The following is a 63,813-nucleotide window of genomic DNA, read 5'->3' on the forward strand; positions in this document are numbered from 1 at the left end:
TTTAAAAACTTAACAGAATTTCCGACCCGAGTGAGCTTACGGAGCCTGTGACGGTCCGTCACGACTGTGACGGTCCGTCCTGCAGGTCCGTCACAAAGCTCAGAGACTTGATTTTAGTAAGAGTTCTGTGACGGCCCGTCATGCCTGCGACGGTCCGTCTTGCCATTTCGTCGCGAAGTTCAGAGAGTCGATTTCAGTACCCAATTTTTCAGAATTCTAAGTGTTTTGGAACGGGACCCCCTCGACGGTCCGTCGTGCCCATGACGGTCCGTCGTGGGATCCGTCGTCTCAGCCAGTTTTTCCAGAAATAAAATCTGCTGCTCAAAACGACTAAACAGGTCGTTACAATCACTTATGTGACCATATACTATGATTCATTTTACTAGTAATCGTATTCTATTTTTCAGGTTTTATATGAATATAAATATGAAAAATTTCGACGAATCAGTGTCGGATGACATACCTTGCTATAATGTGTGTCCGCCCTTGCACCGAGACTAAAGAAACCTTCAGAATTATATTCAAAAAGAAAAAGAACATCCTTAAAAGGATCGAGTGCATAAATAAATATTCCAACTATCCAAATATCTCTTTTCATCAAACCTCGAACAAGATCTCATTAACGACTACAATAGTATCCTTAAACAAGAAAAAGACTTTGAAAACTTAAATCCAAGGTTGATGGATTATTGACGGGGATGCTAACACAAAGTTTTTGCATTCACAACTTCATCAGGAGATGAAGAAATAGAATCCAAAGTCTTCAAAGAGAAGACAATACATGGATAAAAGACCCAACACAATTTTGAACCATATAATATCCTTCTATTTTATCTCTTCAAATCTAGGCACTCGAAATCCAATCTTACCAGGTACCACTAGGCTCAGTAGCCTTCTCTAAAGTTGATAAATACCATTCCCTTCAAAGAGGATATCAAGAAAATAATTCACTCTTTTAAACCCCCTAAGAACACCTGGGCGGCATGGTCTTGACCTCCTCTTTTATCATTTTTTGGAATATAGTGGGCTTCTTCGTTGTCTCCTTCTGCAAAAATGTATTTATTGACAATGCATTCTTGAGAATAGCAATAAAACATATATTTTCTGAATCCCTAAATGCAAGAACCCCACTAGCTTAAAGAATTTTTGTCTTATCAGTCTTTGCAATCTTAGCTATAAAATTGTTACCAAAATAATTTCTTATAGGCTGCAACTTTTAATGGATAAGCTCATAGGACTGTGCGAAACAAGTTTTCTCTGAATAGGCAAGCCATACACAATGTAATCATTGTCCAAGAAGTCGTCAACCTCTATAGGAGAATGAAAGGAAAATTTGAAAATATGATAGCCAAGATCGACCTAGAAAAAAAATTGTAAAAGTTGAATGGTCCTTTGTAAGCACACTTTCCATTACTTTAACTTCCCTACCAATATCGTTAACTTCATCATGTCGTGCATAACCACAAACAAAACAACCATATTATGCAATGGCTCCTGCACAAACTTTTTTAATACATCGAGAGGTCTATGTTGAAGTGATCCCCTATCCCCCTACATATTCATACCATGTATGGAAGTACTCAAGCACTCTCCCACTAAATTAATTCAACGATAACTCAAAGAAAATGGTCCTCCATATAGATTTATTCTCATGGTCCACACCTATCCCACATATTCTTTGCTGACGACTTAATCTTAATGACCCAAGCAACTAAGAAAATCAATCATGTCGTTGATTAGATCCTGGAATGTTTCTGCTCATAGTCTGGTCAAAGTATTAATACCTCAAAATAAAAAATTCTCTTCTCCAGTGTCAACAATAGCTCTGTCCGAACCATGATTTCTAACATCTTAAAAATTAAAGCTACACAATCTTTTTTGTAAATACTTAAGCTTTCTCATTTTCACAAAAAACTTTCCACAAACGACTTTCAAATCATCTTGGACAATATGCAACACGACTAGCCGGCTGAAAAATTAAATTCCTTGATATGGCGGGACACTCCACCCTAATTAAGGCCACCCTCAGTAGTATGGCTAACCATGTCATACAATTTATTATGATGTCGGTCTCCATTAGAAATACATAGACCAAACTCAACGAAACTTCCTCGGGTACCACAATGGCTAAAGAGAAACTCTACTTGCTCAACTGGGATATTTACTAGAGATAAGGGTACAAGAGGACTAGGACTACAACAATGTGCTATTAAAAATGAAGTTTTGATCACTATGGTAGCGTGACACTTGTACAACCAAAATAATGCGTTGTCGGCGTCTTTCCGCAACAAAATATATACTAGGAATTTGAACCTCCATAAGACCAACTATCACTTAAATCCTCCACTTCTATTTGGAAAAACATTATGTATGGCTAGGGAAAATGCATAAATAATTGCAGATGGGACCTTTGCAAAGGAGGTGAAATCTCCTTATGATTTGATAGATGGATTCCCAATTATAACGCGCTTTCTATATTAGTAGTAGGACCCGTCAATCTTAAAGACCTGAATCTTAAGATATATGACATAATCAAGGATAAAATGTGGTCCCTCAAGAACCTCGTTAAAGCTGTTCATATTCCTCAAAACTCTTTCCCTCGGGATAGAAATGTTTGGGACCTTACCGAAATTGGAGCCTTCTCCAAAAAGTTAGTTTCTAATGCCTTGAGGAGCCACAATAGCGACTTTAATGCAAACATAAACTATCGTTGGCTATGGAAACCTAGTTGCCCCAACAAAATTAAATTCTTTCTTTGGCTAGTTACTCATAATAGACTACTTACAAACCAATATCTCAACTCCACATGCATTCTCCTTAGCTCTAACTGCTACTTTTATGAAGAAATTGAAATGTGTAGACATATCTTTCTGGGATGCGTTGTAGTCCGAAAACATTGGATAAATCTGAGCATCTCCGACACATTCCTTTATGTGAAATATATGGCTTAACAGAAACAATAACCCGTACCATAATCTGACTAAGGAGATTCCCCTAACTCTCCGAAAACTAGATACGAAATTAATTTGTTTAGCTCAAGGGTATAACTCACCCAAATATCCAAACACTAGACCTCACACGACCCATTGCCCCCCCACCCCACCCCACATGAAAATTAAAATTAAATATTGATGGCTCCTTTAATGTAAATTTTCAAAGAAGGGGGCACATGAGGTATAATAAGAGATATGCAAGAAAGTTGGGTGGCAAAGTGCATCTCCAAAATAAGCACTAACTCGACAGACGCAAATTTTATAATATTACTACACGAATTGCTACTAGCCAAGAGACGAAAAATATCCAATATGGAAATCTCTACGGACTTTGTCGACGTAATGAATATTTTAAATTCTAACTCAAATGCTTATACAAATTTTGTTTGTACAATTGGGGAGGCCCCAGATCAAGCATGAGCTTTGGGAGCTACCGACTTGCTAGCCAAGAAGGGAAAGATGTTGAAAGAAAAACTTTTTGAATAATAGTTTGTTTTAAAATCAGACAAGAATGAAACTTCTTTTGTTGGTGTCACTAAATACAGTAATGTTTATATTACTAATGGATGTATAAATCCAAGACATAACTTAGTCTGTATTGCTACAAGTAATGTGGTTGATCCTGTTGTTCTGATGCATATTATATAATCAATATTAACTCGTCTTGACTACCAAAAATAAATAAATTAAAAGATATCTTCAATATATTTTCCCTCCCTTTTTGTCTTTCATATTTCATTTTACTTTTGCCTGGAAATTATCACTGGAATTTTAGGGCGATAGCGGCGCAGGGTGCAGACTGCCGACTGGTTTCACAGTGCTTTTTAAGAGCTGACACGGTGGTGGACTACTCAACAAGGGCGAAACCCTATAACTTTGGTGTGTTTCACGCTGAAAAAATCCTCTGTCCATCACTGTGGAAGAAACCATCCGAGACAACATCATAGCCACTTGATTCAACACAAACCAAGAAATAGAAAAGAAAAAGAGTCGGCAGAGACCAATTGAGAATACTTTCTGGGTATTCATTCATTCCCAAGGCTATTTGGCTCCGAAAATGTCTATTGGTGCTCGTGAACTTACCATTCTGGGTGACTTCAAGCCCTTTGGCTTGATTGCGGAAGCTCTTGATGGCAAACCCTCCGATACTTGTGTGGATGATTATCGTTACTTCCTCTTCAGTCCAGAAGTGACCAAACAAAGAGATGAAGCGGATGAACTCGATTTGCCATCTCCAAGTGACCGGAGCGATCACGAGCTATTTATAAGAGGGAACAAGTATATTTATCCGTTAAAAGTTTCTATTTTTCAATCTTTTCTCTTTAATTGTTGTTTGAGTTTACAAAATTGCCATCAACATAGTCGAAATTCTCAGTTTCTTCTTGTGTGAATATCAAGACGTAAAATTTGGCTTACTTGTATTCTGTAGGATTATATGGAGCATAGGTTCACGAGTCTATAAGAGGTTCACATCACCCTCCACAGTGATAAAGGTAACGCTGCAATCATAAAAACTCACTCTACCATTACCTAGGTTAGAAAATGGTTTTCAAACATTGAATCAACATTCAGAAAAAAAGGTTTTTCTAGTTGTATCACCTTATTGAGTTTACCAAATTTTTTTCATATGCTTTCGTCCTTTGATGTCTTTTTTTCCTTCCATAAATCATGGTAACACTCTTTCTTTCCCACCTTACCTTAATTGTGTCTTAGCCGAGCATAAGGAACACTTCTCGCTCGGTGAATCAGCAAAACTAGCTCAAGTCATGGCTGGCTTAACTGAAACTTAATTTTGAGCCATGTGAATGAAAATGTATCCATCTCATCTGCAACTGTGGATATTCTTACTTTAGATACACTGTCAAATGTGCAATAAACATGCGAATGACTGACTTGCTTAGAATGTTGAGATGAACTCTTCTGTATGGCTGACATGTGGTTTCACATAAATTTACATGTCCTTGTAGTATTCTCCAATTTTATTTTCATTCATTTCTTGTTATGGTAGGTCCTCTCCGCCCTCCATTTTGGTGCTGTGCGTAGCTTATGGCACATCTCACATATATGGAACTTCATTTATGATTTTTATTAGTTACTTATTTTTTGATTTAGTTTCATTCATTACTCTTTTTAATCATTTGTCATGTGCATTCTTTCCAATTTTCTCAACGGATGTATAATCAACTTTCAATGGTATTTTAGGCATGTTGGTGTCGGATGGGCGATACTTCAGACACTGTTCTGTGCATTCTACAGAGTGATAGTTTGTCAATTTATGACACATCAGGTGACTGAACCAGTTTTACTGTTGCATGTTTTATTTTAGTGGAGCTTCTCTCCACATATTGAGTAGTCTCATTGTATATAAAGATTTTCCTTTAGAATTAAGAATTTGATTTACTAGTTAATTGAATATAAGGGAAGAATCTGAGATGCTAAATGAGGCTTTCTTGGCAGTTTAAAGAACAGCCGAGTACAAAGGAGGCCAAAATGGGCTATATTTCTTCTTTTAGAATTTTCCATTACCAAACCCATGGCAACCATTTTAGTATTTAATTTTCCCTCTTTTTGTCCAAGTGAATCCCTGTTGTTTTACCATTGCAATCGGTTGTTAGAGGAACGTTAAAATGGTTGAGTGGTTTGCCGTGTAGGTGAAGTAACATCTGTTCCTCTTCCTCGTAGCATCACCTCCATATGGCCTCTTCCATATGGTTTACTCCTCCAACAGGCACCTGAAGGGAGTTCGCAATCACATATCCATTTTTCGTCTTTGAGCCCACTTTTAAGTGCTCGTAATACAATCCGTTCAAAAAGGGATGTTAGTACTCAGCAGAATTATACTGCTGTACATGGTTTAGATTTTACTATCAGGGGAGATGGGTCTTCAATGTCCTCACATCTGATATTAAAGGATCCACTGGAAGAACCTCAGGTATACATGATGCGTTATTTGGCCCCCCTCTATATCTATTGTTTTTATTTGTATTGTTTTATTTTCTGTATTAGTCTGTTTCTAATCTTGGGTTTTGGTAATATTAAAATGTGATCCAATTGTGTTTTCCATTTGTCAGCTGAAGAGGTAGAATTTTCCTCCCAGTTTTTTAATTCCAACTTTGATAATAGTGCACTTCTTTTATTGTGATTATCACAGCCAACCTATATTGAGGAGAGGGGGAAATTGAACTTTAACAAAGAAGTTGATGAAAGGACCATTTGGACTGGAGATTGTGTACCCCTGATGGCGTCATACAACAAAGGTTTTTCCTATTTATTTTCAATCAACTGTTAGATTGTCCCTTCTTTGCTGCTTGACAAAAGAGATAATGGAGTGCATTCATTGTCTCTGAATTACTATACAGCTAAGCTCCAGCATTCTTTATGGGTTGTTGAAACCATCAACTCTAACATTGAAATGGGAAATTCTAGATTTCCTGATGTTCCCCTTGGAGTGCTAACGAAGCAATTTTCATTCCGGAGGATATGGCAAGGAAAGGGTTCACAAACAGCTGCTAGTAAGGTGTTGATTATTATTAACTCTTTTGTTGCTTGATGAAAAGAATGTCATGCTTCTTTCTATACAATCATATTTGGGAAATGAATTTAGTGAACAATGCATCTTCATTTTATAGTTCCAATTCGTGCTAAATAATATGTTCTCAGAATACTGGACTTGAAGGTCCATAGTGAATCGTAGTGATCTAATCTGGAGTTCTAATTGAAATGCTTAAAACCTCAGCAGTAGGTGATGAAGAAGAAGTGGCCATAATCTATTATAATCTTATGACACCGATTCTGATTTTATATGATTATTATTAGAAAGACACTAGGAGGAGGCTGGAGTTGGGGCTACAAACAGAGAAAGATGGAGGATGATACCTGCTTGTTTATGGTGGACTAAATGGAGAGAGAGAGAAATGATAGATGTTTTGAAAATAGGGACAACAACCTGCAGGAAGTCAAGCTTAAATGTATTTTGTTGTTCTGTTTTTGGTGTACAAATGTCCACTCCAATGAGACTGAGTCAATCACAGATGGTTTAGGGTCCACCTAGTTCCTGGTTTAGCATTGGAAGGACTTTAATCTTTTTCTTCTTTTTGTAAATATGGTTTTTCAGTACTACCTAATTACTGACTGAAATACAATGTTACTAGTGTCAAAAAAGAAAGACACTAGGTAGTGGTAACTTCTACTACTACAATTTTTGACTTATGTGTCAAACTTCTATTGATAAGGGTAAAATTTTACGTTTAACAGATGGAAACTTTGTAAACGGTTCTTGGGTATCGTAGTTTGGCATATCATTCTTAACTTATAAAAAGATCATTGCCGTCTAATTAGAAATTACTATGGGTTTGATGAAAGCCTAGTTCGTGAAGCAATGTCATGGGGCCTGGTCCTGGCCAGGGAAACTTCAAAACAAGTGTAATCTTAGTATTCAAAATCCTTAGGGGAGTCGTTGAAAATAGTCCATAGCCTGTACTGTTTGTCACTAAGCCGATGTAATGGACTATTCCCTCAGCGACATCAAACCAGTCTTAGCTTAGGTCTGGTGAAACCAGGAAGGATCAAAGAGTTTTTGAATGCTGGAATAAGGATGGAAAGGCAGGGAGAAAGGAGGAGAGATGGAAGATTGTCTCATCTTATATATGGTGGACAGTATGGCTAGGGAGGAACCAGAGATGTTTTGAAGGAACACAGAGCAGCATACAAAGATTTAAGTTCAGAAGCAATCAACACAACTAGACTGGTTGTAACTTGGTAGTATTAGGCTCCTATATAATATAACACTTTTGGTTTTGGAGGGGAACTACACTTTTGAGGTAGTATTCCTAAGCATAAATGTAGACTAACTGTTACTTTTCTCTTTTTTTTTTCACTGTTCTGCTTGACAGGGCATTACTCTCCAAGATGAGCTCATTTTAGGTTTTTCTTCCTAGTGTCCGTACTTGGTTGTACATGCCATTAAAATATAGGTGAACTACAGTATTCAGGCGTCTAACTTCCAAGTTTATAATCATATCTCCATAAGAATTAGGAGATGCCAAATATATAAAAAATAAAAATAAAAAATAAAAAATCTTATGTCCATGAATGATTTCATATATCTTTGTCCTTATATATGTGCTTGTTGTTTAGAGCATCATGTAATTCTCTCAGGTGTTTCTAGCAACTGATGATGATGCATCACCCATTATTTGCTTACTACTCCAAGAGCAAAAAAAGTTGTTGTCTCTGCGGCTTCAGACTGTAGAAATAAATACCGAAGTTATCTATGACATTAAGCCTGACATGAGTTGGAGCATTCCAGCAATTTCTGCAGCACCAGTTGTTGTCACTCGACCAGGGTTAGGTTTTACTACATATTTTGGTTTTCTGTAGCTATGTTATTACTTTTGTGTTTTGACTGCCAATTCTAATCCTCAGAGTTAAAGTGGCCGGACTTCCATTTGTGGACATTGTCGTGCTGACATCAGAAAACACTCTTCTTCTATATGTAAGTTCTATGGCTATCTTACATAACTTGACCTGCTAGTAGAAGATAAATTCTACGCCATGACTTGCATTCCTCTTGTCTTTCCTGTCAAAGTGGAGAACTTCCTTTTTATGCATCCTAGAATATTTGTATCAGGAGTATGTCTACCCTCTGTATTCATTTTGCTTGTGGCTGAAGATATTGGTGACTCTACTTTGCAAAAGTTATTTCTTTGTGTGCTAAATGCTAATGTTCTGTTATCTTCTCCACATAAGTTCTTTGGCGAAAAGGTTAAACTTTTACAGTATCTGGTATATTTGCAGCAAACATTGTTTTGCTCTCTAAACTCCCTTTTTCTTTTTAAATTTTTGTATGAATTGTTGTTAGGAACTGTGTAGCTTTTTTGATTTCTTTCTGGTTTACAGTTGGTATAACTTAATAATGTTCATCACCTGTGATGAAGAATTAAGATGAGATGGGACCTAGGGAAAACTAGAAGTTAGTGAAGAAGAATATGTGAATAATTTGTGTTGCCAAATATACTACAAGAGGTCATACAAGTAACAACAACAACATACCCACCCAGTGAAATCCCACAAGTGGGGTCTGGGAGGGTAGAATGTATGCCGACCTTACCACTATCTCGTGGAGGTAGAAAAACTATTTTCAAAAGACCCATGATTCAAGTGCAGCAAATTTAGATACAAAGAAGAAAATATAGGAAGTAACAAGGAAACAATGCAAAGTCTACCGGAAGGGAGCAACAACGACAATAACAAAATAGTGCGATAATCAGAACACAATAAACAACATACTAGGATAGATTATTGAAACAATAATAAACAATGATGAATGTAAAAACCAAGAACTACAGTAATACAACTAGTACATTGGTAAACATCAACCACCTTAAGCAAGACAACACTACACTACCAACTAACCTTCTACCCTAATATGTGTCCTTTAAACCCTTCTATCTAAGGTCATGTCCTTGATAACCTAAAGTTGGGTCATATCTTGTCTTATCACCTCTTCCTAATATTTTTTTGGACTCCTTTGCCTCTCCTCATAGCCTCTATAACCAACCTCCCGCACCTTCTCACCGGTGCATCCACGCATCTCGTCTTCACATGTCTAAACCATCCGAGTCTCATTTTTTCATCTTGTCCACCACGGATGGGCTCCACCTTATTTAAAATATCCTCATTTCTAGTTTTATTGCTTTTAGTATGATCACACAACCTCAACATCCTCATCTTCAAAACATGTATCTTCTGAATATGGCATAAGTCATTACTCCTATTTTCCGAATGTGTGAATTTATTTCTGGATGACACTTCGCCCAATACAACCTATTTGATCTGACCACCACCTTAACTTCCTTTTTAAGTCTTGGTGGCATATCCTTATCACAAGACATTGGATTCGAGATTCCATTTCATCCACCCCACTTTAATACGATGTGTAACATCATCCTCAATCTTTAATCTCCCCATTTTATTGGATTATCAACCTCTCGTTTAGAAAATGCATGAAGATGTAGTTGTGGATATGTGATCAGACTAGGAGCGACAAAATTAGAGATGAGGATTTCTGGAATAAGGTGGGAGTTGCCTCCATGTTGGACAAAATGAGGAAGCGAGACTGAGATGGTTTGGGCATGTGAAGAGGAGGTGCACTGACACCCTAGTGAGGAGGTGCGGGAGGTTGGTTGTAGGGGGTAAGCGGAGGTGTAGACATAGGCTAAAAAAGTATTGGGGAGAGGTGATTAGACTGGACATGACACAACTTTATATATCAAGGACACGACTGTAAATAGGAAGGAGTGTATGTCGCGTATTATGGTAGAAGGTTAGTAGGGGTAGAGTGTTGTCTTGCTCTGCAAAGGTTGTTGCGTGGTACTAGTCGTACCCTTGTAGTTCTTTCCATATATTGTTTATTGCGTTTTGATTATCACACTATTTTTTTCCCGAGAAATGTAACTTTATTATAAGCAGAAGAATACACAAGGACTATTCTAGTAATACTTACATCCAAAAGTTGCAAAAGAAAGAAGTCCTATGAAGGTCAAGAGTACTCTAAAATACTAGGGATATCCTCTGCATCTTGAGGATATTCATGTTTACATCAAAAAAAGAAAAGAACCAGAAAATTCAGCTTCAGATTCTGCATAATCCACCTCTTGTTTTTAAAACATGTCTGGTTCCTCCCCATCCATATAGACCACCTAATGTAGGCAGGGACAATCTTCCATCTCTCCGTATGATTATCACACTATTTTTGCTGCTGTATCTGTCTCATTTTTGTAGACTTTACATTGCTTTTCTTATTAACTGCTATGCTTTCTTCATTGTTTTTCTTCTTTTTGTACTTGACTTTGATGCATTTGAGCAGAGGGTCTTTCGGAAACAGCCTCTCTACCTCCACGAGGTAGGGGTAAGGTCTGCGTACACTCTACCCTCCTCAGACCCCACTTAGTTGAATTTCACTGGGTATGTTGTTGTATATTTGGAAGTTTATGTGGAATGATGTCATCATCTTTGTGCATCACTTCCACTTACTAGGTGATGCTTGATTTGCTCATGAAATATGACCTTTTAAAATTGCAGTGCGGGAAGCAATGCCTTTGTGAGTTCAAGTTGTCTCACCTTGGCAAAGATCAGGTTTTGCATGATCCTAAAATTGTTGGGTTAGCAGATGCTGTTGAGGAGCGTATCAATGTAATTGTGAACAGTGGACGGGTATGATGGCTGACTTTATTTGGCTTTTTGTATTTTAGGTTTAAGTAGTTCTGTAAGTTTCTCATTGTGACTGCTGTGTCCCATTTTCTGACTGTTACCATTCATGGGACAAACATCAGATGATGAGATTGTGAGTCTCTATCTGGTCTACCATGTTGCTTTAATTCCATGAGCGTTGGATGACTAGGATGAGTCACTAAATTTCTGTATCATATAAAATAATGAAATTATCTGTGCAAAAGATAAGTACTGAGAACTTCATGCTATTGAAACGTAAGGGCGGAGTTCTATATTTTCCTTTCTGATGGCTAACTATGTGCTAGCTTTTGATGTGTCTATTCAATGAAGAATGTGCTTTTACGTTTCCGCAATCATCTAGGTGAAGATTGATGTGTGTATTTTATCTGCTTCAAACTGTCATATTGAAGTAACATTTATTAGGGACTACAGTTTGTTTGAATGGAATAGGATAAAAATAAGAGATGTAGCTTTCCACAGCAAACTTAGGGAAATGTCACTTTCAGGGAAATTTCACTTGTAGGACATAGCATAACTATAAGAAATTACTTTCTCACCAACCACTTTGGCAATCGTCCCATTTGTTCAAACAGCAATCAAGGTGAAGTAGGGTTAGAAATGAAGAACCATTTATGACTAAAAGGTCCACTAGACCAAAAAAGTAATGAAGAAGATGCCTATTGACAAAGCGGTGTGTTGGAGTTGGAACAATTCCCACTCAGAGGTGACAAGTGGACGTTCCCAAAATGTGTTATATGCGTAAATTCAATATAATTGACACTTGTTGACATTCCAACCTATCTTCTCTTTTCAGGGCTGTGATGGTACTAAGTTGTCACGATTGGAAATGTTTCTTCTTTTGTCTGTTGTTTTTGAATTATCTCAATCTCATTGTTATAGGTTCTGCATATGCTGCAAAATCTCATATAGACTTTAGGTATATTGTTTCTTAGATAGTAAGCGTATATAATAATATATTAAGTGTACCACATTAGTAGGGATATGGATCCGCCGTTAATGCTACAGTGCTTTTAAAGCCTTCACAGTAAAAGTGTTAAAGTAAGGCAATAAGACAGAGATGTTTGTGGAGATCAAACTCTGTTATCACTAACTCAAAATCTCACATCAGAAGATACTGTTCAGGAAAAGGTGCGAAATATAGTAGTAATTGTGCTAGGTTGTAATTGATGATTCGAATGGCAAGGAGAAAGAGGGTGGGTGGGGTTGCAGGGTGTAGGTGAGGCAAGCCGAGTTTCATCAGAACATTTCACACGAAGCCGAGCTAAGGAGTTCATAGACTTTTCGTGGAGTTACTACTTGGAGGCTTGGAAAACTACTCAGAGTATGGAGAAAAGGGCTATGTATGCAAAGAGGCTATTCATAAAATACAAGCCCCATGCCTAAGAAGGCCCTTATCTCATTAGGGTATTTATGTAGTAGTTAGTCTAGACCTATTAAATAGGTGAGAATAGCTGATATAGACTTAGATTATGATGTTTGATAATTTGAGTTCACTCTTGAGAGAGTTCCGTGTGAGGCCGATGGCTTTGTTGCTTGAAATTACTAATAGATTGCTTGCAAGAGGAAACCTTCCTTTTGAGGGTTCATCTGAATGTATAGGTGTTTGTTGGATGTAATTATTTATTTTTGATGAAGTAGATTCACTTAAAGGCATCAAGAAGATGCAAGCTTTAAGTTATATTCAATTAATCAGAGGTTGTAGCTTTTTTATAATTATTGTTGCCCAGTAATTCCCATCTTGTGTCTTGCTTTCTATACTTGATCTTTATTTCTTGTTCTTAGAATTAGGGTTCAACTTTCACTTTCGATATTACATCAGTCGGGATGGAGACAGTCTGCTTTAAGTTATCCTCAAATCTATTATTTTATATAACCATATGTAGTCTGATATAGGTCTCTGGAGTTTCTGACCAGGATGGAATTATGATTCCCTTCTTTCTTTTGGTACTTCAGATTTACCGATGTACTTGGCGACGCAATCCATCATCGTCCTTGGCAAATGATTGTATCACTGCAATGGCTGAGGGGCTGAACTCTACGTTGTATAATCACTTTCTTGTTCTCCTTTGGCGCAATGGAGATCAAACATATCTGAGTGGGGCGGATATGACTGCTGATTCTGAGTGGGAATCCTTTCAAAGCGTAATTAAACAAATATGCAAAGAGTCTGGTCATACTTCTGAAAAACTTTCAGATTCTGTTTCATGCTCTTCATGGGAGTTTCTTATTAATAGCAGATATCACAAGCAATATAGCAAAAGTTATCCTATAACTGGACTTTCAGAAACTTCAATTGATCAGCAGGGATTGTATTCACCTGGACTATCCATGGGTACATCAGATAGTAGTGGAAGCTCGTTGTGTGCTGAATTAGTGACTGAGACCCTAGATACACTGCATACTGTATACGAAAGTTTGAAACTAGACAATCTTCGTAAACGGTAACTTTCCTATTCGTACATCTATTGTTCCATCAGCTCATTGGTCATGTTAAACCATCTTCTAAGTTCATTTTTCATCTGGGTTTTTAATACTAATTCTTTGCAACTCTTCACTAATATTGTTGCTGAATAACACATGCTCTCTCTGTGCAAAGTATCAGAAGAATCTGTGGTTCCTGCTTGTATTTGTTATGATTGGAAAGAAACCAAAACAGTTTTGATGGTATTGCAACTGGCCAGTTCTCAAGGCCAGATGCCCGACTACTCTTTCTGGATGGGTTAATCATACCCCTGTATATAACCCAGATCCTTTTTTGGATTTTATTAGCTCTTTAGTCTTGAGTTAGACCTTTGATTTGTCAGCTCTTTAGACTTATGTTAGTTTTTTGTTATCTTTATATGAACTGATATCTCCCCCTCTTGTGTAACTAAGCATCTCCTTAAAGCCTTTGTGATTTATAAAGCACTTCTTTAAAAAAAAGAACACAATTAGAGGGGAAAACATATTTCAAGTAAGGAAACCAAATCTGGAAGTTAAAATTTTCATATTTAAAGCCTACTATCCTCCTATGTTTACCAAAACGATGTTGTTCTATCTGTGTTACCTGAAAGAGGCAGAGAAAAGAGAGGAATCAATTCCAGCTTATCTTCTCACATTTGACCTTGTATAGAATGTCTTCTATATCTAACTGTTCACATGTACTGTTAAGTTCAGCTTTGATGCCCTTTCTCACTGTACATGTCGTAGATCCTTCTGTTTATGCCATAAGAAATAACATCAAAACCCTCTTTGATATATTTTTATACATTTAACTGAAAATCGGAGCCCTTCTTAGGAGGTATAAGATGGCGAAATTGTAAATTTTTGGTGGAGCCTTTATAGAATGAGACTGATGTCTGTGAAATATAATTCAACTGTGACCAATGCAAGATATTTGTATAATCGGTTGAGTTGGACAGGATGAATACAGAGAAAGTTTTGAGCTCTTCTGCTGATCTAACTTTCTTTGCATCTCTAAACCACTTTTTTTTTTTTTAAATGTTGGTTCGTAAATTGAGTGGCTAATGGAGGACAGAGTGGCTAGAATTATAGCTTATTTGCCATTGGAATTATACTAAAAACTTGTAAATTATTATCTCTGAGTAGAAATATTTAATTATGAAATTGCTTATCTTTTTTTTTCCTCACGATTCCATCATAGTTCTGGCGATACGGGATTGACCAGATGCCATAGTTGCTCTTGCAAATGATCATGAAAAAAGAAAAAAAAAGAGAAGATGGTGTCACATAATATAGGTTGTTTGGCCGTCACTTTGGCATTTCTGTGTAGTCCTTTGTTTTTTCATTTACTTCCAATGATTTGTTTATTATCCAATAACCAGGTATCTGTAAAACGTGAACTTGCAAGAATCTCTCTATAGATGAGCTGTTTGCTGTAATATGATGTATTTGGCTGAGTAGGAGAACCCTCCACGAGTCCCTGAGAAAAAAAGAAAAACAAAGGAGCTAGTTATGCATGAGTTTATATCTTTTGGTCTTGTCGGTTTTCAACTCTATGGTTGATAGTTGTTGGGGGTAATTTTGAATCAGAACTCAGGGTTGTTTCCAACTGAAAACTTTTATCAACATCATATGATTGACTTTATAAGCCATCTCCCTTTTCCAGGGTAGGGAGGTTGAATGCCTCTGCTCTGGATCATTGAGTTTCTAGTGGGTAAAACATATCTTGCCAATGAATCAGCATTGTGTTTAGGACTCAGTGTTAACATTTTAACATATTCTTGCTTATCGACAATCCCACCAAGGCACACCTACACATACTTATAAGCCAAGCAACTATTAAGAAAACGAAAACTACCTTTGAAGTAGAGCTCAACGCTTAGAAGTTAAGAAGTAAAGCAGTTTCTGTTGAGGAACTACTCTGAACTAGCTCTACTTGAACAGTGAATAACTCAACCATTTCCTTGCTACTATTTTGTCTGAGCAATATTTTACTGAAATCTGAATTAACACATTACCTCTGCAGTTTTCCCGATGTGACCGATTAAAGTTTTCTTGATGTGTTAGTAAGATCCTTTTGCATACTATGGTTCCATTATCTCATATCATCCACTTAATATACTTAACTTAATGCAGAGATTTGGGTCTTCTGGTGGTTCTATTATGTGATATTGCAGCTTTCCTGAGCGAAGATTGCTACTTGGATCATTACATACGCGACTTTCCTTGCCTCTCAAAACGCCATGAAGTATCTCTGACCTCATCCTCCAAGAGAACTCCTCCTAGTTTATTCAGGTGGCTTGAGTCCTGCCTGAAGCATGGGTACAGTTCTGCTAGTATTAGTCATCTCCCATCTTTGATCTTCAGAGATGGAAGTTCTGTTGTCAACTGGGGACGGAAAATTGTATCATTCTATAGCCTGTTATGTGGTGCTGAACTATTGGGGAAGAGGCTATCTTCTGGTGTTTCTTGTGCTATTGCATCTGGATCGTTTAATACTCCGGAGGAAGTAACTGTCTTGTCAATGGTTGGAGAAAGAGTAGGTCTACAACAGTTAGACTTGTTACCTGCTGGAGTCTCTCTTCCTCTGCGAGATGTAAGTGAAGAGCTAAATGAATTTGCATCCAATTTACTATCCAAAATAAAAAAGTGCAAAATTTGGATATCCTGATCTATTCACCCTAACACACAAATATGGGTGAAAGGGTGTTACATAATGATATCTTTGTACCCTTAATGGATGTATAATCATCTGCTTTTAATTGCAGCAGTTCACATCACATAGTTATACTCAGATGTTTCCATGCATTCAAGATCTTCTTTTTTATTTCACTTGGTTTTTAATTAAAGAAGGGGTGATTTTGTTCTTATGCAGGCATTGGATAAATGCCGTGATTCTCCTCCAATAGATTGGCCTGCTGCTGCATATGTTCTTCTTGGTCGGGAGGATTTGGCTTTCTCACGTTTAGCATATTCAAGAAAATCTGTGGAGCTTGAGCCCCATATGAATGTAAATATGACATGTATGTCCGCTCCTTACATGTTGAACCTCCATCCGGTGACAATTCCTTCCTCAATATCTGACACAGTACAGTCAGAGGATAACAAGCTAGAGGATGTAGATTCTGTTGAGGGATATGTGGCTGATGGTATGGAGCATATTTTTAACTCCGGCATCCAGTTGCGTTATGGTCGCGATCTGCGATTGAATGAGGTCAGTTTATTGATATTGTGCATGACTGAAAATAAATGTTTGCAGGCACTGCTTTTCAGTAAATATAACCCTGCCTCACTTTTAGGAGTGCTATCCATGAGTTTGATCCCTGAACTGCGTGGCTATCCGATTACGCTTGTTAAGAGTCGATCCACATACATTTTGTATGGAAACCTGACTGTCATGTCAGTTTTATATATGACGAGCTTGACCCTCTGTGTATTGTCCTTTTTCTTTTTGATGAAGTTTTGTATTAAAAGGCATCAAGAAGATGCAAAAAGATTCCATAATCAAATGGTGAGAACTTCAGGTACTGCAAGAACCTAGTATGAACTGGAAGTTAAACGAGAAGCAAAAACTCAAGGCTGCTAAGCCACTGAGCAGGGGCTGATAAAATCTGAAAGGAGAATAGTGCCATTTACAGGGGAAAGGTTGCTCCAACTAAAAATATTCATCAAACATATGGTTTTAAGAGAGCACCAAGAGTTGAAGTCTGAAGTCCCATCAAAACATCTCCTATTCTTCTCTGTCCATGAACACCCAAAAAAATACAAGTTGGGATCATTTTCCAGATCTTCTTGATGGATTTAACCACTTTCCACAAACTCCACCTTTCACTTGCTTTGTTTAAATAGGAGAGGGGTTGTTCAGCTGATCACAAAAACTGATAGAAACATAAGCCAAAGGTCAGCTGCGACAGGACAGTGCAACAACAGGTGGTTTACTGTCTTTATATTGTGGTGAGTGCTGACACATAAAGCATCTGCTCACCACCTGAAAACCTTTTTTTCTTGAAATTATCATGAGTTACAATGGCAGTCTGAAGGATGTCCAAGTGAAGCATTTAACTTTTGGAAGGGGGGTGGGGGAGTTTTGTCTTCCAAGCCACTTTCCAAGGCCTAAAAATCAGTCATTCCATCAGCCCTGCTTCCATAAGTCCCTTTGCTCGATCTACCCATCTAAGTTGTCTGGAAGTTGAAGAGTCATTGAGAAACCTTCCAGTAGTTCTTATAAACCAATGAGTTCCCCTAGCTCTCACCGTGTAAGTTTCTTCTGAAATGAATATCCAAGATGCTGCCTTCCTTGTTTTCAGCTATTGAGGAGTCTGGCTCAGTGGCTTTTAGGAACAGCCTAGGGTGGGAATCTTTGAGAGCCTGATTGATCACACATTTATCCTTCCAAAACTTGGCAGTAGAGCCATTTCCAAACTTAAAGGATACCTGTTTATAGAAATCATCCCTCAGATTGTTAATATGCGTCTAAGGACCAACTCCATGGAGGGGTGTGCTCTTTTGGTGCACCAATGATCTAATTGTCATATTTAGCATGGCCCACTTCTTTCCAAAGGTTTGATTCTCCATTTCCAGAAACCACCACTTTAAATCTATTTTTGTGCTTGCTAGGATCTCTGACAGTTAACCCTCTTTGTTCCTTTGGCAATAAGACCTGCCCATATCGCAAATGAATTGTCTGCCCTTCACTGTTTCCTTTCCAAAGAAATGTCCTCCTTAGACCTTCCAGCAGATCCCTCACCTTACATGGCATTGGTATGAGGGACATGATGTAAGTGGGTATACCGTCCAAGACACCGTTGATTAAAGCCAACCTACCATCCATTGACAAATGCTGCATTTGCCAGTTTGCCAATCTTCTTTTCCACCTTTTCCATCACTCCACTCCATACCTCTGTTGCTTTGTAACTTGCAACCAAGGGGAGACCTAAGTAAGTGAAAGGGAAAGAACCGTGTCGCACCCCAAAATCTTTGCCAGATCAAACAAGTTTGGAACTACAGTGACATTGTATATCTTGCTCTTCATCTTGTTTATATGAAGCCCTGAAATGGCTTCAAATAGCATGAGTGTGAGATTGAGATATAGGACTTGAAGTGTCTCAGCCCCACAAAATATTAGGGTGCCATTTGCATATAGGAAGTGAGGAACTGAGATAGAGTGATTTGGTTTGCTTTCCACCATTAAACGTTCAATTCAGTGGTTAGTTCTGGCATTGTTCAGCATCTTGCTCAAACCCTCCATGGCTATAATGAATAAAAAGGGGAAAGAGGGTCCCCTTTGCCTTGTTCCTTTCCATGGAGAGAAAAAGCCAAGATGGTCCCCTATTCACTAGAATGGAGTACTTTATTGTTGAGAGATTGTATTTGATCCATTTAATCCACCGGTCTCCAAATTCCATTTGCTTTTGCATTTCTAATATATTGGACCTGCTAAATTTGTCAAAAGATTTCTCGACATCCAGTTTACACAAAATCCCAGGCCTTTGTGTTGTCAATCTACCATGAACGTAGTGTTTATGGGATAAAAGGAATTGGTTGGGTGATTTAGTTAACAGCGGTGACCAAATGATTACATGTAGATTTCTTAGCATTAACCAAGACCTCACTTGGTATTTGAGTGCAGTTCACGCTGAGTATGAAAGAATCGAAAGGAGGAATCTTTGGCTGGAATTATCTGCTATTAGAAGTCAGTGTGATGGGCCTTGGGTCGTATGTGGGGATTTTAATGTTACTAGATGTTAAAGAATGACAAAAGTCCCACATCGGTGATTAATGAGATGGGTGGACTCCTTGTAAGGCTTGGGCAATCCTCCTCCCTATGAGCTAACTTTTGGGGTGTAAGTTAGGTCTACGACCTAATTTCACATGGTATCAAAGTCACCTGGCCAATATATGCACTAACCTTGAGGTTACAGTGGCTGATAGCTGGTCCCCACAGGGATGGAACTTCTTCTTCAGGAGGCATCTTAATGACTGGGAAGTAGGCAGGTTTGTGGAGCTATTGCAGATGATTGATGGTTTCAAAGGCACTACTGTAGAGGATGACACTTCTAGATGGAAACATGATAAGGATGGCAAGTTCTCTGTAGGTAGAATTTATAGGAAAGAGGTATCCTGGGTGACTGAGAACAAATAGGTCCTTGGAAGCATGTATGGGAAAATATGGCTCCTACTAAAGTCAAGTGCTTTGCTTGGTTAGTAATCAGGAAAGCTAGCCTCACTCATGAGATCCTGCAGAAAAAGGGATTGCCAATTGTGTCCAGATGCATGTTATGTAGTGACGCTAGAGAGATAAATAATCATCTGTTCCTCCATTGTAAAGTCACATCTCAGCTTTGGTCTATGCTCCTCAGTTTAACAGAGACAAAATGGTCAATGCCAGAGCACACAACAGACTTATTAAGTTGCTGGAATAGGAAAGGGGGAAGCAAGACACAGAAGAAGTGGTGGAGAATAATCCCACACTGTATCTGGTGGACTATCTGGAGGGAGAGGAATGGAAGAAACTTTGAAGATAGATTCAACAACATTCAGAAAATCAAAGGGAACTGCATTGAAACTTTCTATTTTTGTTGTAAAGAACATTGTATAGAAAATGCTGAACAATTAGTAGATCTTTTAGGATTACTGTCATTAGTCTCTTGTTTTAGCTTGTTACTACCTTTTTGGAGGTCTCCAGCATACCTTAATGCTGAGGAATACAACATTACCAGTTTAAAAAAAAAAATCTCATTTGCAATCAATGAAAGGTCAATGATCTGTCTTTTTTTCAATAAAGACATTTCGTTCCCCTCACACCAGCTTCTAGACCACTGTTTTAAGCTTCTCAGCCAGACTTTGGCCAAAATTTTGTACACTCCCTATGAGCGATATAGGCCTGAAGTCTCTGAGATGCAAGATTCCCTTCTTTGGGAAAAGGGCTATCAAAGAAGCATTGCTGGACTTGACCATGTGGCATTGCTGGTTGAAATGGTTTAGAGCTCCCATAATGTCATCCTTGATGTAATTCCATGAAGTTTAATAAAACGCCGTTGTGTAACCATCATATCCGAAACTCTTGTCTGGTGCACAAGAGTTGATGGCTGTTCTTACCTCTTCTTCAAAAGTTCTCTGCAGACGGCTCTTCTCTGCTTGAGTAATGCTATTAAGATTTTCAAAGCTAGCTTTAGGCCTCCACTGCTGATCCTCTGTATACCATACTTGATAAAACCTTGCTTTGATTTCTTCCTTATCTACACTGATCTCCTTATTAATCACTAGCTTGTCAATTCTGTTGTGAAAACCATAGTATGTAAATGATGATACAGTCCAGTCAATGATTTATTAGACCATTAAATTTGTTTCTCGAGCATACCTGATCGATGGATTCATCACAAAGTTCCTAGCACAGTCAAGTGCTGCACTTGTGTTGTTTATCTTTTTTAATATCATTAAACAATGCTTTTGATTTATAGGTTAGACGTCTTCTATGCTCTGCTAGGCCTGTTGTTATTCAAACACCTGTTAATCCAAGTGCATCAGATCAGGACCTCCAACAGGTATACCATTTCAATAATTTGGTATGTGCTACATGTTATTTCCAGAACTAAAGACAACGCTACCTGTTTTCCCCAATGCTATGTAATGATAATTGTTTTTCCTTAAAATTGTCAACATGTGCCTCTTGTTCTGATCCTCTTGTTGGTTTTCAACCACTGTTCACCTCTTGACCTTGTAACTTACATTTCCATATCCTGTTCATTGCTTATTAAATTACCGATTTAATACTATATATGTGTTCTTTGAACAAAATTTATATTAGGGCACACATTGATTTGGTAGGTGTTGGAAAGCCAGCTAACTGATTTGGGAAAAAAAAGGCAAACAAGTAAAGGCATTGCTAAGCCGCATTTTGGTGCAATGCTCTCCTTGGGCTGGTGACATTTTAAAGAACATGAAAACTGCACCCTAATTTTTTTTCCGGTTAACACTTCTTATTGCAGCTCTAAATGCATCTTAAATAGGAAATAAGAACTTTGAACTGCAGCTGACTTGCCTGTAGTAAAGACAAATGTAGAAAGATAAAAAGAAAAAACTTGAATAGATTAACCTAGGGGTGACAAATGGTTGGATTGGATCGGATTTGGATGGGTTGAATCTGGATTGAGAAAAAATGGTTTGGATTACAATTCATCCAANCCCCCCCTCCCCTCCCCTCCAAACCTTCCACCAACTCTCCAGAAAAACAAAAAAAATCTATTTTTTCAAAAAGAAAAAAAAATTACCCCCCCCCACTCAACCGACCCCTAAGTTTTTTTTGTTTTTTTAAAACAAACAAACTGTTTCAAACACTTATATGGGCTGAATATGGACTCTCATGTTATAACCCATTTTGTCCATATTTGTATGAGCTTAAATAGGTTGAAGACCATATTAACCCATTTAAGAAAAAGAAAGAAAATATGAGTGATCCATTTAATTTAATATGGGCAAAATGGTTTCATTTCACCTATATGGACTGAAATTGCCACCCCTAGATTAACCAGAGAGACACTACATTGTTACTGTAAGTCTGTAACATTGATGACTATGTATCACTGTATCCTTTACACCACACATACATCTGCAAGCGTTTGTCTGTCACATTAATTCTCTTTTTTTCTTTTCCTTAGGCTCAATTATGGCAGCTTGCTCAAAGGACTACGGCCCTTCCCTTTGGCCGTGGTGCATTTACACTTGCTACAACCTGCACTCTCTTAACGGAGGTACCATCCTTCACTTTCTTCTACAAGTGGAATAGCTCAGCATATTTTTTAATTGACAATATAGAAGTTAGTCCTTGTGTTTAAGGAAGTTGTTTTAACATCTGCAGGCACTCACGGTTCCCAAGCTTATCTTGGCAGGTCGGCTGCCTGCGCAGCAAAATGCAACAGTATGTCTGGACAAATTCCAGTGTACATCATTTTCCATCTATGCATATATTTCTTTTATTAGCAGTTTGGTCTTCACATAATTGATTGGAGCCAGGTTGATGTTTTACTTACTAAATGTAGATGGACACATGATTTTGGTGTTTACTTTTTATCCTTGAAGGTTGTTCCTTTTTATGATGTTCAGTAGTTTTTTTGCCAAACTAATGTGGTACGCTTTTCTCTGGCATTGCCCATGTTTCAGGCTTCAGCCTTATTATATTTGTTGGCTTTCTTTAGGCACTTGTGAGCAGTATCCTAACTACCCATATGCCCCTCTACCCAGGCCTATGATTGCCTTGCGACGTGTGTTTGTAAAGTTTATTTGTGTAAGTCTTGCCTCTTGTTCATGTTTAGGTTAACTTAGATCCAAATGTTAGGAATGTTCAAGAACTCAAATCTTGGCCCGAGTTTCACAATGCAGTTGCTGCTGGATTAAGGCTTGCTCCACCTCAGGTTCAGTTTTGTCTATTTGCATGCGGCTTTATCCAACTGTTATTATCAAGAGTTTGTTTAGATGCTTCTCTAAGTTCCATTCTTACTTGATGCTACTTCCTCACGTTTTGATGCATTGTCATGTGCTTACGCAGGGAAAGATGTCAAGAACATGGATATTGTATAACAAACCTGAAGAGCCCAGTGTAGTTCATGCTGGACTACTACTTGCTTTAGGATTACATGGACATCTTCGCGTCTTAACTATAACAGATATATATCAATATTATTCTCAGGTTGTTTATTTCTTTCCGGACCAATCTAGTTTTATGCAGTGCTTTCCCCTCCTTACTTACATTACAATAACCTTTTCTTTTTCTGATTCAACACATTTTATTTATCATTCTTCTATTTATACTGCATGCAATGTCAAATATGATTTTCTCCGCCTTATGGAAAAAAGGAGAAAAGATTAATGCTTCTAAAGTTACTAAAGTAATTGTTAGATACTGTCGACTTGCATTGAAGCTTAAATTCTATGCAATTATGCAAAGTAGAATTTATTTGGACGATCATGAAGGTCGGAAGGATAATCACAGCATACATAGTTGAAGTTGTCCACTTGGTAAAATGAAAGATGTGGCATCAACCCTGTGTCATGTTTGTTTGAGTGACTATACTCAGGTTTCAAAATCCTTGTCAAGTGTATTACAATTATAAGTTTGAGATTTGGGTTAGCATATATAGTAAAATTAACAAATTATAATCTATGAGACACATTCTTATTTTGTGCGTTCGGTGATATCCTACCTTGTAGGAACATGAAAGTACAACTGTTGGATTGATGCTTGGCCTTGCAGCATCATACAGGGGAACTATGCAGCCAGCAATCTCAAAGGTAAGGATATCTTCTCATTTTCTCCATTGCCTATTCCATTCTTGTCTTTCTTTTCTCCCCCTTCTGTGAGTATAACTGTGGTAACGAAGAGTACTTATTCTCTTTCTGGTTATCGTGGGCTTGATAAATGGACCAAAAGTACGATATTATCCTTGGTCGTCCAAAAGGCTCCCACTTATTATATAGTTAAATGTAGTGTTCTTGTAAACTACACCATAGTACTATATGGGAATTGTCAGCATAGGTATGCATGTCTGATTGCTGTTCTTTTAATCTTTTTTTATTTGGTTTGTGGTGGGAGGGGATAAAATAGACGGTTGTAGCTGATAAAAGTCTCGTGGAAGTACCTGTGCTAATGAAGTTAACAGAAGTACTGCATGAAGGTCTTGATCTTATCAGCAGATCTTAAAGCCCCTATTAACTTTCAGCTTGCTCTGACCCTGGCCTTATTATTTCTGAGATATTCCGGAAAATCTTCCTTACACTTCATTTCTTGTTCTGCTGCCTGATTGTTTTTTTTTTTTGGGAAGCATAGGAGGTGACTCTTAATAGTTTGACAAGTACAGTGCCTCATAATATCTGCAGATATAAAATTGCAGAACTGTAGTTGCTAAACTGAGTTAGTGACATAGTGTAGCTTTGATTCTTGTATCTCAACACATTTTTCAGTTTGAGCACTCCAAATCTGCCCGTCAGTTACTGAATGATATTATCTACTTAGCAATCAGCTCTAGTATTCAAACGTCCCTTTCTTGTTGGGTGCATTATCTGCATTATTGACTTAGTAATCTGTTCTAGTTGTAGTTTATTGATTTGTCATTAGATGTGCTTTTCTCCTGTTCCTTCTGATGAATCAAGAATTTATTTGTGATCTCCGTGCAGTCTCTCTATGTTCATATACCATCCCGTCATCCGTCTTCCTTCCCGGAATTGGAATTGCCAACCCTGTTGCAGGTAATTGCAGTATACATTGTGAATCGGTAAATGGTTAAATTCTCGTAGAAAATCGGTATTCTCTGCGGGTTTGTCAGTTCATATTGGTTAGTTTCTTCTGTGCTATTAAAGAATTCATTATAGGTGTAGAATTTGAGAAAGAACAGATTTGTTTCTATTTCATATGAGTTTACATCCCATGAGCAAGGGTATTTATACAAAATGTCCGATAACCAATCTACTAAAGGAAATCAATTACAGTAATTACAACAAATTAATTAGAATTAAGATTTCCTATAATCAATCTTATCAATACTTGACTTGATTTGACGAAGTGCTGCACTGACTTTCCTCTTTGACCCCTCAAATTTTCTTGCAATATCAACATGCTTTCCTAGCAAATCAGGGGCTGAAGATATGTTAAAATCTTCCATGATATTTACGCTGATATCATGATATGTTTCTGTTCTTATATGTCTTTCCAACTATTTGTCCTTTAGAAGAACTGAAGGTCTGTGTTTCCCTCCTTCATGTACTTGGGTTACAGTGATGTTTGCTTTACTGTTTCTTTTGGTAACTAACCTTCCTCTTTAATGAAGTATCTTTGTCTTGAAAATGATTGTTCTTGCTATGGATTATTTTTTCAGTCAGCAGCTCTCCTTTCTGTTGGGCTTCTATATGAGGGATCTGCACATCCCCAAACAATGCAAATTCTTCTGGTACTTTCTCTAAATCTTGGAGATTTATACTCTTCTGAAATTCTCTTGGATCATCTGTTGATCAAGTGTTGATTAGTCACTATGTATTATTGGGTAGTTGTTTCGATATGCCAGGATAGAAGTGTTCCCCTTGTTTGAATATATGACTTTTGTCATTCTCAATCATAGTTATGAGCGGTGGCTATTGAAAGCTAACTGGAGTAGTGGGACAATTCATCTAAAATAAATTTATTCCTTTGGGAGTTGGTGCAGGGAAATATCAGATTTGTTTGTATCTACTTAATTGTGCTGGCATTGAAGTGAAATGATTAAGGGGTCATTTGGTAGAGTGAATAAGAATACTATTGAGTAGGATGTATTAGTAATACTGAGATAAGTTATACTGATACTTTCTTATCCACTGTTTAGTTTGGTGTATTAAGGGAAGTTCTGTATTTAACCATGCTTATCCATATATTGGTAATTCTTGTATAGTTGATACCATGATTTGCTTAGTTATACACCCTATAATACTGAATAGGGTGTACAACTAATAGGCTAAATGTTCTACTAAACTAAGGTATAAATAATGCCATGAGTAATACATGTATTGTTTTCTCTAATATATCCTACCAAATGATCCCTAAGTGATTATAGATAGTAGTGCTAGCAAAATGGACAAGATATTAGAGTCTCCATCCGATCTGACCAGTTAAAATGGGTCGGTTAACTGATTTTTGAAGAGCGGGTTAAATATGGATCAATCATATTACCACTCTTTAAAATTGAGTACTGGCTGATCAAATTACGAATCACGAGGACTAAAGATGTGAAGAAGACTCTGAGAGATACCGCAAGCCACGAGAGTGAGCTGCATTTTATTATTATCCATATAACCCACTGTACACCCTTGTAGATGCTGCCTCCATGTGTTCTTTCCTCTTTTGTCTTTTTTTTTTTACTTTTCTAAAGTGTAAAGGGACCTGAGAAATGGTTACATGTAGAACCAGAAGGAATGACAGAGAAACAGATAGATCTGACTGAAGAAAATATCAACATTTCATTTTCTGAGATCAATCCTAAAGTTCATGATTTAACCTTTAATAAGTTGATTTTGTTTCATTGGACTGAGAAAATAGTTGTAAATCCTAGTTTACTGCTTCTGGAATAATTATCCATGTTATAACGCTCAAATATTTTTATATTCATCATATTTTTGAAAGAGAGGCACTCAGAATTTTGATGTTGTAAAACCATGGATAGAAGTACCCATATTATCTGTCCATTCAACCCAAATTTGATCCCTACATTTTTTTACCCGTCCATTTGCTAGCACTAGTGCATACTCCATACTGATCTTGCTTGCATGCAAGAAGCGATGATTTAGTGTTTGACCAAAATTGTGAATTAGTGTTGATCCAAGTTTTATGCATGCTTTTCATGAATTCAATCACTGATAACCAGTTTGCAGGGTGAAATAGGCCGTAGAAGTGGAGGAGATAATGTACTTGAAAGGGAGGGATATGCAGTTGCAGCTGGGTTCTCACTGGGATTGGTTGCCTTGGGTATGATTGAAAGTGCACATGCATTATTATGGCTAATATCTGTTTCTAAGTATTTTTCTTTAAAAAAACTAAAGGTCGTATTTTTATAAACTTACCTATTTCAAAAAAAACACAAAAAAAAAAACTGAAGGTCGTGGAGAAGATGCTCCTGGCTTTGTGGACGCTTTGGTTGATCGGTTATTCCTGTACATTGGCGGCAAGGAGCCTCAAAACGTATATGCTTGCAGAATTTGTCTCCTGTTTTATGCGATAAGATTCCAAACTTATGGTTTTTGACTAAAGTGATGTTCTCAATTTCTTTGAATAAATTCAGGAGAGGTCCCATCTTTTTGTTCCATCTATTGATGAACTCAATCGGAGTGCGGGGCAGGTCAGGTCGTCTTGTCGCTCCACAGATATTATATTACTGCTATTCTTATCTGACTTAGAGATAGGTACCAATCATCCAAAACTGTACCATTTCACTTGCAGATAATGGATGGTACTGCAGTTAATGTTGATGTTACTGCACCTGGAGCCACCATTGCCCTTGCTCTTATGTTTTTGAAGGTAATTTTAGACATAATATTACTCTTTCCTTAGAGATAACCTCCCATACAACTTACTTCTAATCATTAATTTTGCTCTTAATCCATTGCAGACAGAGTCAGAGTTGGTCTATTCTAGGTTATCTGTCCCGCAGACACATTTTGATTTACACTATGTTCGACCTGATTTTATAATGCTCCGTGTCATTGCTCGGAATATGATAATGTGGAGCAGGTAAAACATGCTCCTAACACTTTCTAATCAGCAATAACATTTATAAGTTGCTTCTCAGGTCTAACTATGGTTTATTTTCTTCTAGAGTTCATGCATCTGAAGAATGGATTCAATCTCAAATTCCGGAGGTTATTCAAAATGGTGTTAAAGGCCTTGGTGATACCATGAGTGACACAGATGAGATGAATTCTGATGCATTTGTTCAAGCATATGTTCACATAGTGGTTGGAGCCTGCATTTCTCTTGGTAAGCCTAAGTTCTAATTGACAGCTATTGCCTCTTGTCTGTTGACTCTAGCTTCTAGCTAAGTTGCTATGCAATACTATCTTCCATTTTATGCCAGACATGAAATTTTGATATCCAACAGTTTCCCTTATATACATAACAATATGCTTTAACTGGTTTTGAATTGTGAATTTAAATGTATTACCAACAATGGAATCAGTAGAATTTGAGAATTCAAATGCAGTACCAACGATGGATTCAATACTGTCTTCTACCAGTTCACATAAATCACTGCTAAGGAAGATTGCATTGAGTTTCATTTTGGAGGGCAGATCAGGTTTTAGAGATATAAAAGATAATGTTAATAACTGATGAGTGGAAAGTAGCTCGGTCCCAATTTGAATTGTGTTAAGAAATGGACCTCCAGCTTAGCATCTGCATTAGAGTTTAAACAATTTTACTCTTATAGTTTATGAACTAAAGCAGGCAGAGATATGAATATTCCTGAAAGTTGGAGAATATAACTTCTATAGTAATGGATCTTTCAGAAGTTGGTGGATATGGTCAAAAGCTCTTTTGCAATACAATAGTGTTTCAATACATACCAACTATAGATGCTTTGACAGCTAATGTAAATTGGAAGTAAAAGAAGATATGTTTAGTGTTGCGTACCTGAAATACTTTGTACTATGAAACTAAATAATGTCACTTTGTTCGTTTAGTGAACTACATAGGATGGTGGGGTTGGAGCTTTTGAACATCAGATCTGTTGGATGTTTATTTCTTGTTATTCTTGACTTGCAAGCTATAAATTTGGCAGGGTTAAGATATGCTGGTAGTAGGGATGGCAATTTACAAGAGCTGCTCTACAAATATGCACTATACTTCCTTAATGAGGTCTGTTCTTCACCTTGTTGTGCCGATTTATATTTATAATGCTGTAACAATTTACTTCTAATCCTGCAGATAAAACCTGTATCTGTCTCAAGTGTGGCATTTCCAAAAGGACTGTCTAGATATATTGATCGTGGCTCACTGGAGACATGTCTTCACCTAATTGTTCTCTCTCTATGTGTGGTAAGTATATATCTGCACAAGCACAAATTGTTTAAATTTATGGTTAGGATTCATTCAGAAATTCTACTTGTGCAGGTCATGGCAGGGTCTGGACACCTACAAACATTCAAGTTGTTAAAATATTTGCGTGGTCGAAATTCAGCAGATGGGCACTTGAGCTTCGGTAATCAGATGGCTGTAAGTGAATTGTCATTTTACAACGAGTTCTTGAATCACCTGTTTATTCCACTGGTTGCTAACTGAGTTCCACTGTGGATTAGAGAAATGTTTGTGCTCCACCAACAAAATAATGTGGATTACTCATCAAATTTTCCTTGAAAAGAAAAGGAAAGATACCATAAATAGAGCTGTCAGTATGGGCTTAGCCAGCTGAGTTAGCCCAAACCAGCCTGTGATTTGATAGGATTGGCTACAAATTTGTAGTCCATGTAAGAATTAGGCTTTTTACCCGAGCCCAAGTAAGTCTGTGTGGGTTGAGCGTGGTTGGATTGGGCCTGCCCATGGGCCAAATAAAAAATATTTAATTTAAAATAGATAAATAAAATGAAGTAGACTACTAACAATCACAAGAAATGAGTCAAACGCAAAGTTTATATAACCCACCATATATTCATATTGTAAAGTCTAATGATCAAAGTAGTAAAATGCAAATACAAAATTATATTATATTTCATATCTGAAGCTACAATCAGATGTTTACTTGAAGCCACTATAAATCATCAAACTTCTACTGAGACTTATATCACAATAAGAGACATCATATACAACTAAAATTGTATTGAACCAACAATTCAATACAAAATTTCATATGTAATGGACATTATAACAATTGAAAATATTTGATAATTCATACTTAATAAGTATTATTAGGATAATTTAATTTTAGTTTGATACTGGGATAGCAACATCATGTAATTTTGTCTGATAAATATTCATGTTAAGCATTTCTAGATTTGAATCTAGATTTAAAAAATTATTTAAAATATGAACTGCTGGCGCACCCGGCCTGAAGCACACAGAGATGGTTGGGCTAGCTGTTTTAAGGACCATCAATCCATATTGACAGCTCTAACCATAAACCATTTTCTTTCAACAAGAATAAATAATTGCTGGACATTTTCATTATAGATTTGCAAGCATCTTATGATATGACATTGGTGAATCTGCTGTATGCACTTGTTTGTTCAAATTGTTTGCATTAAGATGCAGAAGATATTGTGGATTCAACTTTTAGTTTCTTCTATGACCATCTTTCTCATGCAGTGTTCTGAAAACTGTTTCAGGTAAGCTTAGCCATTGGCTTCTTGTTTATTGGGGGTGGAATGCAGACTTTCTCGACTAGCAAGAGTTCTATTGCTGCTTTACTAATAACACTATATCCGCGATTACCGACTGGACCTAATGACAATCGGTGCCACCTTCAGGTAAATGAATGCAGAAGCGAAATACTTTACTGGAGGAAAATATGACCTCAGTTTGTAGCAGTGTTTTTAAAGGCGTTGGGAGGCACGTTCGGAGTGCGTTCTGAGGCAAGGCGATGGAAAATCGCTCTATCGTGCATGTGGGAGGCGCAGTTCCATTGGGCGGATGCTCTAACATGTCTGGCGTATCCCTAGGCATGCCTCGGGCCTACTCACTGGAGTGCCACATGCCTGAAAGTTCTGAATAGATCAGTTCAGATTTTGAGAAAAAGAAGAATTAGAGTGAAATTAATATTTATTCCTTGCCACAAACATGAATCAAGTACAAGGAAAGAAAGTGAAAGACCTGATGTTAATCCAAAAGAATACTGTAGAGTTTATGTTTTAATTTTCTTTAATTTCATTCTCATAAAGCAAAGAGAGCAGACGGGCAACAATAGTTCTCCAATTTCGAATTGTGATGACCTTGCCCTTGGTTTTTAGACATTTAGGACCTTCTTAGTTGCTCTGCATCTGGGTTTTGAACGATTGAATGGAAATTATGGGAAGAAGATGAATTCTCAAGGATTTCAAAGTCACTCTCCTCTCACTTTTTTTCTGTATGGACTTTTAGGGGGATTATGGTACTGAGTAGATACTGGGAATACTGGCCATCACTTAACAGTGGAAGAAGTCCAGTAGTTGACACTTGCTAGATAACTTTTCTTATGAGATTTCTATAGATCTGCCAAATGTAGTAGTACCTTTTAGGAGTGTTGTAAATTTTACAGAGGATGAACAGTTCAAATGAGAGAGACAATCATTGACCCCACCATAGCTATTTAAATGAGGGAAAAAAGAAAGGCAAACTGATAATACCTCTTTTTGACATATCCAGCTATCATGTGATGCAAAGGAGAGGGTATATGTACCTACTCTCTAAGACGTGTGATGTGACTTAAAGCCTGTTGAGAGGTGGTGAGTTCAGATACGGAAAATCCCATGGAACAACTAGATACTGGCAATACCTGAACATATTATTGAGTGGATTGGCGCTGATTTGAAGTTCACTTATCTTGAAACTCACCTTTCTGGATTTGATTGATACTATTTTTGCAGAGATTGAAATTATTCAACTTATTGGTTTCCCTGTTTCAAATTGTCTGGTTATGGACTATTTCCTTTTCCCCTTTTGTGGAATCTCTCTTTGCAACTATATTATTCTTTCTTTCTTTGATCTCATAAGATGTCTTTGGTTTTGGTTAATGTTCTATGTAAACATCTCATACTATCATTATAATTTGTAGTTGCTTCCTTCCATTTTATTTCCGGTGATTTATCAGCAAATACTTTGTTAATTAAATTTGCATAGTACAGGCTTTTCGGCATTTGTATGTTCTTGCAACAGAAGCTCGCTGGGTTCAGACAGTTGATGTTGACAGTGGTTTACCTGTCTATTGTCCATTAGAAGTTACTGTTCGAGAGACAGAACACTATGCAGAAACGAGTTTTTATGAGGTTACCCCGTGCATTCTTCCAGAACGTGCTGTTGTAAGTTCTGGTCTTCTGTTACAACATACAGGCAAATTATGCAGTAATTTTAAGATTATTGAACACATGAAACATTAGGTTAAGCCAATATTTTCCCTTTTGGCATTATAGTTGAAGGCTGTTCGTGTCTGCGGCCCTCGATACTGGTCTCAAGTCATCAATCACATTCCTGAGGGTAACGTTGACATTGGTTTTCGCGTCATCTAGTTGGACATTGGGGCTAAAAACATATTTTGTTCAATATATATCTGTGACTCTTTTACAGAAAAACCGTGGAGCTCAGGGGACAAGGGTGATGCGCTTAGTTCTGGTATCCTCTATGTCAAGAGAAAGGTTGGAGCATGTTCCTATGTGGATGATCCTGCCGGGTGTCAGTCACTGCTGTCGCGAGCAATGCACAAGGTTAGTTCTCATTTACAAAAATTCAACTCTTCTTTGTCCCGTCTAATTGTTACATCATATTATGTTTGCTTTTATGTAGGTGTTTGGCTTGACACGTCTGAGAGCTTCAGCAGCAAGTAAAGATTGTCAAGATGGTGACATGGTAGATCAGTTGATCGGTACTTTCTCGTCGAACCCAAGCTTAATTTCGTTTGCCCAGCTCTGCTGTGACCCTAACTGGAATAGCAGGCAAGTGCTCATATATTCATTGCTGATTCTCAAGTGAATATTCTAGCGGTCATTTTTCTGACTCAGAGTGTACTCGTTGTGTTCTTTATTTCCTTCTTCTTAGTTCCTAATTCTGACACTTCTGTGTTACCTCGCATACAGATGGATCCCACATAAAAACGAATAAATATCATTAAACATGAATTAAAAATCGATCTGAATCTAACAGAATGAATGTTTAATAAACCAAGAAAGCTACATAAAATTCAAGTAGGGGGGAAAGGAATTTTTCCAAGATGACTTGGTTACAAAATAAATCACCCTAGAAACCTGTGATTGAAAAAATTGTTCTGTCTCATTCCCACGAACAGTTATTAATCCTGATCCAGCCTGGCTGTTGAAGTGTTGCAGCTGGATATGTAGTCTAAACTAGCTTTGCTGGCTTGTATATTTTTACTGTTATAGAGCAGGATAAGAGCGAAAAGGCTAACTTTTGGAGGCTGGACTTAGGACAGAACTATGGGTTCTTCTTTACATCATGAATACTGTAAAAGATGCTTCTTAATCTTCTACTAAGGGTGTTCATGGTTCTGTTGGGTCGATTTTCTCCTAAAGAAACCAAACCAATTAAGTTGATTTTTCATTTACTAGAACCAAAACCACCCAGTGTTTTCAAAGACGTTTAGGGGCGAGTCTCGGGGCAGGGGATACCAAAAATGCTCCTGGGCTCAAATTAAAGGCGTAGATCCATATGGTGTATGCACTAGAATTTGGGGCGTAAGCTCCAGGGAAAAAGCACAAGTCCCTAGTGCAAAAACATACTCCCTGAGCGGTAACGTCTACTTACTAATTCATTTGCAAAGCAGGGACTATTTACATGTACTTACTAATTCATTTGCAGGTTACTAACTGAATGTATAGCAAGTTTGTATGAAAGATTAGTTTTTGATGATGTGAATGTAGAAATATTATGTGGAGTCCTTTCAAACTTGCTTGACAAACAATGAAAGACTAGCCTCCAAGATGTGTTTTAATGTCCTACTGAAATTCTTGTCTTCTGATTGTAATGATGAGTTGATAGTAAAGCCTGTATTGCACGTTTGCAGATCTGACATTGACTTCCAAGAATTTTGCTTACAAGTGTTATTTGAGTGTGTAAGCAAGGACAGGCCAGCCCTATTGCAGGTGATGATTCATCATGCAAATGTTTTTTACCTTGATAATTCTTTAAAAAGATTCTTAAATGATGTACAGTAAATGCTACGTCTTTGAGCCGTGCAGTTGTGTAGTTACCATGGAAGAACTTACTTTGAACATTTGTTCTATCCGTTTCAGAAAGAATGTCATATACTGAATATTGAAGTAGTTGTTACACCCCAACTCAAGCTGTGTGGGTGATTGACACCTGATGCTGCCTTAAACTTTCCATGGAGAAAACCATCTGGACATATTACCCTTTTCATAGCAATGCATGCATCACAACATGTAAAGCTTAATAAATTTGGAACTATAACATAAAGCTCATCGACCTCATCCTAATCGTGAAGATCCTAACATATGGTTCACAAGGCATAGAATATTTGAAAATAGTTACAAAATGAAAATGTCACAAGGGCCTCATAACATGTCTAGAGTCTAGACCACTCACGAATTACAATAATGTCATGGAAACTCTATGATGTACAAAATAAATACCATGCACGGGGCACACATCCCAGCTATGCAAAGGAATATCATGAAACACTGGCCACAACTAGAGTATTGGGGCTCATCAAAAGCTAAGATGTAGGGAGATGCTTAGCTTGTGCTAAGGTGTTATGACTCTTCACTTTCGGCGCTGCACACGTGTCAACACAACGTTGGGGTGAGATCTGTACCTTATTTGGTCAATAAATTTTGGGTACTTCGACCAAAATTGATGGAGAAATTCGAGACAAATACCTATCATTTATTTAATCAAAGCAAAAGCTAAGACCAAATTTCAAGCAATGACATCAGCCCGTCTTGATCAGATGTTGATTATGGTCAATTCTAGGTTTATGAAAAGCTTTTCAAGCCAAGGTTCTAAAATGTTCCCGAATGCCTCGAAAACCGCGTAATCCAATCTACGAAATCAAAAAGCACCTTTCAGATCCAACAGAAATATCAAAATTTGAATTTGACCTAGTCAACCTGATACATAGATTTTGGTCTAACTTTCCAAAAACCAAACTTCCAAACTGAAAATCTTCTCTGAAACTCATCCGATCACCTCAGGAATCGTGTCACCCATTCCTGCAAGTCACGAATAACATGAAGAAGTCAAGAAGCCAGCTTACAGGGATGGTCAAAACAGGGGAAACCAACTGAAAACACAAAACCGCCATGAGGGTCGTTACAGTTTACACCTCGGGGATACCTTAATCAAGCTGTTAGGGTCGTGATTAGTCGTAATTGACATTTAAAACTTACGGGTCTTTTTAGTTGTTTCCTATGAGGGTTGTGTTACTTTTTCTCTTTGTTCGGTAGCTTGTGTTAGTATTTGGTGGTAGTCATTTAACATTTGGAAAATCTGCAGGTTTACCTGTCATTATACACAACTATTGGTTCCATGGTTGATCGGGTTACTAGTGATTCCAGCAATTTACAGGACACTCTCTTCATCTCAAGTCTGAAGGTATCTTTTTGCTTTCTACCTGACTTATTGGTATAATCTATGAATTTTTTAAAAAGTAATCTTGTTTCAGATTCAAAATTCCTTTTTAACTACCTGCTTGTTGTGTGTGCTTGCTATCTTTCATTTTTTTGAGTTTAGATCATTCAAAATTAAGTTTGTGGGCTTAGTGTGTGGGTTTCTTCTCCTTACTTGATTGTGGTTTTGTTTTAGACTCGAAATTTGTTATCTGTGTAGTGCATTGGTGCGTGCTTTCTTTGTATACACGTCTGTTGTAGACCATCCAAATGCTCTTTGAAACAAGTGATGAGAATTGAGAAGTCACCACTCTCCACAACATAAATCAACTAGGGAGGTCACTGTAATTTTTAAAGTAGAGGTTAATGTATCAGATATAGTTGAACTGGAGGGAGCTAAGTATGGTTTATTAATATGATCAGTATCAGAGAGATTTCTTCAACTTTATTTACATTCAACTTTTTGTATGAGCCAATTCTTTTTCTTTTTGCTAGGCACATAAAAGTATTATAATGGTAGAATGTAGATCGTTGAGATTTCTGTGCAGGTGTTACGTGTGGAATTGTATGCTATTGTATAGATTAGGAGGACAAGTTATTTGTTGCGTGAAGTTCATATATTTGGAGTTGTAGAGTATGTGGGCTTAGATTTGGTTCCAGAACTTGATAACCATTTATGCATGATTAACATATTTAACATCATAAAGTCGTAATACCATTGCACCCAACCGTGAGGTTTAGTGGTCAATGAAGTGGTTGCCAGCCATGAAGTCTCAGCTTTGAATCACAGCGTAGACAAAAACACTAGGTGATTCTTCCCATCTGTCTTAGCCTTGGTGGATAGAGTTACCTGTTACTTGTTGTCGGTGGGAGGTGACAGCCTGTCAGGTATTCAATGGAATTAGTGGAGGTGCGCGGAAGCTGGCCTGGACACCGTGGTCATCCAAAAAAATATAAGAAATAAAGCCCTAATACCATCTTAACTTTTATATTTCCTCTTTATGAAATATAATTTATCTCTAGGTAAAAAAGACGGATCTGTTGTGGCAAGTTTAGATCCTATCCTTGGTCATGGCCATTAATGTTTCCAACACTGTAAAGACGTAATACATTCTTCAAGTTTATCATTGCATCCTTGTGAAATACTGTAGAACTTATCTGACACAAGTCAATTCAGAGAAGATTTTATTGTGGCATGTAGAGATTGTACCCTTAGCAAACCTCGGTCAATCAATATATTGCCTAATTATCTGGTGATAGTTACTCCTCCTTCAAAGAACAAACACCGGACTGTAAGATCACAAATCTATTTGAAAACATCCTTCAATGAATGTTTGTTGATCTTGGCCTTGTACTGATTTCCTGATTGCATATATGCTTTAGCATTGAAGGTGAGCAATAATTACTCACTATGCCTTTCCATCTAAGCTGCATATTACCTGTAATTACTGTAACTAATATCCATCTTTGATGGATTATTGTATTTGATTCTTCGCATACAGATAGCGCTGGCCTACAATAATAGTTTGCTAAATAAAAGATCAACAAGTTCAAAGGAGGGAATCGTACAATTGACTTTTCTTGGTTCAGTCCAGAAGCGTGTGGAGGAGATTCTTAGTTCATCTCTGGAATTTCAGAAGGATTTTTGTGAGTACATGAAATATGGAAGATGGCCAACTGAAGATTATGGAAGAAGGGCCTCAACTCTTCTTTCTTGGTATGTACAATGGTACAATGTGCCATCACCTTTCCAAGTTAAAAGAGCTTTGGACAAAATCAAGGAAATTAACACATCCTCTTCAGTCCCTCTTTTACATTTGCTGTTCCCTACAACTGATGTTGCTGCCCTCTATGAGATCAACAGAATAGGATTTTGCTCCAGGGGATGAGATTTGAATATCCTTCTCTAAATTTTATTGTTGTTGTAACTAGCAAGTCTCTGTATATTCTTAATTATTAATTTATAATGTTAGTATTGAGTTACAGAAGGATAATTGAGGTTTTTTTGGTAGGATATACAACCCCAATTCATTTTAGCTATTATGAATTGTAAGTTTTCTTACTCATAACCTTTCTCTTCAACTGCTACACATAGAAAACTTAAACATTGGTGGGATAGTTTCAAGTCTGATATTAGTGTTTAGCTCCCATATAAAAAGTCATAGGAAAATAGCCACACTTGCATACGAAAATAAATTTTGAACAAAAGTACCTCTACATAGAGCACACAAGAACTTGTAAAGGTTTGAACTTCATGAATTGTTCCTTGGTTTTAATCTGATAAGGGTTGAAAATCTTAATTTTCTTTGTTTGAAACTTTAGCAAATTTTTAAAACCTCATGAATTGTTATTAAATTTTCAATTTGTAAAGGTTAAAGCCTAATAAATTCCTCTGACAGAATTTATGAAGTTTGAAACCATGGAATTCTTTTTTTAATTTTATTTTAAAGTCCTCAAAAGTGTATTTTACCTATGAATAATCTTTCTTTTAAAAAAAAATTATAAAGGTTAGAATTCTAGTTAGCTCAATTGTAGGAGTTAATAATGTTTCCAGGATTGTGGTGATGAATTATTGAAGAAATACTCTAGATAGATTAATAAAAAAAGTACAGATGAAGAGGAGAGATTGACTAAAAGAATGTAATGACTTGTATATTGATATTAAAAATTACACATAGAAATGTTAAATTGATGGTAACAGCTGAATCAATTATAATGGAAAATTCTAAATTGCTACCAATGATGAAACCCCAACAAAGCTATAGTTAACTAACTGAATATTGATGTAAAACCAAGTAATTTTCTGAACTAGATCGATCTTAACTCTGATATGTGTAACAATACTTCTTTCCTCAAATAAATTCTTAACCTTAATGATCAAAGCGTGAAAATCTGATCTTCAAAGCATTGTAAAGATCTCAAGTTGCATTACAACAGGGCAACCTCTTCCATCTGATTAAAACTTGTGCTACGGCCTTGTTGGACAACTTTGAGACTAACGCAATGAGCATGAATAGGGTTGTTTCGACCATAAGACCACTAAAATAATTGCTTGAAATTTCTTATTTGACATTCTTTGAATGGGAGCATCGTCGCGGTGACTCAATTAAAAAAGAAGTAGTTAAAAAAGAATTTTAAAACGAGTAAAGGGAGGTTAAAAGGCAAAGGGTGAGTTTAAAGAGAAAAAGGGAGTCGCCATCTAATTTTTATTTGGAAAACTAGGAAATCGATTAATTAATTAACTTGAAAGAAATGTCTACGAAACCAATTTGATAATAGGTAAGGGGTTCAAGTTATTCCGAAGGAAAGGGGTTAGGCACCCTTCGAAATTCACAACTGTGGTTCCCGACTGAGTTCATTTTTTCAAATTGAGGATGAAAATAGAATAATGTACAAATATAATACAATAAAATAAAATAATAATGTTAGCCTAAGGTTTGCCTAACATCAATATATACAAAATAATGAATTAAAAAATATAATTCGAACTCCTTTCGAATAGCTTCAAGGAAGCAAGTCTTGAGTACCTGTAAACACACTTAGTAGAAGTGTTAGTAACAAATAAATAATTATGAATATAAATGAATTAATCAAATAATAACTTAATTATAAAAATACGTCTTATGAACATGAAAGGCCTTGGAAATCGATGGTAATTTCTTCATCGTTCATTTTAACAACTTTAATAATATAAACGTAATTAAATTTCCATCTTTTAAAATGTGAATGCCTCTAAATCCGACGAAGAGATTTTTCATTGGCCAATTTAACAAATAAACATATATGAACTTAAATTAAATTTCCGTCTTTTAAAAATGGAAAGACCTCTAAATTCTCTCTGTGTGTGTGTGTGTGAGTGTGTGTGTGTGTGTGTGCGCGTGTGCGTGCGTGTGTGCGTGCGTGCGTGTGCGCGTGCATGTGATATTCTTACGTCATCATATTGATGAAATTTTGAAAATTGAATATCTCATAGTCAAAGATCCACTTGTTCTGTGGAATAATCTAAAAGAAAGGCATGACCATTTGAAGATGGTCATTTATCCAAAGGCACGATGTGATTGAATGAATTTAAGACTACAAGACTTTAAGTCTATTCATGAGTACAATTCTGACATGTTCAGAATTACTTCTCAATTGAAACTATGTGGAGATACAGTTAATGATACTGATATGCTGGAAAAAACATTCTCCACATTTCATGCCTCGAATGTGCTTTTACAGCAACAATATCGGAAAAAGGGTTTCAAGAAGTATTCTGAACTGATTTCTCATCTTCTCGTGACTGAACAAAAAAAGATTTGTTAATGAAAAATCACACGCATCGTCCCGCTGGATCTACACCACTTCCTGAGGTGAATGAGGTGTACACCCACCACGCTAGGCGTGAAGAGGTCGTGATCGTGGCGGTGGAGCTGATCGTAATTACAACCAAGAGCGAAATCATTTTTCCGGTGTTAATCATTCACCCAAGAAAAATAGTCATCAAAGGGGAACGTGAAACAATTAAAATAAATTGTTTCAGATGTGGTGAAAGGGGTCATTATGCACGTGATTTTCGTACTCCTAAACACTTGGTTGAGCTTTATCAAGCATCACTAAAAAGGAAGGATAAAAATCCAGAAACTAATTTTATCACTAATCATGTTGACATCACACACTTGGATGTGGCAAATTTCTTCATACACCCTGAAGGAAAAATAGATCACTTAATTGGTGCCGGTTCTGTGGATATGGAAGAATAATCGTGGTTAATATTTACTAATGTTATTAATATTTGTTGTTTTGTATTGATCATAATGTGGAAATAAATAGTTAAGTTCTCATATTTGTCCATGCATACTCTTAAGTCCCTTCTTTTATAAACACCAACTAAAAGTGAGTTGAAATGTTATAGTTTGAAGAAGAATTGAAAATATTAAAATTATACTTTCTTCTTAACTTTTGTGGCCATAAAAAGGAAAATGTATACGTATGACCACTACCTAAATTGGTAAGTAAAAAAAAATATTCTTCTTCTTTTTTGTCACTCAAATGTCTTTTCAAGATATTTAAGTTATTATTATATTAATACTTAGATTATACATGCTAAACTAAATCAAATTTAGTGTTAAAGATTTGAGTGATAAAAATCTTATGCATTATCAATGATTCAAATGTTATTTTAACACTTACATTATTTCTTAAATATTTAACAAATAATAATTAATCATTTAATATAAATTTATTTCATTACTTTTGAAGATATGGATAATTCTCCAAGCAAATTATCAAATTATGAAGACATTTGCTTGATTGATTCTGGTACAACACACACGATATTCAAAATGAGAAATATTTTTCTCACTTGAGTATGGGTAACATGAATGTTACTACAATATCTGGTAGTACTAATTTGATTAAGGGCTCCAAAAGAGCCATTATAATTTTGCCCAAGGGAACTAAACTCATAACAAATAATGTCATGGTTTCTCCTCAGTCTCGGAGAAACTTATTGAGTTTCAAAGATATTCGTGAAAATAGTTATCATATCAAGACAATTGATGAAATGAATCTTGCATATCTTGGTGTAACCAAAAAAGTCTTCGGGCAGACATATGTTGTAGAAAATTCACGGCTTTATCTTCTGGATTGTATTGGACAAAAATTAGTGCAATTGAGGCACATTCTATAGTAAACCGGGGGTTTACTGATTTCAATACTTTCGTACTTTGGCATGATCGTCTGGGACATCCTAGGTCTATAATGATGAGACGAATTATAGAAAATTCAAATGGGCATCCATTGAAGAAGTTGAAAATTCTTTTAAATGGTAAATTTTCTTGTGATGCATGTTGTCAAGGCAAGTTAATTGTGACACTATCACCAAAAAAGTTCAAAATTGAGTCTCGTGCGTTTTTGGAACGTATACATGGGGACATTTGTGGGCCAATTCACCCACGGAGTGGGCCATTTAGATATTTTATGGTCCTGATAGATGCTTCCTCTAAAATGATCTCACGTATGCCTATTGTCATCTCACAATTTGGCATTTACAAAATTGTTGGCATAAATAATACGATTACGGGCACAGTTCCCTGATAATCAGATTAAGTTTATTCTCCTTGATAACGCTGCAAGTTTTCATCCCAAACATTCAATGATTACTGTCCATCGATTGGGATAAGAGTTGAACATTCTGTAGCTCATGTTCACACTCAAAATGGTCTGGCTGAATCACTAATTAAACGACTGCAGTTGATTGCAAGATCATTACTTATGAAAACTAAGTTGCCCACTTCTGTGTGGGGTCATGCAATTTTGCATGTTGCAGCACTTATTCGTCTCAGACCGATAAATTATTATATATTTTCTCCATTACAATGGCTTTGGGACAACAATCCAATATATCTCATATGAGAATTTTCGGATGTGTTGTTTATGTACCGATAGCACCATCACAGCGCACTAAGATGGACCCTCAAAGAAGGTTAGGAATATATATTGGGTTTGAATCGCGCTCTATTATTCGCTACATTGAGCCATTAACTGGAGATATGTTCACAGCCCGATTCGCAGATTGTCGATTTTATGAGACGTTTTTCCCAAAATTAGGGGGAGAAAATAGTGAGATTAAAGGAGAAATTTTGTGAAAAAATTCATCATTGTCTCATCTTGATCCTCGTACTTCCATTTGTGAGCTAGAAGTACAAAAGATCATTCATTTGCATAAAATCTCAAATCAAATGCCAGATGCATTTACAGATTTGAAAAGAACAACTAAATCACATGTTCCTGCAAAGAATGTCCCAATTCGAATTGATGTCCCCGTAGGACCATCAACTAGTGTCATAGCTAATGAGTCAAAAGCACGCCTGAAGCGTGGCAAACCATTAGGGTCAAAGGATCCTAGAAAAAGAAAATTAAAATATCAAAATGACACTATGAAAAAACCTCACGTAAAAGGTCAAGATGTGAGTAATTTTGATATCCTTGGAGGAACCAATGAGCTTGAGACTCAAGAAAATATGAACTATCCATAAAATCAAATGATGATTATCCAAATCTGAATCGCTCAGAAATAGCGGTGGATTATGTTTTTTCATACAATGTTGCATAAAAAATTATGCAAAATTGTGAGGATCTTAAACCTCAATCTGTTGAAGAATGTCGACAAAGAAATGACAGGCAAAAATGGCAAGAAGCAATTCAATCAGAATTGAATTCACTTGTCAAGCGCGAAGTTTTTGGGCCTATAGTTCAAACACCTAATGGTTTTAAACCTGTTGGCTATAAATGGGTTTTTATACGGAAAAAAAATGAGAAAAATGAAATACAAAGGTACAAAGCACATCTTGTTGCACAAGGATTTTCTCAAAGCCCCGACGTCGATTATGAAGAGATATACTCACCCGTTATGGATGTAATAACATTACGTTATCTCATTAGTTACAGCCTACATTTATGAATTACTCGATAATTAGATATACATGAAAATTTCTGAAGGATTCAAAATGCCCAAAGCATACAGTTCAAAGCCTCGGGAAATGTACTCAATTAGATTGCAAAGATCATTGTATGGCTTGAAGCAATCTGAACGCATATGGTATAACCGTCTTAGTGAGTATTTATCTAAGGAAGGTTATATAAATGATGCGATTTGACCATATGTGTTTATAAAGAAAACAATATCAGGGTTTGTTGTACTTGCTATTTATGTCGATGACATAAACCTTATTGGAACTCCAATGGAACTTCACAGGGCAATCAATTATTTAAAGAATGCATTTCAGATAAAGATCTCGGAAAAACAAAATTATGTCTTGGTTTGCAAATAGAGCTTTTGACAAACGGTATTTTTGTTCATCAATCTGCATACACAGAAAAGGTGTTGAAAAGATTTTATATGGATGAATGACATCCATTAAGTACTCCAATGGTTGTTCGATGACTTGATGTTAATAAAGATCCATTTCGACCTCAAGAAAAGAATGAGAAAATTCTTGGTCCTAAATTACACCATATCTCAGTGCAATTGGTGCACTAATGTACCTTGCTAACACTACAAGGCCTGATATAACCTTTTCGGTTAATTTGTTAGCAAGATTTAGTTCTGCTCCTACCAAGAGACATTGGAATAGAATTAACACATATTCCGTATCTAAAAGGGACTATTGATATGGGTTTATTCTACTCTAACGGTTGTAGTCCAAATCTTGTTGGCTATGCTGATTCAGGATATTTGTCTGACCCACATAAAGCTTGATCTCAAACAGGTTATGTATTCACATGTGGGGGTACTGCTATATCTTGGAGATCAACGAAATAGTCCATCGTGGCCACTTCATCAAATCATGCTGAGATAATAGCTATTCATGAGGCGAGCCGAGAATGTGTGTGGTTAAGGTCCATTATACACCTTATTCGAGAAAAATGTGGTTTGAAAAACGACAAAGTATCCACAATCTTATATGAAGATAATGCAGCATGCATAGCACAACTCAGGGGAGGATGCCTAAAAGGCGATAGAATGGAACACATTTCATCAAAGTTTTTCTACACACATGAGCTCCAGAAAAATGGTGATATCAACGTACATCAGATTCGTTCGAGTGATAATGTGGCTGACTTATTCACCAAGTCTTTGCCAACCGCAACTTTCGAGAAAATGGTATACAAGATTGGAATGAGAAAACTTGGGCAGCTAAATCATGATTTTCATTAGGGGAGTAAAATACGCGTTGTACTCTTTTTTCCTTAATCAAGGTTTTATCCCACTAGGTTTTCCTGATAAGGTTTTTAATGAGGCAGCAAGTAATGCATATTAGGAACAACTATTTACTGTTACTTTACTAAGAATTTTATTTTAAATGGACATCCAAAGGGGAGTGTTGTAAACAAAATTAATGAATGTCCATTATACCCCTCTTATGCCTATAAAAGGCATTATAATCTCTATAGAAAATACACCAAAAATAAAGAAAATTCAAATTTCCTATTTTATCTCTCTATTACATTCTTCTCTCCTTAATTGCTATNATATATATATATATTTATTTATTTATTTATTTATTTGGATATTGGAAACAACAATGCATAAGCCCTGGAATGGACCATAATACCTTGTAGCAAGCTTGTGGAAGTGTTTGAGCTGAAATATTGTGATGCCTATAAGGTTATATTTTGAAATAAAGAAATCACCAACATTAAACACACTCCGCCACTCCTAGTGAGTACGTTCATTTGGATTGGCTGGAAAAAAATAGTTTTAAAATTAAAAAGTAAAAAGTCAAATTTTAATGACTTTTATAAATCTTAAACTAAAATAACTTTATCAAACACTACTAAAAAATAAAAATGATTTTACAGTAGGTTTTGACCAAACCAACTTTATAGTCATTCTAATCAGGCTTTACATATTGTTTCATTCTTAGTTAATGGTGCTTAAGGCTCATTTGTTTCCAGTAAAGATTAAGATGTTTGAGTAAATAAACATTTGAATATTAAGTTGTGCATTAAGATCTAGATTTGAATACACATTTGAATATCAAGATGTAGTTTTTAAATCTAAACACTGAATGATTAAGATTTTTTGTTTTCATTCACTAAATGTACATAAGAAATTCAACACTAATAATAAAAATATTGATAAGATCTCATTTCAAAATAATAATATTTTTTAATAATATTTTAAAAGTTTAATTTGATTAAATAATATATCACTTCTTTCTCTGACTCTTTAACTCACATGTATCGAGATTAAAATACAAATTAAAATATTTTAAATTATTTAATAATAAACTAAATGTAAAATTCAAAATGTTTTGAAGTCTTTTCACCTCCTAGATTTATCACAAGCTAAAGAATACTCCTAAAGAAATTATACATTAATTTAGGAAGTAATGCATTTATCCGTTATTAATTTAATTAGCACGTAATTAATAAGTTTATATGGAAATTAGATAGTACAGTCAATTAAATTTATAGCAGATTTTAAAATACTTCTTTGTCATATTAATGTTGCATAATGAATTAGACACAATAATCTCACAAGTTACTCCCTAATAGTTTAGAAGTCATCATATTACTTCAATATTTTCAACATTCTATTACTTATGATGAGAAGACCAAAAATTGCTATCTTAATTATTCAAATCATTAATGTTGAAAAAGCATTTTATGAATCACTACACCTATTAGTTAGTTTAAATATATTGTCATGCTTCTTTTTTATCTTTGGCAGACCACATATTTCTCATTTGCATTTTAAATCTTTTAGCCATTATTGAAAATTTTTATTTGTGATTATCAGTTTAATGTTATTTTTTTATACTTTGTAATAACTATTATATAACAATTTTTTATACCATTTTATATTTTTACATATTCATATATATTTGAATCGAAGCTGGAGTCACAAGACTTCTGACCACATTTAAGTATCATAACAATATTCAACATATGTACCAATTTAGTTTTTATCTTGTGTAAATTGCATAAATTTCATAATTTTAATATCAAATTACAATCTATTCGTAATAAGTTTCTACTTGCATTAATTCCTTAAAAATTAAAAATTCAAATATAATAATTGAAGCTTGGATACATTAATATGTAGCTCGGATACATTAAATATAGTTTCGGATATATTAATATGTAGTTGAGATACATTAAAAACTAGCTTGGATACATAATATGTAACTCAGATACATTAAATACTGACTCAGAACATTAATATGTAGCTCATATATATTAAAAACTAGCTCGGATACAATTAATACTGGCTCGGATAAATTAATATGCAACTCGAATACATTAAAAAAGTAAGAGATTTTGGAGATTTTTAAAAGTAATTGGGGATAGTGGAAATAAATGAACAAAAAGTGTGTATATCAGTAATTAATTAATCCTTTTATTTTCATGCATAATAATTAATTTTATGAGATAAACGCTTTATATATATATAGACTAGCGAGTATTGGTCGTGCCAACACGGCCCAACAATTTTATATTCCTTGTCAAAGCTCTATACTATATCTATTCGAGATGGACAGTTAAAAATTTCAAATACTAATAAATATCTAATATGGTATGATTTTACAAACATATAGTAGAGTTCTTTTTTCTTAAGTTTTACAAGAGAAAACAGTCGATCTCATATTTGAATTGCACCTTTCACTACGTGAAAATAATTTTTACTGACAATTAATTAATAATAATAATTTAATTATCACAAATATGTAATTTTAAACCACAAGTAAACATTCGTGGTGTATGTCTCTAAAACCTTTAATGGTAAAAACTTTTAAACACTCTTTATTAATGTATATACTCCTTATTAAAGGATACCTCCTCACTGTTAACCAATCTGTGTTATCAAAACCAGAAATTACTGATTGTAATAAATTGTTCAGAAACACGAAGTAACTGAAATTTATAGTACGAGTAAGCAAGATGAACAAAAATTTATTTTTCAAAAATACTTAAATCTGTAAAACCTTACCAGAATCTGAAATAATCTTTTAATTTGGAAGAAAATTAAGTCCACTGAATTCACAGTGTCCCCTTAAGGAAATTATTCCCCTCTAGTATCCGAGGTTTGATTTGGTATATAACCTCCCAGGGTAAAATGATCTTAATCAGTAGAGTGTAGATACCAAAAACTCTACTGTCAGCGAATCAATCCACAGAAGGAAAGTACACAAGTGTTTAGAAGAAGAAGGAAGATCAGAAAATTCGTTGAAAAATATTTTGAAGACTGAGTGGTATTTATAGGCAAGAAGAATTTGTTCTGAAAGGTTGCAACCCTTTCAGAATTGACACGACCATTAATGAAAGTTTGCAACCTTTCAAATGATATTGAATGTTCCTGAAAGTTGCAACCTTTCAGAACAGTCATGGCGATAATTTTAAATAAAACAAAAAATAAAACGGATCACGCGCGCAAATCCGAGTCGGGTCGGATTAACTAAAAAGTTCAAAATATTTCGATTAACTTCTGTTATCAACTAATTAATTGAAAATATTTTTTGACCATTTAATTAATTAAATAAATAAATAAAACAAATTTTGTCCAAAAAATAATCTCGATCGATCATTTGCCGAAGCCGAAGCGAGCGACGACGACGGCGCGAGGGGGGTCCCTCTTTCCAACCCTTTTAACAATTAATAGGAGTGTTTATGTATTTAAACTCTCCTATTTTCCTTTCCATTACCGATGAGGGACAATTGCCTTTTTCATTAAAGCATAAGATGACTTTTGAAGTTCCCAACTATTCAAGTTCTCAACTTTTCAAATTCCTCTACTTTCCTCTATTTCCCATCAATTCTTGCTACATACCCAACAATTCCCCACATTGATGAGGTATGTTATAACATAGGAATGCACGGACAATTGTGTACTTTACAAGCAAGGATTAATTGCATCTGGATAAATAGGTTTCCCCTTGGACTTTTCGTAGTGAACATATGTCGGATATACTCGGTCAATCGATAGATGTGATATTTTTGAACAGTCGAGCTTTGGTGTATACCTAGACAACCATATGTCACACAATTAACCCTTTACTATTTATGATTCTTACGGTTGTGTTCGTTTCAGCCATGAACACCTCCTGGTTTCATGAGTGTATAGAGAATAGACTTTTGACATAAAATTCTCTTTGAAGCGGCTTTCACTTCACACTCACATAGGTGATTTCTAACCGTGTCATCTCGTAGATACACTATTTGGTCAAATCTACCAAACATAGCAAATCATTAAAAACTTTAAGCTTTATTACCTCATTAACAAGCCTTAAAGTCTTAACCTTTTTCTGAACATTGTCTTCATCATGAGAATGGATTGAGTTAATTGACAATGTCGAACCGTCAGCCACAACTTTGTTTTTCTCCCTGAATCTAGCTCTTGGGATCTCCAGTCTGCTAGATAGAGTTATCGTCATGCTGACTTGTCCTAAGCCGTAAACCCATTCTCTTAGATGATCTTTCAACTGCTCTCTCACTAGGCCTTTCGTTAGTGGATCTGACACATTATCACTTGACTTTACATAGTCAATTGTGATAATTCCACTAGAGAGTAGTTGTCTTACGGTGTTATGTCTCCATCGTATATGACGAGACTTCCTGTTGTACATAACGCTCCCTGCCCTACCTATTGCTGCTTGACTATCGCAATGTTTGGTCCAACAGGTTTGGGCCAAAATGGAATATCCTCTAGGAAATTTCGGAGCCATTCTGCTTCTTCACCAGCCTTATCCAAAGCAATGAATTCAGATTCCATTGTGGAGCGAGCAATACATGTCTGTTTGGACGATTTCCAAGAGACTGCTCCTCCACCAAGTATGAACACATAACCACTCGTGGATTTTACATCATTTGATCCGGTGATCCAATTTGCATCACTATATCCTTCAATCACAGCAGAATATTTATTATAATGTAAAGCATAATGTTGTGTATATTTTAGATAACCCAACACACGTTTCATAGCCATCCAGTGAGTTTGATTCGGATTACTAGTGTACCGACTCAGTTTACTAATAGCACATGCTATATCTGATCGCGTGCAATTCATAATGTACATCAAACTTTCCAACACTCTGGCATATTCCAATTGAGAGTCACTTTGACCTTCATTCTTTTTAAATGTACAGCTCAAATCAATTGGAGTTTTCACAACATTGAAATTCAAGTATTTGAACTTATCCAATACTTTTTCAATATAATGAGATTGAGATAATGCTAGTCCCTGGGGAGTTTTGATAATCCTGACCCCTAAGATCAAATCAGCAACTCCTAAGTCTTTCATATCGAACTTGCTGGACAACATGCGCTTAGTAGCATTTATATCGTCAATTTCTTTACTCATTATTAACATGTCATCAACATACAAACAAACAATGACTTCATGATTCATAACGTTTTTAATGTAAACACATTTATCACATTCGTTAATCTTGAATCCATTTGCCAACATTATTTGATCAAATTTAGCATGCCATTGTTTGGGTGCTTGCTTGAGTCCATAAAGTGACTTCACAAGTCTGCACACTTTCTTTTCTTTACCAGGAACTATAAACCCTTCAGGTTGTTCCATGTAAATTTCTTCCTCTAACTCTCCATTTAAGAAGGCTGTCTTTACATCCATTTGGTGGATTTTAAGATCATGCACTGCTGCTAGTGCTATTAACATCCTAATTGATGTTATCCTTGTTACTGGAGAGTATGTGTCAAAGTAGTCCAGACCTTCCTTTTGTCTGTACCCTTTGACTACCAGTCTAGCCTTATATTTGTCAATAGTCCCATCAGGTTTCATTTTCCTTTTAAAGATCTAGTGTGATCCTAAAGGTTTATTTTCTGGAGGAAGATAGCCAATTCCCAAGTGTGATTGCTTAAAATTGATTCAATCTCAATGTTGACTGCTTCTTTCCAATCAGTTGACTCTAATGAAGACATAGCTGCTTTAAATGTTTGAGGCTCATTTTCAAGCAATAGTGCTACAAAATCTCGTCCGAAAGAAGCAGATTTTCATTGCCGAGTACTACCCCTAGGTTCCTCACTAGTTAGAATATTTTCCATTGATTTTTCTCGTGGTCGTTAGGTCTTTCACTTGTTGACTCACTTTCAGTTTTATACGGATAAATATTTTCAAAAAACTCTGCATTATCTGATTCAATTATCGTATTAACATGAATCTCAGGATTATCAGATTTGTGAACCAAAAATCGACAGGCTTTACTATTAACAGCATACCCAATAAAGACACATCTATTATTTTGGGTCCAATTTTAACCATCTTCGGTAAAGGAACCTCTACCTTGGCTAAACATCACCACACTTTGAAATATTTCAAGTTGGGTTTTCTTTCTTTCCACAACTCATATGGAATTGATTGTGTTTTTTCGATGGGATACTCTATTGAGTATTTTATTAGCTGTAAGGATGGCTTCCCCCCAAAGGTTTCGCGGTGAACCAGAATTGATCACTAAGTCATTCATCATTTCCTTTAATGTTCTGTTCTTCCGTTCTGCCAAACCATTTGACTGTGGTGTATAAGGTGCAGTAGTTTGATGAATAATACCATATTCCAAACATATCTCTGCAAAAGGAGATTTATATTCTCCACCCCTATCACTTCGAATTAATTTTATCTTTAGATTCAATTGGTTTTCCACTTCATTTTTGTATTGCTTGAATGCATCAATTGCTTCATCCTTACTATTAAGCAAATATACATAACAAAATCGAGTGCAGTGATCAATAAAAGTTATAAAATACTTTTTCCCACCACGAGATGGTGTTGACTTCATATCGCATATATCTGTGTGAATTAAGTCTAAAGTTTTAGAATTTCTTTCAACAGACTTGTAAGGATGTTTAACAAACTTACTTTCCACACAAATTTCGCATTTCGACTTATCGCATTTAAAATCAGGCAATACTTTTAGATTAACCAATTTTCGCAAGGCTTTGTAATTTACATGTCCCAAACGGGCATGCCATAAATCACTTAACTCCAATAAGTAAACAGAAACAGAATTTTTATTAATACTGTCAACAACCATTACATTTAGTTTGAAAAGACCCTCATTGAGGCAGCTCTTTCCTATGAACATTTCATTAATACTTATTACAGCTTTATCACTAACTAGGACACACTTAAACCCGTTCTTAACGAATAGTGCAGCAGAAACTAAATTCTTCCTAATAGTAGGGACATGCAGAACATTGTTCAAAGTCAACACCTTGTCGGATGTCATTTTCAACATTACTTTCCCAGTTCCTGCAATCCTTCTTGTTGTTGTGTTTCCCATGAATAAATCTTCATTGTACTCAGCAGGAGTGTACGTTGCAAAGACTTCTTTCGCAGAGTGGCACCTGAGTCGAGAAACCACTCCTTGGGATTTTCAACTAAGTTAAACTCCGATATCATTGCACAAAAGTCATCTGCATCTTCCATCTTTTCCACGATGTTTGCTTGACTTTTGCTTTTGCCTTTGTTTTTGTCCTTTCTTGGAGCATGACTATCAGAAGACCTATGACCAGTCTTGCCATAATTGTAACAGTTGCCTTTGAATTTCTTCTTGGCCTGTTCTGACTTCTGCCCGTTGGACTTCTTTCTCTTTTTGTCTTTGGTAGGAGCTTCTTCAACAATATTAACTCCAATGATTGTTGAACTCTTACGCGACTTCTTTTCAGCATTTTTTTTTATCTTCCTCAGTCTTGAGCTGAATCACAAGATCTTCAATCTCATTTCTTTACGCTTGTGCTTTAGATAATTCTTGAAATTGTTCCACGAAGGAGGCAACTTCTTGATTATTGCAGCCACTTGAAAAGCTTCATTTACTATCATATCTTCAGCAATTAGATCATGGAGAATAAGTTGAAGTTCCTGCACTCGTGATCCAACAGTTTTACTATCTACCATTTTATAATCTAAAAACTTTGCGACCACAAACTTTTTCAAGCATGCATCTTCTGTCTTACATTTCTTCTCAAGTGCATCCCACAACTCTTTTGAAGTTGTTATTGCACTATAGACATTATATAAGTCATCCTCTAAACCACTCAAAATGTAGCCTTTACATAGGAAGTCTGACTGTTTCCATACTTCAATAATCATGAATTTTTCCCTGTCTGGCATATCATCAGCAGGAATTGGAATATCTTCACTTGTAAATTTCTGCAGACCAAGAGTGCTAAGCCAGAAAAATACTCGTTGCTGCCATCCTTTGAAATTCACACCTGTGAATTTACCCGATTTCTCTGCTTGTGGTGTGCAGCAATAGCCACTGTAACACCAGTGTTTGCCATTTCTGATAAACAAAAATTGATACAATCTTAAGAATTTTTTTAAAAAAAAATCTGTGTTTCTGGTGAAGACAAAAATCTTCGTGATTTTATACTCCTTTAAGTCTGTAATTATAGTTTATTGCTTACTTTTTTCCCTGTCTGCATATCATCAGCAGGAACTGGAGTATCTTCACTTGTAAATTCTGCAGACCAAGAGTGGTAAGCCAGAAAAATACTCGTTGTGGGGGGCATTCCGAGGAAATTATTTCCCTTTAGTATCCGAGGTTTGATTTGGTATATAACCTCCCAGGGTAAAATGATCTTAATCAGTAGAGTGTAGATACCAAAAACTCTACTGTCAGCGAATCAATCCACAGTAGGAAAGTACACGAGTGTTTAGAAGAAGAAGGAAGATCAGAAAATTCGTTGAAAAATATTCTGAAGACTGAGTGGTATTTATAGGCAAGAAGAATTTGTTCTGAAAGGTTGCAACCCTTTCAGAATTGACACGACCATTAATGAAAGTTTGCAACCTTTCAAATGGTATTGACTGTTCCTGAAAGTTGCAACCTTTCAGAACAGTCATGGTGGTAATTTTAAATAAAACGGAAAATAAAAGGGATCACGCGCGCGAATCCGAGTCGGGTCGGGTTAACTAAAAAGTTGAAAATATTTCGGTTAACTTCTGTTATCAACTAATTAATTGAAAGTATTTTTTGGCCATTTAATTAATTAAATAAATAATCAAAAATTTTGTCCAAAAAATAATCTCTCGATCATTTGCCAAAGCCGAAGCTAAAGCCGGAGCGAGCGACGACGACGCGAGGGGGGTCCCTCTTTCCAACCCTTTTAACAATTAATAGGAGTGTTTATGTATTTAAACTCTCCTATTTTTCTTTCCATTACCGATGAGGGACAATTGCCTTTTTCATTAAAGTATAAGAGGACTTTTGAAGTTCCAACTCTTCAAGTTCTCAACTTTTCAAATTCCTCTCCTTCCTTCTATTTCCCATCCATTCTTACTACATACCCAACACTCACACCTTACTCCTTGAAAAACAACTCTAAACATAATTCATAGACATTTTGGACCAATGTCCATGGCTTTATCATACTACACTGTTAACAATTAAGATCATCACATACAGGATAATTCCTTATCATATTTAGAAATGGTGATGTTGATTCTTGCTATTGTGTGACTTTTTGTAGCTTCTTTATAAACTTGAGATAACTTATAAAGTTATGAGTAGTTGTTAGTACTTATATTTGAAACAACAAAGAGACAAAAGACATTGACAAACAAATATTTTAAGAGCCTATAGTCAGAAAAAGAAGAAAGCATGTTAACATTAGTTCGAGCAGCATATGTAAATAAAAGAGCTAAACAAATCTATTAAGGTACTCTAACATCATTAGCACACAACCACTATAATAAAGCTGAGTACTGTTATTTCTCTATCTATAAAAAAGAAATTAATTAAAAAATTATCGCTTTCACAAATAATTTTTACTGGACAATTAAGTTTCTCTTGTCAATGAGAACTCAATTTACTCACCATAAAGAAAAAATGAAACAAGAAAAGTAGCATAACAATTTTTTGGACTTAATCGCTATTTGAGCCATCAAATGTCCATTATTGCCTCTTAAATAACAAAGATTCACGGTTCACCATATCAATAATCCAAAAAATTGAATTATCAACAATGAATAATATGCGTGGAGATGTTTGCACAAGCAATACGGAGCATTTCACCTTTTAATTAGTTCATATTTTTAATTCTCTGTTTACCGGTTTCATTCACTCATTTACCATTTCCACTGAGCATTTCACCTTTTAGTTTTGCTTCTTTGATCTGTGATACTAATTCATTAATTTGTTTTTGACTTCGTCTGGTATAATGATTTTTTTTACCTAGTACAACAATATCAAACACAGAAAAAAAAATCGAAAGAATTACATTACATTACAACTAAATAGAGAATAAAAGAATATATACAAACCGTCATATCAAGGAGAGATAGTCTCTAATGTCTACGTCAAAACAAGATGAAAGACTGAGAGATAGTCTCTAATGTCTACGTCAAAACAAGATGAAAGATTGAGATAGTCTCTAATGCTTCAAATCAAACATAAAGCATTGTTACGTGTCTATACCAAAACAAGATTGAAGACACGTATATAGTCTCTAATACATATCAATTTAATAAAGTTAATGACCAAACTGTCCACGTTGTAAACCCATAAGCTATAATGAAGTACTAAAATGACAAAAAGGCCCTAAGATTTTAATTAAAAGACTTAGTTAGAGCCTGTTTGGTTAGGCATGAAAGCTGGTCAAATTGACTTAAAAGTCAGTTTTTGACTTATTAAAGTGTTTGACAAATATCAAAGTAACTTATTTTAAGTTAAAAATGACTTATTTTAAGTCAAAAGCTAAAAGCTAGGTGAGAGATGTTTTTTTTTTAACTTAAAAGTCATTTTATGTTGATCAAGTATATTACCTTTTTGCCTTTAATTCTTTATCATTATTATTATTATTATTATTATTATTATTATTTATCATTATTATTATATTATTATTATTGTTGTTATTATTATTATTATATTTGTTATTATTATATTTATTATTATTATCGTATTTATTTTTATTATTATTATTATCATTATTTTTATTATATTTGTCATTATTATTATTTATTATTATTATTATTATATTTATTATTATTATCGTATTTATTTTTATTATTATTATTATTTATTGTTGCTATTATTATTACTATTATTTATTATCATTATTATTATTATTATTATTATTATTGTATTTATTATTATTGTTATTATTATTATTTACTGTTATTATTATTATTATTTATTATTTATTATTTATTATTTATTATTATTGTTATAATTATTATTATTATTATTATTATTAAGAAGTTGCGCATACAAAATTAACTTAAATAATAAATTTGTATTCTTCTTATAAATAAATTTGTGATGATAAAGAAATATGTGAATGATAGGAAATGTTATTACTTATGGATGTAAAATATAAATTAATTTTTGATTTAATTTTTTTAAGTATAAAAACCTTAAATTAATCAACTTTTTATCATGTTAACAATTTTAAAGGTATTTCAAACATTTTGACAAAAAAAAAGTTCACCGGCACTTATTTGTCAAACACATCAACAACTTTTTTTTAACTGAAGCACTTTTATCCAAACACATAACTACTTATTTTAGAAATAAATTTTAAACATTTTCAAAAGTATTTTTTAAAAGCTACTTTTTTTAAACCAATCCAAACGGACTCTTAAAACAGACATGTTAAAACTAAGCTTTTGGTAAAGTAAAGTAAAGAAAGTCGAATAATATATGTATTATTATTAGGAGAAAAATAGATGAGGGGAAAAAAGAAAACATATTTGGTATCCTAAACAATGTTAAGTGTGTGCATATGTGTGAGAATGCAAAATAAAACGTCCAAATGACTAGTGTGATAAATTAAAAGAAAAATAATCTTGGAGGACAAAACAAAAAAAAAAGAATAAGGAAAGAGAATCCTAAACTAATGGGTAAAAGAAAAATTATTACTATATTACTATATATATCAGTAGTATCTGTTCTTCTAGTCAATTTTCTCATTAATGCGTAAATCCTGTTCTTAATCAAAATCAAGATTTATTGATCTTGTTGATGATCAAGATGGAGATGGTGATGAACTGATGAAGATGGCTGGATGAAGATGTAGATGCTACTGATCAATGATAAATTTATGGCACTCAACTTAAGTTTGTGGATGAAATTCTCAAAAGCCACCTTGTTTGGATGCTAGTCTTTTACGAAACTGTTATAGTAAATTCACTCTATATTATATATTATTATTATTGTTATAAGAAAGATCCTTCGAAATTGTTAATGGTGAGATTGTTACTTTTTTCAAGATTCAACAACTGATAAAACAACCTCTTCTCAGTCCTCTTTGATCTACTCTTCTACTATGTTTCTTCTATAAGGTACATCGTTTATAGTTTACAGGCATATGTTCTTTGATAGACATAGGATCCAAACCACATTAAATCTTATGTTTTCTCTTTTACGTTTCTACCAACACAAACAAAATTGTATGATAATGCCAACAAAATTCTCAATGGAGGGAGGATATATTTTGAGATGTTAGTTTGGATTATTATTTTCATTTAAAGTTGGAATATTCCTCTTTTATTTGAACTTGAACATTCCTGTTTTCATTTTTTTTTCACACATAAGAATGAGATGAAGTGGTAAATGGTAATATTATGCTATATAGAAAGGGGAAAAAAATTGTTTTCTTTACTAATAGGAACAAATTATTCACTTGGTGATATCTCTAAAGAAGAACCGCGGCCTATGGAATCTGCTGCTCTGGCCGCTCTTCTGTTATGATATCTTCTCTTTTAAAAAGAGACAGAAACATTACAAACTACAACATTTTATCCCCCAATACTAAGGCAGGTTTCTCATCGAAGCTTGGCATCATTTTGTTTGCTTCCTTTGAATGCTGAAAGAGAGAAGAACGATCGTGTTGCTGAAACATAAAAGCACCACAATGTTAGCAAAACATACCCATTACAAGTTTATGGCAAGAAAGTAAGTCAAACTTGAATTGGAAAAAGATCATAGTAACCTTTTGTTGTAGTCGCTGACGCTGAGATGTGTCCCTCTTGCAATTTCTTAGCACCAATGTTGCCTATACTAGTTGGCGCTGCAAACAGAAAGAAATGTCCAGAATCCATAACAATGATCAACCAAAGGCCATCAGAAAGTAATTTAACACTCTTGCATATATGAAATGATTAAAAATAACAAACTAAAACAGTGATCAGAATGGAAAATGAAATGCTTGATGTGAAGCAAGAATGTACCAGATAGATCGTAGACTTCAGATGATGACGATTTTTGTTGCCCAGCATTCTTTGCATGAAGTGTAGCCTTCTTTAATAGATTGTCAGAACTTCTCCTAGTAAGAACTTTAGAATCCTCTGGATCATCCTCTCCCTCAGAAAAGACAGAGAGGCTTGAAAAACCAGTTGAGCTTGCATCAGTCTTACTTTTTCGAGCAAACTTCAGAAGCCGCTTTAAACCTTTCGGTTCATCTTTCTGATAGATTATGGTTGGTGGATTCTCAGCATTACCCCAGTCAATTACATCAGTTTCACCGTTGTCTTCGAGCAGCATTTGAGAAAGAGAATGACGAACTCGTGGACTTGAGACTCTTACAGGTGCAACATCACCCAAAGAATCATTATTACATAAATCACCATTACTTGGAAAAGACTTAGCCTCGAGCTCCTCTATTTCCACCCAGGCACTAGGTGAGATGTTTGGCTCTCCTTCGACCTCTTCTTTTGGGGTAGAATCTTCAATCCTTCCAAAATCATCAGTGTCATTTGAAGTGACCTTATCAAATCTTTCTGCATTTTCACATATCTGGGGGCTCTCTGCCTGAGCTTCACAGTCTTTATCCTCCTGGACTTTTAAACCTTCAAGACCCCTGTCCTGCACCTGATTAACATGATCAAAAGAAACAGAAGCTATCTCTTTCTCTTCCATTTTAACCGAATCAACAGAATCCATCACACTCTCTACAGGCTGAGATGCAACTTTAACCTTTACAACTGGACCAAGACCAGAGCTAAGAGCAGATCCAGTGCGTGAGCCCTTTCGAAGAAAAGGCTTTGTCTCCTTTGATTCCAGAGGCATCACACTACTTCTCTTTGTTACCTTGCTGAGCTTAGATTTCGCTGAGAAAGCAGAATCTTCAGATGCAGGCTGAACTTTGGATCTTCTAGGTTTGCTAGTTTTTGTCACAGTTTCTAACTTCTTTTCACTTACACCTTTAACAGTTCTTTTGGTACCATTCTCAGTTGCTCTCACTGTCTTTGGTTGTAATTTCTCAACCTTTTCGCTTGACCGTGGAGCGGTTGATGCTGGCTGGGATATTCTGCGGGTAGGTGTAGTACCTGGAGTTTTAGCAGGGGATATCCCTGCAGCCCTTGGTGAAGGTGCAGATGGCCATGATTTGCGGGTAGCTGGCAATGGTGATGTTTTCAGTGGAACTTTCTTTACAACAGCAGGATTAGGAGTTCCACTTCTGGGATTGGAAGATTCAGGTAAGTTCTTCACTGCTTTCTGTGTTCTCTTTATATTTGATTTTTTACTATCATTACTCGCTTTTTTTGAGACCATCTCAGCTTTTCTCTCATCAAGAATTTGTTGCAGTGCTTTAAATTGTTTTCCCTTCTCTGCTTGCTTCCTGGTAGTTCCATCACGAAGTTTCTCATCCCTCTTTTCTTTGTAATGATCATAGAAGCCACCTCTACGCTCATTGGGAAGACGTTGGAGTTTGCTATCACCAGGTGCCAAGTTCTGATATTTTGTAGGTTTGGTTTCCATCATCCTCACCAGCAATTGGTTTAGTTCTGCTTCCTTTTTTCGAGTCCATTCGACTGAGGCATTTAATTTCTGATCTGTTTCTTCACCTTGGTTAGGGAGACACTCCTTTCTCATTTCCTCTGGACTAGATGCTCTTTCTTCAGGTAAGTTTGATTTGGAATCATTGTCAACAGCCTCAGCATCATAGATTTCGGGAGTAGGATAAGACTCTGGCTTCATTTCCAAAGTGCTCTCAAATTCTTGATCTTCCAATTTATTCGCTGCCAGGGAAGTTGGATCACCAGAAGCAACATCTACTGGATTAGCACTTCCACACACCCCTGAACTCCATCTTCTTAATACCGCCTTATTAGCAACCGAGACATTCAATAATGACTTTGTCTTCTGAAAATCTACCATTTGACCTTTCTGTTTGTTTTCAAAAAGATGAATTGCATCTTGCACACTCATTCTTTGTAAATTTTTCTCAGATTTTTTTGAGGTTTGCTCATGTGCTTGCTCATCACAATCACTTGCAGATTCATCTCTATGAGAGACTGACCTTTCCCTGGCAGGAAAGAAGTTCAGACTCTTTATTGTTAAAGCAGTGGATCGTCGTGAGCCAGAGCGTCCAATTTGGACTCTTCGCATTGGAGTTGCAGACCTCCTTGGTGATGCGGATCTTATAAGTGTCCGACTCCTTTCCACCGATGGCTGTTCCTCCTCACTTGTCAAAGTTGATTCCTCACTTGCTGATGAGCTTTGCCTCTCGAGCTGTGCAGCTTTCGCAGGCGAGGCACTATATTTCACAGCTGTATCTGATTGTGGTGGTTTGGATGTCTTAGAAGTACTCCCTACTGAACCAGTTCTGTCATTCCTGGCATCATTTTTAGAGAGAGGTGGCTCTTTACCAAGAGAATCACCATTTGTGTTCTCCTGCCTCAATGCAACAAACTTCTGCAGACAGTTCCTAACATAGATAGCATATCCTTAGTCATTACCAAATCCACATATCTCAGTTCTAGAAGATTTTGTTTCATGTCATTGATAGGTAGAACGAGCCTATTTACAAGTTAAACTACATATGACAGAAATACATTCACTACTCAAGTTTTTAGTTTCCAAAGTCCTATTGCCACAAGGAACTGAATGATTCTCCCTCTCTCACATTATATCAAAAGAAATTGGAAGAAGAATATTTGCAATCTCTCTGTAACAAAAACACGTACAGAAAAAGGCTCCAATCTAAACTGGTAAAACTAAGAAGCACTAAGGCCTTCAAGATGGAATTTCCTCGTATGAGCAAGGATAGCTAAGTCACCTTAATTTGACAGAGTCAAAATCCAGAACTCAAGTCTCTCCTCTCAACCAAAAGGTTCTATGTCCACTAGAAAGGGTTAGGATTTAGGAAGACCTCCGAGCAACTCATTGATAATTCGAAAATAACTCCTTCCATGCCACAATAGGAAGGAGTGGAGGTCGCATGTTTAGGGTAGAGGGATAGTAGGGGTGCATGTTGCAGTACTAGTTGTACCCTTATAATTCTTGCTAAGTGTTGTTTATTGTGTTTTTGATTATCACACTGTTTTATCATTGTTATTGTTTTTTTTTTGTAGACTTTGCACTGTTACAAGGGTATTAATGACTATATTTTCTTCATATTATTTTCTTCTCCGTACTTGGGTTTGATGCACTTGAGGCAAGGATATTTCGGAAATAAACTCTTAATCTCCACTAGGTGGTGATAAAGTCTACATACACTATACCCTCCCCAGACCCCACTAAGTGGGATCTCATGAGGTTTGTTGTTGTTGTTGTTGTTGTTGTACTGGTAGTTAATATTGAACCAAAAGGCAAATGTGGCTTCCATTATAACATGATCACTCAAAATAGTATGCAAACTAAAAGTTCACCGAAATGTTGACAAAACGTAGAAATTGCTAAATAATTTTTATATTTTATTTTTAATCAACCCATCATTAAGGATTGTGAGTCCTTAATGTGGGGGTTGGGCTTGATCAATACCATGTCCATTCATGTGCAAAAAGTTACATAGTTAGGGGGGCATGATTTGATATACTTAAAAAGAGAAACCTTCTGGCTTCAGTCGCCTTTTCAGTCCATTAGCTTACCTTAAGTCAACAGCTCCAAAATAATAAGAGAACTTCTCTATGTTAGTGATATCCCCAAAAGAGCAGTTGGTGCCAACAGCTTGGTCAAAAACAGCAGCTAATTCTTCTGTTAATGCAGTGAGCCTCAAGTCCATTGCTCGCAGTAATTCATTCCTGTTCAAATGAGAATTTTAGGAGCTGCAGGAATAACTACATAATATAAACTTTAAAGAGCCCCGAGGACATACTTGGAAGCATCTGATGAACAAGGGTTACCATCGTGCTGAATAGAAATCAGTAATCATGTTAGCTTCAAATATATATATAAGCTATAAGCTCTGAAATGAAGAAGATGATTCACAAAACGGAGAGATCGAATTACATCAACTGTTGGTGCTGTAGAATTTGAGTAGCTGACATCTGCTGGAAGAAAAAGAAAGGATATCACATGCGAGGTAACAGAGTCGAACTAGTCTAGGCATAATTCAAAGCAGAGTAGGACATGATGCGATTTTATGTTTGTAATTGTCAAGCACAGAATAGTAGAAGTAACCTGTTTCCTCACTCCTAGTATGATCTTGAGGACCCTAAAAAAGTAAATGAGCTTAGCGTTCTGCTTGACACATGTTTCTATGAAATAATTGAAGGAGCAAAAAAATGTTAAATACCCAAAGCACCTTGGAGTACAAAGAAAGATGGAACTTTCGAGCATCTTCAAGCTGTGATATTTCATTTACCATTGCCTTGGCCACATCAATTATATCTGATGAACTTATAATACGAAGAAACCTGAAAAAGAGGAGGAATTGCAGTGTGAGAATATGAGCACTTAGAACGAAGGGATAGTTTAAAGCAAATGATGTTGTATGAATAAACCTGATTAACGTGGATTTCGTAAACCATTTGGCATCACTAAGATTACCCAGAGGCTTAAATTTGAAGCAGGAATCTGAGCCTTTGGAGTGCAATGATTTGATTTTGGGAGAATGTAGCATTAACTGCTTCAGAAGCCCCGAGGATGCTGCCTCTGCCTTGTCTCCATAGATCATAAGTGTCTCATACCTATGTCAAGAAGGATAAAAAAATTGTTGAACAAGTTAATTGTTATCCAAATTAGCATCCATATCAAATTCATTAAGCATTGTGTTACTACAGTAACTATATACAAACACAACAGGTATTTTAAGTTAGTTGCACTTTATCAATGAATTGTCAATCTTTAAAATATTATCCACTTCATTTTGACCAAAGAATACAATGTGTCAAAGATTGATCAAACCTCTTAAAGATACCACTGCAAGAACTATGAGATCGCAGCACGAATGAAATCAGTTGAACAGAAAACAAAAGTCTAACCTCCCCTGACTCGGAAAAATCTTAAATTCAACATACTCCAGCAAAACATCAGCATCCACGCCCTGCTCCACCATCTTGATCTCTCAAAAACACTCAACCTGGTAAAAACAACACTAAATTACATCACATTATCCCTATATTAAGATGCTCCTGATAGAAAACTCATCATCTGCATTACGTACGTATTTGATTGAGTAAAGAAACAAACAAACAAAACATTTACACCAAGAATAACACTAAAAATAGCCACCAAATCAATACATCACCTGATCAAGATTTTACATATTATAGCTTTAGGGGAACTAAAACCCAAGCAAGATTGCCTAAAATATTTCTATGGTACCAACAACTTGACACAACTTAAATCTTAAGTGTGAAAGGTGAGTAAACCAAGAATTGAGCTAAAACAATGAAGACCCCACCAACCAACATTGAAAAATTAGATCTAAATTTAAAAAGATTCAATCTTGGGGCAAAAAGTACCACCGACAAGCAAACCCCATGTTCCATCAAGTCAATGCACACCCTTACAACAACTCAAATTTCAAAAGAAAAAAAAAATAAAAAAAATCTATGCATCAACTTGTAATACTCTTTCTGGGTTTGTTAAAGAATGTAAAATGCAGGTGGAATAACTTACAGATAATGAAGATTGAAGTGGGATTTGAAGCTAAAATGTAAAACTGACTCTTTTTTCTTTTTTTTTTCAAAATTGTGGACAAACACAGTGGAGTGTAAGGCTAAAAAGCTAAAAAAGCACACAACTTTGAGTGTGTGAGAGAAGATAAAAGAAAAAATTAAAGGCAAAGCTGAGAAACAGTGTGTGTTGATATATATATTTTTGAAGAATAAAATATGTGCATTTGTAGAGAATCAAAACGTATATCATTGTCATAAAAATGGGTGTTATTATGATATAATTATGATTAATTAATTTATAATCAAGATTTCATTTTTTGAAAACTTCAAAATTCAAATTTCACCAAATTAATTTTACTGTATTTTGTGAGATTGCGTTTGGAAAAAGGCTGCCTAATTAGCAGAATGAAAGACAAAGAAAGCCAAGTAGACAGTGCAAGTGGGACAATCTTTTGATTAATATGTTAGATGTATTTATAATTGCCTCATCATGTAATGTTTCTCTACTTTTTTTTTTCTCTTTAATTTTGTTTTTTTTCAAACTTAAAGTTTGATTAGTATAAAATTATTCTCTCTTTTACTCCATTCGTATTAATACAAGTGTCTTAATTCTTTTTTATTTTTGAACTTTATTTTAAATAAAAATATCTATATATTTTTTTCAATTTCAACATTTAAACAAAAGAAATTTGAAACTCTCTCATTATTATTCAAATTAAGATATTTAAATTGGGACGGAGAAAGTATTATTTATCAAATTTGTATTGTTGCTTTCTCCTCCGATTCTTCTTCTTTGTTAGTACTTTCCTGTTAAATAGTCTTTTTTCAATTTACGTGATACCTTTATTTAGGTAGTTCATTCCCAAAAAAGATATATTTACATAATTTAACTTTAATATTTTCGTTTATTCTTTTAAATATATAATTTACACTCATATAAATATTTAAGACTTTTTGTAGAACACAAACTTCAAAAAATATTCTTTTTTAAAAAAAATTATAAAAATCAAACAATGTCATAGAAATTAGAATGGCGGGGGGGGGGGGGGA

General features: G+C 35.6%; 2 protein-coding genes across 10 annotated transcripts; one reads left to right on the forward strand and one right to left on the reverse strand.

Moving 5' to 3' along the window:
* The first annotated feature begins 3,638 nt into the window (after window positions 1–3,638).
* On the forward strand, window positions 3,639–37,512 carry LOC107023636 (anaphase-promoting complex subunit 1). 3 transcript variants are annotated; one of them, XM_015224390.2, is made up of 37 exons: window positions 3,657–4,271; window positions 4,423–4,486; window positions 5,196–5,280; window positions 5,645–5,925; window positions 6,145–6,250; window positions 6,353–6,510; window positions 8,151–8,338; window positions 8,418–8,487; window positions 11,076–11,207; window positions 13,200–13,687; window positions 15,825–16,284; window positions 16,564–16,902; window positions 21,149–21,232; window positions 22,346–22,438; window positions 22,546–22,605; window positions 23,000–23,098; window positions 23,233–23,373; window positions 23,895–23,975; window positions 24,858–24,929; window positions 25,556–25,627; window positions 27,078–27,171; window positions 27,302–27,384; window positions 27,485–27,541; window positions 27,643–27,720; window positions 27,812–27,933; window positions 28,019–28,179; window positions 28,979–29,055; window positions 29,125–29,235; window positions 29,311–29,412; window positions 30,519–30,659; window positions 32,013–32,186; window positions 32,298–32,361; window positions 32,452–32,588; window positions 32,668–32,816; window positions 33,902–33,980; window positions 35,353–35,451; window positions 36,968–37,512. In XM_015224390.2, exons 1-37 carry the CDS (start codon window positions 4,051–4,053, stop codon window positions 37,352–37,354), a joined length of 5,409 nt encoding a protein of 1,802 aa, XP_015079876.1. In that variant the 5' UTR covers window positions 3,657–4,050; the 3' UTR covers window positions 37,355–37,512. The 3 variants fall into 3 exon arrangements, with proteins under 3 accessions (XP_027773607.1, XP_027773606.1, XP_015079876.1); XM_027917805.1 differs by having other exon boundaries at window positions 3,647–4,271; window positions 29,125–29,412; XM_027917806.1 differs by lacking the exon at window positions 27,302–27,384 and having other exon boundaries at window positions 3,639–4,271; window positions 27,088–27,171; window positions 29,125–29,412.
* A 19,009-nt stretch (window positions 37,513–56,521) lies between these two features.
* Window positions 56,522–62,988, reverse strand: LOC107023342. 7 transcript variants are annotated; one of them, XM_015224006.2, is made up of 11 exons: window positions 62,765–62,988; window positions 62,125–62,222; window positions 61,645–61,830; window positions 61,437–61,557; window positions 61,322–61,355; window positions 61,151–61,188; window positions 61,017–61,051; window positions 60,790–60,942; window positions 57,148–59,627; window positions 56,910–56,987; window positions 56,522–56,810 (listed from the first exon to the last, which is right to left on the reverse strand). In XM_015224006.2, exons 2-11 carry the CDS (start codon window positions 62,196–62,198, stop codon window positions 56,743–56,745), a joined length of 3,267 nt encoding a protein of 1,088 aa, XP_015079492.1. In that variant the 5' UTR covers window positions 62,199–62,222; window positions 62,765–62,988; the 3' UTR covers window positions 56,522–56,742. The 7 variants fall into 7 exon arrangements, with proteins under 7 accessions (XP_015079492.1, XP_015079489.1, XP_015079493.1 ...); XM_015224003.2 differs by having other exon boundaries at window positions 61,151–61,191; XM_015224007.2 differs by having other exon boundaries at window positions 61,151–61,191; window positions 61,446–61,557; window positions 62,765–62,987.
* Window positions 62,989–63,813: the final 825 nt, after the last annotated feature.

This window comes from Solanum pennellii, chromosome 6 (genome assembly GCF_001406875.1).
Source record: "Solanum pennellii chromosome 6, SPENNV200".
Lineage (NCBI taxonomy): Eukaryota > Viridiplantae > Streptophyta > Magnoliopsida > Solanales > Solanaceae > Solanum > Solanum pennellii.

Excerpts from the sequence above, each read along its gene's own strand:
- LOC107023636 (XM_027917805.1), top strand. The coding sequence starts at position 4,051 with ATGTCTATTGGTGCTCGTGAACTTACCATTCTGGGTGACTTCAAGCCC. Across the intron at positions 21,233-22,345 it reads CAGATCAGGACCTCCAACAG|GCTCAATTATGGCAGCTTGC; the intron begins GTATACCATTTC and ends TCTTTTCCTTAG. Across the intron at positions 32,817-33,901 it reads GACCCTAACTGGAATAGCAG|ATCTGACATTGACTTCCAAG; the intron begins GCAAGTGCTCAT and ends GCACGTTTGCAG.
- LOC107023342 (XM_015224003.2), bottom strand. The coding sequence starts at position 62,198 with ATGGTGGAGCAGGGCGTGGATGCTGATGTTTTGCTGGAGTATGTTGAA. Across the intron at positions 61,558-61,644 it reads ACGAAATCCACGTTAATCAG|GTTTCTTCGTATTATAAGTT; the intron begins GTTTATTCATAC and ends CCTCTTTTTCAG. Across the intron at positions 56,811-56,909 it reads GTCAGCGACTACAACAAAAG|CAACACGATCGTTCTTCTCT; the intron begins GTTACTATGATC and ends TTTATGTTTCAG.